The sequence below is a fragment of the Coloeus monedula genome, assembly GCF_965178545.1.
Source record: "Coloeus monedula genome assembly, chromosome: 2".
NCBI classification, from domain to species: Eukaryota; Metazoa; Chordata; class Aves; order Passeriformes; family Corvidae; genus Coloeus; species Coloeus monedula.
The window spans coordinates 12,153,911-12,214,457 of record NC_138782.1 but is presented as its reverse complement, the minus strand read 5'-3'; the positions used below and the strand labels follow the sequence as shown (position 1 = coordinate 12,214,457).

The window sequence follows — 60,547 nt, the reverse complement described above, 5'->3', positions numbered from 1 at the left end:
GCAGCATAGGTGGAGCTCAGAGGGTCCCCCGTGGGGTGAGACATCTGCCTCAAAGGGCTCACAAAAGAGATGCAAGGAGCCTGCACGTTTACCTGGAGAGGGTGGAACTGGCTCCCATTCCCTTTCCTCCTGCTTTTTCTCCGGGCTCTGCTTGCCCCACTTCTCATGGTGGGGGCACCAGGGAAACACTGGCAGAGGTGGGGCTGTGTCTGTCTCCCTGGCTCCTGCCTGGCTGCTGGATGGTGCCACTCCTGAGCCATGCCCTGCGGGCTCTGTCTGGAGCTCACCCCCACGCAGGGAGCAGCAAGCCCTGCCTGCCTGATGAGCTCTCTGGTGGCTTTTTCCAAGGAGGAGCCTGTTTTCAGGTGGTCACGAGGTACAGACACCCCCTCTCACCACGCACAAAGCAGGAGATGAGAGCTGGGTTGGAAGGATGCTGAGACTGTAGGGGGTGTCTGTGGGGGGTGCTTCAGGGACTTCACTGCCACTGCCACGTTGGCAAAACAAGTGGGAGATTCAAAAGGGACACTGGGGTGGGGGGGAGAGGCTGTGGGCACATTTTTCCATAAGGATGAGTTGCAGAAGGAAGACGCAGGTGAAGGAGAAGCACTAACACTGGTAGAGGTTGCACTGGGCCAAAGCAGGAGCTGGGCAAAGTCTTGATCCTGCCAGCCGTGTGCTGTCAAACTCTGGCTGTTCTCTGGACTCCCTAGTGTTATCTTCACTCCTGGGAGAGACTGGGGGCAGCTTCAAACTTGGAGACAGTCCACTTCTACCCAGAACAAAACAGTTGTTTTTATACCATGTCAACCATGCAGGTTATTTTGGGAATTTTCCACCTCCTTTTTGTTTTCTGTCCTCATTGCACGTAAGAAAAAGTGGCTTTAGATGGGGTTTCAGAATAGGAATGTTGCAACAGTTGTACAGCAGCTGCATAGCAGTGCCTGTTGGAACGCTGCTCCTTTGCCCTCCCTTCTTGGCTTCAGCTGGGCTTGTTCCTGCCATGCTTTCCTTCTGGACTTGCTCCTTTTGGGTTTTCCTTTTGTTTATGCTCCCCTCTTTCAGGCTGGGGCACATGTTTCCAAGGGTCAGCCTAGAGCCAGAGGTCACAGTCTTTGGTGTTTAAACTTAGCCATGGATTTTATAACACTTGCAGGGAGAAGAACCAGCTGTGGTTTGGCATTTTTGGCAGCCCTCTGTCTCCACACTCTGGGCCATTTGCTGTGCTGTGCTGGGGACAGGAGAGAAGACTGAAAATGCAGGGCAGCTGCTGGCATTCCCACTCCCACAGCTGTCAGGCAGTGAGCACTATGGTTCTTGTCCTGCTGGCTTGGGGGAGACCTGGGGGCCGGGATCTCGGCCTGTTCCATGCCAGGACACCCCTGCTCCTTGTGACATGGGGAACACCCCTGCACTGCAGCGTGGCCGGCTGTCCTTGGGCATGAAAGCGCTGCTGGATCTGTGTGCTCAGATGGCAAAAGGCACTGTGAGCCCCTGCCCTTTGAGCAGGGTAGAAACTCCAGCCCACAGACAGCTGGAGGAGCAGCCTGGTAAACACAGCCACGTGAGCATGCGATAAGGGAGCACTTGGCCCCGGACACACTCCTTGGGCACACCCTCTGCCCAGAGCTGCTCCCCACCCTGCCTTATGGTGAGTGAGCTGTGGTCCTTCACCCCCGGCCTCCTGTGCTGCCTCCCGGGCAGCTTTGCTGCCAGCTCTGCTTTCCTACTGAGGCAAAGTGCAAAGGCACCTCTTGCGTCACTCCAGGGGGGTGAGGGCCAGACAGGGCTGTCCCTGCCAGCAACAGCACTGCAGGCACCAGCCATTCACAAGAGACTTTAAAGATCCAAGGACCTGCTCCCATCCAGTTCCCCATTGCCTGTAAATGAAGTAGGATAGCTTTGAAAAATCAAAATGTTCCTAGCAAATGGAAGCTGCTTTGTCCAGCTGAGATTTGCCTCCTCCAAGGGAGAATTTGCCTTTGAGACAGCCAAAATGTTTTCTGCATGAAAGGCCTGGCTCACCTCTCAGTGGAAGCAATGGCATCTTGTGTCACCTGTTTGTAAGACAGCTTTGAAGTTAACTGGTTATGTAACCTATTAAAAATACATTAATGTGCCTTCTTAATATTTTCTTCCTGGCCAAGGGCTTGGTCAGACATGGTTTCAGGTGAGCTGTGGGAGTTGGTTGCTGCTGAAGGGTGCAGAGGGGTCAGACATGTCAGCAGTTTCCAGACTCAGTGTGGGCTCTGCAGGAACATCCCTGTGCCTAGCTGCACACCCTCTCCCAGTGTTGGCACACACAGACCTCAGGCACAGCATCCTGTTCTTCAGAGAGCATCACACCCCTCTAGCCCCCTGGTTAATGGTTAGACCCACATTGCAGCAGCTGCCTCTCCAGCCCAGCCGTGGAAAGAGTCACAGATTTTAAATATTGGATTTTCTGATCTTGCCCTTTGGACTTATTTTGCTGTGGCTGTTGGTAAACTGTGTGCTCCTAAGCTCAGGCTGCTGTGAAATCCTCTCTGGACTGCTGCACCCCTGAGCAGGTTCATCTTGATGAGTTGTACAGGAGCAGTGTCTGAGAGAAGTTGGCACATATGGCTCAAGGTAGGAGCCTGATTTTGCCTCCCAAAGAAAGTGCTGGTGAGAAGGGGCCTGTGGAGGTCTCAGATTCATCCAACCTTTGGAGCAGCATTGTTGCCAAAGCTGGGTCAGAGCAGCTAAGGCTGGAAAACTTGAAAGGATGGAAACCCCTCCACTCTGGGTCCATGTCCCAGGGCTGCACCACCCTTCTGGGGAAGGAGCTTTTCCTAACACCCTGTCTGAACCAGCCAGGCTAACTTACCTGCTGGAAAGACTTTGGCTTCATCTCCCTCTAAGTCACTGTAGACTTCTGCTACATCACCCCAACCTCTGCTCCTTCACATCTAACCAAGCCAGCTATCTCCACCTCTCCCTGAAGGCAATGTCCTCTGACCTCGACCAGCCTGGTGGCCCTGCTAGTCCTCTCCAGCTTCCAGCAATCTGCTGGGGCTGTTCACACCCACCAAGTCCTGCTGAAGTCAAGCTCAGAAACAAGCTCCTTGTTGTGTCTGCTCCAATAAGGCTTCAGGAAAAGCTGAGTTTGATGGATTTCTGAATGAGATGAGCCTGAGTCAGCGGGCACGTGCCCAGCACTGATAAGCAAGGCCTGCCCATGCCCATCTCTTTGTAACACTGCAGCATCCTCCTGACCACCGAGGGATACAGGTCACTGCCTTGAACTGTCTCCTCAGCCCCATGGAAGAGCAACACAGTTTGGGGATGTCAGCAGCACAAGGCTTGTATATCCTGAATTCTGGATTATTCAGAGCAGCAGACACCTCTCCACTGCCTCCTAGGCACTGTCCACCCCTTCTGGAGTAGGTCCAAGGAGTTCAACTGCTCCCAGATCCCAGAGGCAGTGTGGCTGGAACCCAGAGGAGCTGTTGGAGCTGTCTTGCCCTTCTCAAGGCCAGCTCATCCATCTTCACCCTGGCACAGCTCGCTCTGAATGGAGGGGCGAGTGTAGTGCTTCACTTAGATGGATTGCAGGGAGCAGAGGGACTTTGCAGGGTCATCTTGGGCATTTCAGCAGGATCTGGACTCCAAACCTGAGCCTTTGTGGAACATTAGACTCCCTCCTCTTTTCCCTTCTGTGGGACTGAGATGTGCTGGGCAGCCCATTCCTGCCTACAGCTACTTGGTCCCCACTGGTCACTCATCTCTGAAGGATGGTGTCAGATGCCTAAGGCTGCTCCTCTGAGGTCTGAAAGATTAGACTGGAAGTTTTATGGGTGGGAGATGTCCCAGGGCTGAGGTCAGAGACAGAAATGTAATGTCTGCCCTGCTCTGTTATACAATCTGCTGTTAAATAATCACTTGGGGTCACTGCGCCTGCCAGGCCACTGCAGCTGGCAGTGGGGCTGCTGGAAAAACAGGATCACTGTCCACCAGACAAGAAGGAGAAGAAGGAAAAGCAGTAACACACCTCTGGGCAGTTCCATGCTCAGACCCTTCCCAGCCTTGGGGTTCCTCATTGCAAGGAATTTTCAGTGACAGAGGCACTCTCAAGGACACAGCCTGTTTGTAGGATGGTCACAGGGGGGATGTGGCTTTGGCCACGGTGAGGAAAGGCTGGTGTTTGTCTGTGGGATGCTGTGGCTTGAAGTGTGTGAGCAGGGAACTGTGCCTGCCACAGAGACACTGGGTCTCTGCTGGCTCTGGGCAAGGAGGAGACCCAGGATCCATCCAGCACAGCTCTGTGTCCCCCAGCCCATGACTGCTCTCTGCATTTCCTAAACCTGCAGTGGAGCCAAGGCTGGGGCAGAGCCGTGGCCTGCCATGAGCTGCCGACCAGCACGTAGGGATTGGGCCAGTGCCACAGCCGGGTTGTGTGGCCCACTGTGGACTGACACCCTTTTAACAGCACTGTGTCAATGATTTCAAAGGTGCTGCAGAAGAAAGTAGCTGAACTGGGCACCTGGAGGACATCAGGGAACCTGTGGGAATGGCTACTGATAACCTGTGTTGGCTGCAAGTAAGCAGTCACTCAAGGGAGCTGGATGATTTTCCCTAGGAGATACAGGCCAAGTCCAGGAAAAGAAACCACGCTGGCAAGGAAAGCTCACAAAGCAAAGCTGGGAAGCAGCCACACTGCACTCAGAGCCTCAGCACCACTGCCCTGGGATTCCTGTCCTCAAGCACGCATTTACAGATAGCTAGCCTACTTCTGCTGGGTAATTTCTTCCTAATAAGGGTTTTTGGCAGGTGGCTGTGCTCCCCTGAGGGTGAGGGAGAGCAGCTCAGTACAAGCAACAAACTGGTGTGGGGCAGGGCAAGTTCCTTTTGATTTAACTCAGAGGGTGGCTGTGAAATAGAAAAGCTGGGGGATGACTGGATGGCACTGAGGAAGCTTGAGGCATCCCTTACTTGGATTTGCTGCCTGTGATCGGGGAGGCATTCTGGCTTAATGCAGCTGTTTTGTTAATTTAATCCTGCTGTATTTTCCTTTACACTTTCCCAAATGTTTTAAGCTATTTTTTGTCCTGCTCACCCACTTTTTAATCTGAGGTCAAATGATTGGATCTTAATCCCTGGATCTCAAATGAATTTGGCTTTTGGTTTCCAGCCCTCTGCTACAGCCAGGCTTGCAGTCTCCCTTTCCTTCTCTCATTATTTCTCTGTCTCTTGCAGGTTAACATTACTTGAGAAGAACAAAACAGGTGATACCCCCTGATTAATATTTCCAAACAATTTTACATTTTTACTTGTGATGAGTCCCTGGAGCCATTTTTGTCAAACTACCTAAATGTGATCATAGCCAGTGCAATACTGTGCTTTTTGTAGATGACTGGGTGCACAGAGACAGCTGCCATGGAGCGATCATACAGGACAGCACCTAAATCCATTGTACAATCTTCCTGGAGGAGAGGGGGCAGGACAGCCTCTGAATCTGATTCACAGATCCAAAGATGACAGGATGCTGATCTCAACCCCACCCTCTGGGTTTTGCTAAAACTTGGTTTCTCGTTTCATTGCAATTTTTCCGTGCTGCAAGTTCCCTGCTCAAACGTATGCAAAAATTCTTGGAGGAAGACTACAGTTTTTCAACAGTATATTCTAGATTTTATTGAGAAGAGATGAAATGTAATTAAATTTGCATGTTAATCCAGCCAGATTAAATGGCACATTCTACTTTGTGTCCTTAGCTTGGCCCAGGGGCCAGACTGAACCTACAAACACAGACCACAGAACTGGTCTTGCCCTTCGTGTCTAGACTCAGGCCCAGACTTTGCTTCAGTACCTGAGACTGGATCCAGACAGTTTCATCGGGGTGTTAAGGATCACAACCCAGATCCAGGCCTGATTGGGAGCACAGGAGTGATCCCAGCCCTGAAGGGTGCTGCTGCCCCAGGTACCCTCTCATAAGCCCATGGTGCTGGTGGGGGAAGCTCAGGTCCCCGCCTCACCCGGGTTTCCGGGGTGCTGCCATCACTGGGTCTCATGCCAGCTCCTGCTGGCAGCTACCCTGTCTTTGAGGTACCCAAGTCCTTGGCAAGGCAGCCTGTGCTAGTCCAAAGCTTCTCCTGAGCTGGGTACAGTGAGCTGCGACCATGTGGCTAAATGACATCCAAACCCATCCTACCCTGATAGAGCCATGGGCTAATGCAGCCTCATCCAAGGATGTGTGCGTGACCCTGCATTGGAGGGATTTGCCTTCCAGAAAAGGACAATGAGAGCTGCAGGTCAGATTCTGCTGTGGGAATTCCGCAGAATTCTCTTAAGCACAACTCATCTCTATGCAGCTAGTCTGGACTTGCATGGAAAACAAGCATGTTTAACAAGCATGAATAAACCACCTACTTCCTCGTGAGGACCTGTAAGCCTCACCCAGCAAGCCAGTCATGTAGCTGCAAAGGATGCAAATAAACTCTGCTGTGTAATTAGCACCCCTTGTATGCCAGGGAAATCATTCCTAACCCCACATGCAACCAGAAGCCAGGCCTGCCTGCACGGGGCTCAATTCCAAACACCCTCCCCAGGTTTAAAGCTGTGCTGCTTCCCTCAAATCAGGATCATGTGGTGATGCTTTGCTCCATATGGGAGGAGCTGGCTTGTGATGTGAGAGATCAGTTATGCTGCAAGGACAAATATCCTCTTCTAAAAGCCACAGCCAGTGCTGATAGGAGTGTTTGCTGGTAAATACCTGCAGCCCATTAAGCTAAACCAGTCTGATTTTGTTACATTAAAGAATGAAATGTCTATGCAGCGTTTTTCCTTGTGAGACTCTGAACTGTCACTGAGGCCTCTGTGGTGGTGGAGTACTTTCCATCCCAACTTGTCCCTGGTAGCCTGATTTTTGCATGCTGTACCATGCAGACAAAGCACTGGTAGTACAGGCTGAAGCGCAGTCACTGATCATATGGGGACTTCTCCTCCCTTGAGCCCTGCTGTTTGTACCAGAAAAGCAGATACAGCTCTTGGAGGGAGCTGTGGGGCTTCAGGGGCTGGTGTGATTATCTCTGCAAGACATTTGATGTGTGTCACCATGACAGCTGGAGCAATTCTTCTTTTTCTAGGACAAGTGGTTTGGAAGATAGAGTCTGGGGGTGTGGGTGGGAAAGCTCTTTCTCTGTGGTGGCCTTGATGACCTAAAGGGTCATTTGGAAATGACACCAAGGGGATCAAAACCCGAGAGGTGCTTCTCATTTTTAGAGATGCAGAGCGGGCAGTAGGTGGGTAAGCAGAGCTGGCCTCCAGGTGAGACTGGAAGCAACGTGGTGGCTGTGGACAGGGGCATCTCTGCCGTGGGGCAGTCCTGGGGTTTGCAGGCATACTGGCACTCCAAGCAGCACTGCAGCCTTCACAGGAGTCAGTATCTAACCCAGACTTTAAAAGCGCCTCATCTTGTGCTGTTGCATAAGAGTGAGATGGTAATCACATCGTGTTTATACAGACTGAAATGATAGGGCTCCGCTTGAGCAAATGCTTGCATTAAAAGCTTCAGCTGGCTACGGAGCTTCGTTTCTGGGAGCAGAAGAAAACCACTTAGCCATTTAATCCTTTGAAGACTTCAGTCACCCTGATAAGATGTAGACAGGGCAGGACAAGGGAGATGGGTTCCATGTGCCCCTGCAAGACTGTCGCCTCCCTAGGCAGGCTGCGTCCCACCACCCCAGAGAACCCCTGTAACACGTACCACACAGGCCAGCATGGCTCCTGAGCCTGCCCACTGCCCTTTCCCCGGCTGTGACACAGTCCCTCGATTTAAACCCTTAATCCTGGGAAGATTGTGCAATAACTCCTTCAGGCTGAAAACGGATTATGCCCGTTTCAAAGGTATTTGGCACTCTGGCTATACCGAGAGAGCCCAATCAACCGGCCCAACCTCTCCTGCAAGTGCACCTGCAGGCAGTTCTTGCAGCTAGTGCCTAGCAACTTGCTCTGAGCTGCTCTCATGGCTAAAATTCAATGTTATTTCAGTGTTCCTCCCCAGAGGAGCAGCTCCTGGGTGAGTGTCAGGGAAGAATGAGACATTTCCCACTCAGTTTGCTACAAATTAGTGGTATGGGAGGGGCTGCTTTCTCTTTCTTGAGCACTTGTCCTGCAGCCAGCTAAAAAGGCATCTCCTCTCAGCACGTGGGGCAGCTTCAGGTTCAGGAGATTTAGTAAAATGGTTTTTTCCTCCTCCTTCCCAACTTGTTTTCTGCTCCCAAATGCCTCTGCTTTCTTGGAGTTCACTGCAGAAGAACAACCAGGCTTGGATTCATACCGTGTCTCACCTTGGCTTTTCTTGTGTGAGCCCCAGGTTATGCAAACACACGCAGGTAGCTACAAGCTCGGGGCTGTGCTGAGCACTCTCGAATGACGCACAGCAACTTTTAGATCACCTGTATGACAAATGAAGGCAGCCCTGAATATGAGAGAGATGCCCTTGGGAAATGTGAAGCACCAGAAAAAAAATGCATATGAAACCAAGATTACCTGTTTACAGGGCTGAGATCTTTGCCGAGGTGGTGAGGCAAACATCAACCAACCTGGGCAGGACCGAGCAGCGTGTTCCTGTATGTGGGCAGGGCACAGGGATGGGTGCTGGGAAGAGGGAGCCAACGGGAGCATCCAGCTGCAGAGTGGGCAGGGGCTCGGGGAGCAGCACATCCTCCAGGGCCAGCTGGCACTGAGCAGAGGGAGGAGCGTTTTAGCTGGAAGAGGTGGGAAGCTGTGAGTAGATGAAGTCCATGAGTAGTAGGGCTGTGGTACTGCAGCCTGGGTGTCTTTTAGAAAAAAGCAAGACAAAGTGCCTTGCAGGGCTTTTTCAAACTCTGGGAGGGCACGTGTTTGCCTCTGGGAGCCAGGCCGAGATCCAGACGGATTTCCCAGTGGGAATCTGTTAAGACCTCTCAGACTTGCCTTAGTGACACAGCTCCCTTGGTGGTGTCTGGTGGGAGGGCAGCTGACCACTGCCTGCCCTGGCTGTTCCCAGTGCTAGTGCTGGTTCACCACTGCAGAGCTGGCCTCTCCTTGCCTCTCCAGTCTTATTCCTTGGGAAGCCCTGGGTGGTCCTAGCAACTGCAGCCAGAGGGTTGGAGGTGCCTTATTGCTGCAGACAGGGTGGGTTTCAGAAGAGCCAGCTTTATCTCACAGCTGTCTGTCCTCAGCTCCTGACTGCCTGCAGCACTGCACAATCTGGAAGGAGGAGCGGGAATCACCTGGTCACTAGTTTGGACTCCACAGCCTGAAGCAGATGAGGAAAGAGGTTGGTAAGCGCAGAAGCACCAACGGAGATGTCTCCAGCTTATCCCAGGACCCTCAGCCCTCCAAGGTGGGACATGGCTCTGTTCCCCAGCCCAGGAGTGGTGCTCAGCGTGCTTCAGGTAGGTGTTTGGCTTAAGGATTTGTCATCATACAGATCATCTTAAACAAATCCAACTGTATTGCACAGGTTAGCTGATGGGGATAGAGAAACACTTTATACAGAAAAACATAAAGAGTCCAAGTCTGATTCAGCCTTTCCTAGTGTCCAGTGGGTGCCTCTGCCTGCATGAGTCAGGAACTGGCCAGTCCCCTGCCATGCTGTGGTGCCTGAAGACCAGGAGACATTGTGGCGGCTGTTTCCCTTCCAGCCGCAGGAAGGGACAGCTCTCCAAGCTGCCTTTGGCTCATTGCATGGGTGATACTGGTGCTGTTGACTGGCCCAGAGTGGGTTTGGGACAAGCTTGGGACAGCAGACTTTTTAGAGCAGCATGGCCAAATCCAAGAGAAGATGCTGTCTGTAGTACAAAACTGTGACTTTGGTGGCTGAGGGGACTACTGGCCCAGCCTGCACTTGCGGGTCAGACGTGTCCTTCTGCTCCAGCAATCCCTTCCCACCACAGCCTGCCTGTGATTTGCACAGTTGTTCCCAAGCTACTTCCAGGCCAAATCCACAGCCAGTTTAAGCAGTTTCAATCCTAATTCCTTTCCTAGCCTGGCTCAGATGAATATAGCTTGGATTGTGGTGGAGATGGGGACCTTTGCAACCAGGAGAAGACATGTTGATAGCAAAACCCTCAGCTCAGAAAATGTCTTCTTCCTTCCTGCAAACATAAGGGGACAGAATTAAGGCTGAGCTTTCTGACCTCCAAGTTCTCGACTTCTGCTCTCACGTTACAGCAGCAGCAAATCCTGTTGCATGAAGCAGAAATCTATCTGTCTGAACACGCACTATTTACTGTTCTCTGCATAAACTGTTCCAGACTTGACCAGGAACAAAGCAGAATTAGGAAACTTCTTTAATATTGTGGCGTTTTCCCCCCTGTTTTTTTTAGATTTCATATTGAGCTACTGAATCTCAAATTTGCCAGCTAACAGTGTTTCTAGCTTTCAATGTGTTTTACTTCAAGCTATTTCCCTTCGCCTGATTGCCTGAAATATCTCTGAAATACCACTGCATACAGAGTGTGCTCTGCCTTCTTTCTGATGGAAAGAAAATTTTCCTTGGCTTGGTATGAGGTTAGAAGGACAAGCAATGGCCCACTCATTTTCACCAAATAAGTAGAGGATATTAAAACTGCAAAAGGCCAATGGCAACATTTTTAGGCTTTTTTCTAGCATTCATATGAATGCTTTTGTACAAAGGGGTTGAATCCTGCTTCCATTTATGCTGATGTAAACCTAGAATAATAAAGTTCTTTTACAGAACTGCATATTTTATTAATCCAAGTGTCATAACTAGAATTGAATATATGATAATAGTTTGATCGTTGTATCCTTCTGCAGTTCTCACTTGCTGTGATTACAGCATCTTTTAGGTATTTTAATCTCTTTTTCATGTGTTGTAGATGTTAAACTTTCTGACACAAGGGCTGTCAGTGTAAGCACAGCAGGAGGTATCATGAGCCCCTACGTTAGGAAACCCCTTAGGCGCTACTTCAATAGGAAAGGGTGGAAAGCAATGTTTGGAAAGCAGTTTTAGGTGCTTCCATGATAGTTAGTTGGTTTTTACTTTGAAAATCTGTTCTAAGCTTTCCCTCCACCTCTGTTTTGTGAGAACCAAACTCTGTTTGCTTTTAAGATTGCTGTCACTCATAAGCTGCCTCTCCAGGACCAAATAAGTTAGCACAGCTAAAGACTGAGAAAAATTGTTTCTACAGAGAGCATTGCCACAGTGAGGTGGGGTTTTGCAAACCTGTTGCTCACTTCACATGATGATTTATTGGACATTGTGTTCTTCTAACAAGTGACAAGGTCATACTGACCAATTCGCTTGTGGAGGTTTACACAACCTTTAGCCATAGGAATCCTCACAGACTTAAAAACTCCGTGCAGTAAGGGTAGCTTCGCTTTCACAGCTGGCCTTTTAAAAGCATGAAGCAAGGTCAGTTCGGGTTGAGAGGAACAAGACTCCTGCAAACCCCAGAACCTGCAGGAATGTTGGGTTCCTTGGAAACTTGTGTGGCTTGTTCTCATTGAGAGCTGTCCTCCTGCGTGTTTCCAGCCCGAGTGCAGCAGCACTGCTACAGTGAGGAGTGCGGAGCTGGAGTTACGCTTGGAAATGCAGAGCGGTCCGGTCGCTCTCCTGGCTGCCCCCAGGGCCCAGCAGAGGTGGAAATGGGACGTGGGGGCCCAGCAGGATGAGGGTGGAGGTGGACAGCAGCACACGGGTGACGGTCCGGCTGTGCGCTCCACATCAGCGAGCTGCGCCGGCTGCTGCGGCCGAGGGCGTGAGGGATCCCGGAGGGATGCGCAGCCTGAGGAGGTGTTTTGTGTAGCTTGGGGGCTCCTCACCCTGTGCCCCGCTGGAGCCGCTCTGCTCCATCTCAGCGTGACGCGGGGTGCGGGGCCGTGAGGGAGGCACCCACCCACAGCTCAGCCCGGGGGCCGGGCTGAGCCGGGCAGGTGTGTGTGTGTGTGTGTGTGTGTGTGTGTGTGTGTGTGTGTGTGTGTGTGTGTGTGTGTGTGTGTGTGTGTGTGTGTGTGTGTGTGTGTGTGTGTGTGTGTGTGTGTGTGTGTGTGTGTGTGTGTACGCGTCTCTGTGTGTGTCTCTCTCTCCCAGCCCCGCGTTGCCCTCACGCCTCCCGGCCCCTCAGCGCTCCCCACTCCCGCTGGTGCCCTCGGGGGCTCCGGCCCCGCCCCTCGCGAGGCCCCGCCCCGCGCGCCGCCGGCGGGCGATAAAGGTCTCGCGGCGGAGCTCTGACGTCACGGGGAGTTAATTTTAAACCCGGACAAGATGGCGGCGAGGGACGCGGCGCGGCGCGCGGGCCCGGCCCGCCACCGGCCCGCCCCGGCAGGTAACGCGGCCCAGGGGCGGCGGCGGCGGTACCGGGGGTGGCGGCGGGGCTGAGCCCGCGGGGTCGGCCCGGAGCGCAGGGCTGGGTGGCCCAGCGACGCCGGGCGGCGCCGGGGGAAAGGCCCCCGTGTCTCCCCCCTCCTCAAAATGGCGTGGGCGACCGCCCGCCCCCGAGCGGCGTCGGGGAAACCGCGGCGACGGCCCCTGCGCCTGGCCCGCGGCCGCTCCCCGGCGGGGTGACCCCGCTTTCCCCGCGCTGCGGCCGGGGCCTCCCCTGCTGCAGTCGGCGGCCCGTGCCGGAGCAGGGGCGGCCCGGGGGCCACTGTCGGTGACCTTATTCCCCGCTGCGGTGCGGCCGGGCCTCACCGTGTGTGCCTCACCCCCGTGAGGAGCGGGGGGCACTGGCGTTGCACAGTGCCGGGACCGGAGCCAGATAGCCCGGAGGGCGCCGACTTTCCCGGGGCCGAGTTGGCTGGCGGAGGGAGCAGCCCCGGGCAGCTCGGGGAAGGAGGGGACTGAGCTGTGTCGGCCCGTCCCCCACATGGAGCTGGTGCGCTCCGCTGTCAGCGCTGCTCTTGCCTGTAATCTGTCCCCTGGTGGGGATGGGACATGGCTTTGGCTGGGTGTTCAGCCTCGGGTGTGCTGGAGTCTGCGCAGTGTGTTTTTTAAAGTGTGGGTATTCCTCAAGAACGGCTTAAAAGCTGGGTGCTCATAGCAGTCTCTCTGCTGTACGCTTGGCGAGGGAGCACCTGGGACTTGTGAGGGTTGTACCGACTCGAGCCCTGAGTTGGATCATGTGAGGTTTTTAGCACTGCGCTGGAACACTGAACTGTTTGGACATCTTTGTTGTGTAACTCTCACTTAATTTGGAAGCAGAACGATTGGACTGGGCACAATTAAATAAAACCTATTAGATGCTGTGTGCCACGCTTGGTTTCAATTGCTTGATTTGCAAGCCAGCTAGAGATAGGGAAATCTAGCTGCACTATAAACTGGGAGATACGGAGTGACAACTCACCTGGCTTGATTTACAGGGAGGAGAAGGCAGTGCTTCTGAGCATCAGGAAAAGTTTGAATGTGTTTGGCAGCACTGCAATTTGAATAATTTAAAAGAGCCCAGAGATTGAAACTGAGGCTATGATACTGCTTTACTGCTCAAGGACTGATTTCTCTCCCTCCCAGTGCTGCTCAGTTTTCTTTGATTTCAGTTTTCTGTGGTTTTTGCCACTGTGTCGTTTAGTAATCTCAAAGCATTAGATTAGTGCATCGTTTTCTCAAGGTCATAAAAGTGCCAGCACACCTGTAATAAGTGGCCTGTAATTAGCTGTGTCATCATTAGCAGTGGAAACATGCACATGTCACTCTTAGTTGCTTATGAATTTTAGTCACGGAACAACTTAGGTGATCGGGTCTGCATGTACAGCTATGGATGATCTGTGCCTGCCTGCAGAAGGGCTTTCTGTACAGTGAAATAAAGCAGAGTGATAGGTTGGAGTAGTTACAAGAGCAGCAGTGTAACAGGAGAGACCTGTAACTCCTCCTGTACCATTACTGAGTGTTGCTTAACAGCTGTTACGTTCTAGCTTACCCTAAAATCAATAATCGTGTTACAGCACCTGCTCAAATAGCAGCAATAGCTCTTTGTTTTTTTGGTTGGAATTATTTTGGAAGCAGTGAGTGGAGTTGAGGAAGGCTGTATTCTTTCCTTTTCACATTCACTTGCCTGCAACTTAAAAACATTTCTGAAATAGTTCTAGCACAGAACAGTTTAACTTGAATTGTTGTAAAAGCATTGTTTTAAACATGACAGTCTGTCCTGGTTTAGGAGGCCAGGCAGCTCTTGTTCATGTTGGATGGACAGGAATGCTTGAGCCACGTCTTGCAAGAGTCCTGATACTTCTTAGGCACCTTGTGTCAACTGCAGTCCCTGTGGTTTGCTTAAATATCAGTGATTAATATTTGCTTACTGACTGGAGTGAGGTGCTGTGATAGATGAGGGATTGTTTTCTCTTCCTGCCCTAATAATAACAGGGACACTACCTCATGCTGACCAGCCTGGGTAGGAGCAGGTCTGTGAGGGGGAGAAGGGCTGGGGATTTTCCTCCAGTGTAATAGAAGAGCACTTATCTCCTGGTGGCAGTGTCACACCCTCCCCAGCTTTGAGTTTACCTGGCTTCCAAACCAGATGTCATAAGCAGATGGAAATGCAGGTATTAATTCCATGTCCTTGTTGGGTTGGTAGTGAACCACCAGCACCAGCATGATCGCAGGCTTCACTTCAGCACTGTAATAAACACAGTTTTAACTTTGTGCTGTTGTTAGTAGATCGTTGTGTGTCTTATCACAGCCCATGGAAGTTTCAAGGGCATTCGTAAGGAAAACTACCAGTATTCACTCAAATATCACCTTGCATAAGTCAGGTTTGAAGTTGCTTCTGTTCTTGTATTGTGGTTATGAACAGACCCCATCCCTGGGATGATTTTTGATATTCATGGCAGTCTTTGAATGGGATGTTTTAAACTTTAAAATCAGGTGGAGTTGTTGCCTTGTTTTTTAATTTACTTAATTTCTTTTTCTACTGTTGCTGCATGCTGCGCCTGCAATGTGATCTGCGAGCTTCCTGAGTGCATTTTTTCAACTTTTTGCTAAGGGCTGCATTTACTTCTTAAACTTACTATACCAGTTGTTAGTATTTTAGGTTTTGTCTTTAACCTCAACTGTCTAAGGTGAACAAGGCATAAAAAATATTTTCCAAGTTTCTGCATAGGCAGATATGCTGTATTTGCCATTGGTCAACAACTGAAAAAGTTCAGAAATACTTACATATGGTGGTTCTTTAGACTTTACTCTTGCTGAAGCATGACTGGGTTTCTTTTTTAAAAACATTTTCAGCAACCTGAACTTCCTGAGATGTCCTGGAGGAAAGATAGAAGTAGCTTTCCTTGTTTTTGGAAGGTTGTTCTTGATATGATACAAAGAATTATTATCTCATCCTGTAGCTGATTTTAAGGTCACGGTGCTGTGTAAGGAATTGATTTACGTGAATACACTTCTGGGGTTGGGATTCGTGTCTGAAAAACCAGAACAAGCAAATGAGCAAGTTTGAGATACATGTGAAAAGACTGCTCAGATTGATGTCTGCTGTTTCAGTTAGCTGCAAGGAAATGACTGATAAGAAATAAGTGATGTCTTTTAGGATAAGGATTATAATCAAGGCATTTTTAGGAGCAAATTAATGCATAATAGGAACTTGTGTTCTGCGAGCATTGGTAACTAACTTGCCTGACCTTTAGCTTCTGTTTATTTCTGAAATAATGTATTCTGTGTAGTGTTCATTTCCAGAGAAGCAAGATTTCATGTGTTTGTCAAGCTTTTTTGAAATGCTTTGAATATAAAAGTTGTAAGAACTTTTAAAGTTCCTTCCTTCAACTCCCCAAGCTGGAGGAAGGCATTTAAACTTGAAATTTGAACCACTGCCCGCTTAATCCTGGAGGTAAATCTGAGGAGTTTAGGTATTTGTCTTTTCCCCCACACTGCTATTTCTAATTTGGCTGACTGTATCTCCTGAGACTTGAAGGTAATGCTCATTGTTTTCTGTAGGTGTAGAGATGAGTTACTGGGAGATGTTCTAGGGTGTAAGTTAATGCTACCTGTTGGTGTTTAACTGGAGCTCTTGCTCTGCAGCAAAGCAGGGAGCTCACTGTCCCCCTTTGTGCTTGGGAGGGAGCCCACATCCCTGTTTTAGTGCCAGAATTGTCTCCACAGGATGTGTAAGCATGTGAACAACCTCGTAAAGTTATCTATTCAGTTTGGAATCTGTCACTGAGAATTCCGGCTGCTCCACGGGGTTGTCACTCCCTGAAGTAACAAGACTGGTTTATATCTCGTTTTAGTGTGAGAATAGTAGATTTTTGTGCTAAGTGTGATCTTTGAAGCTAAGTAAGTATCTCCTTTCATTAACTAAACAGGAAAAAAAAGAAAAGCTACGCTAATTTTATTACGCTTAGTAGCTGGCTTCTCTTTAAGGTTGGAAGAACTTAAAGTAGAATGTTTGCCACCAAAGATGGCGCTACTGAGCATCTAAGGCAATCCAGAAGAAGTTACCTGAGTAAATGCAGGTAAGCTGGATATTGGAATTCCTGTTTGATGCTCGTTTGATGAACTTACGAGCAGGACTAATAGGATATCAAGTATAAGGTGAAAGAGAAGTCCACTTGGGGCTTTGCAGAAATGATTTATGAAAGACCAGCTTCTTTTAAAAGAATGGCCCTGCTCTTATTTATCATGGAGGAATAGGTAGAAGATCTGGCAAAACTCTTAAGACTGCATAAAGTGTCTTTTGGGGAAGGATTTTCTGTTCACAGCTTGGTTACTTGGCCTCCATTTACACCCTGTATGAGAGATATTCTGGTATGCTTTACTGGGAGGGGAGATGTCTCATGTAGTTATTTTTTTCTTGTCCTAAATGTATTTTCAGCTTTGTTTTCAGTGCAGATGATGAGCAAATAGTGGTTGCATTTTCAGCTGTGTATTGTTGATTTTTTGTGTGGCAAGGTGGGATTTGCTACTGCAGGTCATGGTCAGTTTCTCTTAAAGGAGTGGAATAGAAGCCGAAATGTTGAAGACTTGAACTGATAAGCTGTTGTACAGATTGTAGATGTGGAATGTAGAATGCAATTTCCAGTGAATTGATATTTGAGAGTAGAACTTAATTTACTCTTATGCAGTTGTTGCTCCGGTGCCATCAGAATCAGGTTCCAGTCTGTAGTTAGTGTCAAATTATAATGCATTTATTTTCCCACCATCACCTCAGAGATAAGCATGTTGAATTTACAAGTTCTTATTGGTCTCAGTAAAATATTTGGAATGTCTTTTTGAGCAGTATATTGGATAATGGTTCCAGGATAGCAAGGTGGAGTTTTTTTACTTGGATTGAAAATTACAGAAACTTGTTGGAGAACATGTGTCAACTGCTTTTACTGACGTGTTAGGACTGCTTTCCCTATGTTGTGTATACTTGGAAAAGTTGTTCTCACCTCTTATCTCCTCTAGCAGGGTGGTACTGCTGAGTGGAAGAATAAGTGCAGTTATTTTAGCTGTCTCTTTAAACACAACCCTGTGATACTACTGCCTGCAAACTTGCTGTCTTGTTCCCCTCCCCTCCCCTCCTCGACCTCTTCTGCATGAAAGAAAGGATCTTCTGGCTTTTACCCGTAGGTGTTCGTTTACCTTGGTCTGTGTGGTGTGATGTACTTGGGGAACTGTAAACTTTTGTGAAATAAAAAATTCAGTCTGTCTGTCAACCCATTGCCTAATAGGGAAATCATCACAGCCGTGATTTCAGGGGAGGAACAGTCACTTGAAGTATGTGAACTCCTAGGCATGGAGACGGAAGCTTGGCCTCCTTTAATGTATTGCTTAGACATAAAATAATAGTGAAAATGAGGTTAAGGTTCTTGATATAATCATTTTTCTTGAAGCAAGAAGCCATCTTGCTTTTAAGAGAATTAAGTTTCTTAAATACTTTGTAATCCTGAGCTAAGGAACTGTTTTTGCCAAGATTTTAAACATTGCCTTGAAGCTGCCCTCAAATCAGTTAACACTTGTCTTTCAGGGAGCAAAGTCTTAAGCTTGTCATTAGGATAGGAAGGAAATGCAGTTCAGATTTCTTGAAAGGAAATCATACTGCTAGTATGTTAGACTTGGTAGCAAATAAATTGCTTGGAAAAGCGCAGTAAGTAATGATTTTGAGGGTTAGGACACAGAACTGGATTATTTTCTAAAGCTAATAGTACTATAGAAATGAACAGCTACTGAAGACCTACGTGTTATGTGCTGAGATTTTTATTTTGAAACCTTTCAAAATAAAATACTGCTGGTACAAACATTAAGAAATGCAGCCTTTGCTTTTAAACTTCTAAAATTAATAAAATTAATTTTTTTAAATAGAAAAATGAACATGCTGTCTACTGTGAACGTTTGGATAGCAAATGTGATTAAATGCTTGTAGAACCTTCAGATGCTATGAGAAATCCTGCTTGTTTGAGAAGACCCTTGAAATGCAATTTGGTGCTTTTGAAGAGGTTGGAAGTTGGCTTGTGAAAGACTGGATATTATTCTTAGAGTCTTGTTCTAAGTACTTCGAGTTGCAGATATATCACTGTGTCATTAATCAAATATCAAACTGAGCTGTTCTTCAGTCTAATCTCTTGTTGACTTATTTCTGTGGCACATTAGGACTAGATTAAGCTTTTGTGAGCTTTGAAGAGGATCACACTGCTATCTTTCTCTGTTTCAGTTAATCTTCTAATCCTAGACTTCTCTCCCCAGTGTTTACTCTCTATACTGTAAGGAAAGATTTCATGGATCCACCAAATGAGGACATTAAATATGATCTACAGAGACTACACTGTTGGTTGGAGGGGAGTGCTAAAACAAACAGAGTTTGTAGAGTTGTCTTTCCCTCTTCCTTCTCCACCCAAGTGAAAGATGTGTATTAAAACATTGTGGTCTCAACATACGGTAGTCCTGCAGAAAAGCATTTAGATTATCCAGATGTATATAGATGAGTTTGAGAACTTGATGTAAAGAGAAGTAGTAAGCAGCCCCCCCTGTGTTTGTTCTTGTCAGGATGATAAGTGTGGCTTGCCTTAAATCTGGGGTTGCTGACTTCTTTCTTTTCAATTCTATACCTCTAGGCTTGACTGGCCAGCAGCCATCAAGGTACACATGACAATGGCATTTCCTGTCCCAGGAAAATGTGTTTAAAAATCAAAAATGCTTTGAGTTGAGACTTGTTTTGTAGCAGTGGCTGATGTTTCTGTGGTAAGAAGACTCTTGAATGATGTTAAAAGTCCTTAGGTAAGTGGGTAAGTCTTGAGCCCTTTGAGCATAGGAAGGTGCTTGTGTGGAACTGAGCCACTGAAGTGTGTTATAATGTCCTTGGGACAACTTAAGTAGTGTTTTTGAAATCAATGTGTTTCTAGCCTCCTCTGTAGTAGGCACAGCTCTTAGCAGGTGCAGTGTATTCAGTAGGTGTGTTCAAGGGAATACTCCTCTAGTGCAGGAAGGACTGTGCCAAGCTCGAGGTCTTCCCACCAGTTGCACATCCTGGCCTGCAAAATACTGACAGACTGAAAGCTGTGGTAACCTCCATTTGTAAGGGAAGGAAACCTTGTTCTTAAGTGAAGGTTAACAAATGTGTTGGCTATCCCAGCTAAAATCTGGACTTTCAGATAGAGGCAAATCTTTGGCAACACACAGTCAGATCCAGTTACAGCCCAGTTGTCTACCCATCTTTGCAGTGTTATCACATATCACTAAGTCAGTTCCTACATGAATGTGCTTCTTAACTGTACTTGTGAGTTTTGGGATTCTGAAGAAATTTTCCAGCTGAACTAGGTTGTAGTCACAGAGCTGAACTTTTCTTTTGGCACCAGTGCCCAGCGAAGTAGTTTGTGCCTCCCCCTCAGTGGTGCTGGTGCAGCTGTTTCAGAGGCTGTAGAGTGCACAGAACATCACTTGGTGTTCAAGATAAGTTGGTGCTGGACCTGGGACAGCAGTGGCAGCACAGAGAGCAGCAGCCCTGGACTGTTGAACAGTGCAGCTGAACTGTGCCCTGCAGAGGAGACTGCGTAGCTCTGCTGTTTGTTTGTCTTCAGTTCTAGTGCTTGTTGGATTCCTATTGGAGGTGATACAGTTTGTGGGAAACTGCTTGTATTGGATTGCTTTTTCTGCTGGTTTGGCTTCTTTAGCTGACTCTAAGCAGCATTGGATACGTGGCAAAATTAGCAGGAAAGGCAGTGTGGTGCTGCATGGTGCTGGAAATGGGAAAGAGTGGGAGAGCCCCTGTGAGGGGGTGTTTAAGACTCAGCTGTGCTATTGAAACAGGCTTGAAGAGGCAACGGGGAGAGAGGAGGAGGCAGTTACTGGCACTGTCCTGTTGGCAGAGTTAATGTACTTTGAGCTGTTGCCTTAACAAGGGATTTGTGTGTAGCAGCAGCAATGATGCCTGGCAGAGACTCAGGAGTTGTGGCAGTAGGTGTGGGGCTTTGAAGTGTATGGACTTGGGTACTGTATCAATTATTATGGGTTAATTGCAGGAAAGGGAAATGGCAGCCCAGGCCTGTTTCTCTGTGTGCTTAGCAGCAGGGACCCTGATAAAAACTATTTTTGTTGTAGCTGTTTGAGAAAAATCTCTTCCTCCAGTGGAGATAAAGTGAACACATGCAAAATGTGATTTGTTTGGGTTTTTTTTGTTTCAATTCTCTTTGATTGTGCCTTGTGTGCAACTTTTTTCCTGTTTTGATTCACATTTTTGATCTGGGTCTTAATTGTGTTGACACATGGTGTGTTTCCCATGTTACACTTCCCTTTCATCTCGTGGGTGTCAGTGACCCCACCAGGTTAAGAACAATTAAAAAGGGAGAAGGAGAAGAAACGGACATACTCCCTGGAGTTGTCTGCAGGTAGTTACTCTATCAGTTTTGCAAACTGTGTGATCTAGAGAAGACAGTTCTTTTAAAGAGACCTACACTCTCTCTCTATTACCCTTTATTCTTTGAAATGAAATGTAGAATTCTCGAGTTCACTGCTGGAAAAACTGGCTGGAAGGCTTTCTTAGCTGCAGGAACTGAAAGAGATGGGAAGCTGAGTGTGAACTGAGCTTGGGCTAAAAGATCACTTTTGGTTGGAAGCTTCATGTAATTGTTAAGGTTGGAAAAGACCTCTAAGATCAGAGTCCAACTGTTAGCCTGGTGCTGCCATGTTCACCACTAACAGCATGTCCCCAGGTGCCACATCCACTTGTTTTTTGAACGCTTCCAGGTTTGCTGATTCCACCCCTTCCTGGGCCAGCCTGTTCCAATGCCTGACCACCCTTTCCATGAAGAAATGTTTCCTAATATCCAACCTAAACCTTCCCTGGCACCATTTGAGGCCATTTCTCATCTTGTCACTTGTTACCTGGGAGAAGAGACCACCCCCACCTCACTACAGCCTCCTTTCAGGGAGTTACAGAGGATGTTAAGGTCACCCTGAGGCTCCTTTTCTCCAGGCTAAACTCCCGCAGCACCCTCAGCTGCTCCTCAGAAGAGTTGTGCTGCAGACCCTTCACCAGCACCTCAGTGTCTTTCTCTCAGTGAGGGGCTCAAAGCTGAACCCAGTACTTGAGGTGTGGCCTCACCAGTGCTAAGTACAGGAGGTTGGTCACCACCCTCATCCTACGGCCCACACTATTGCTGGCATTCAGCTTGCTAGAAGCAAAAAAGAAAAGTTAAAGCATCTTTGGTTTACTGTGTTTCCTTAAACATCTTGGTGTTCCTGACTGGCAGCTTGTTTATCCTGGAAATGAGTATGAAACCTGACCCTTTGGCACACCTTCCTGTGTGGCCAAAGGGAGCGCTCACTTTGCTTTCTGCTGAACTCCTCCGTGGCCACGGTGCAGATGCATCTCTGTAACTAAACCACTTCTGACTGGCAATCTAAAGAGCAAACATGGGGTAATTGCAGTTGGCATCTCTCACTTTATTCTTTTTTCCCTATTCTCGCTCAAAATACCAATTTAGGTTAGCTGCTCACTGTTTAAATTACTGGCTGCTGACATGAGGGTACATACAAAGTACATAAAACGTAGTTCTGGCCTAAACCAATTAGAAAATACTGATTTCTTGAGTGAGCAACAACCTTAAATAAAATCGCTCTGAAATACAAACAGAAGTCTGCCTGGTTCAAATGCGTGTAGCCTGCAAGGATCCAGTTAGCTTTCAGTGTTCATGAGGAGCTGTCACTTGTCATTTCCAGAGTTCATGGTGAACTGGGGCATTGTCAGATCTGGAGTGCTCTCGTTCCCATCCTCAAGAACCTGTGTGATGGGTAAGAAAGGAGAGAAAAGGTGAGCAAGAGGCCTTTTAGTGCTTTCATCTGCTCTTAGTGTTTTAATACAGCTTTCTTTGGGGGGGCTGGAAAGGTGCTGGTGAATCTTACTGTGGATAGAGATCCTGTTAGGTCCTTCAGTGAGTGTGCTATTAATAGCTGTGATTTTTGGGCAGAGGGGAAGAAGGAGGAGAAGCATGCTTTGCCACTATCCCTACTCTGCACGATTTTTCTTGTAGCTAAGAAACATCTTCCTTACCAAGTTCATAATGTGCTTTCTAAAAAGCAGTCCTTTTATATAATATTTTTTTTACTTACCGAGTTTGTACTGCTTCTGTCTTAGTCTCTGCTTGTTTGCATTCTCTTACTTGTATTTGTTGAGAAGAGCTGAATTTGAGGGTTGACTTTTTTTGCTACATGTTTTCATTGTATGAAGTTTCCCTCTCGTTTTTTGGTCCCCATAAATGGGGAACACCAAATGCCAGCTTGTCAGTATTTTGTGTAGGGGAGAGCTGTCTGCTCCTGCATGCATGCAGACCTTCAGCAGAGAAGCAATTTAAGGCACTTAGGAGTAGTGCTTCTGAGTTATCTAGGTCATCAGAATATCTTCTTTTTCCCCTTGCCTGGCAGAATTGTAGTTTCAGGTGCTTCTTGCTTCAGCTCACAGTTTATGTAACAGTTCTAGATGTGTGCCTGTAACATCCCATTACCCTGAAGGAACAGAGAGAGTTAAATGTGTCTTCCCCCTGTACCCTGCCCCTACTCCTCTGTCCAAACAAATCTTTGGAACTTAGCTCATCAGTCCTATTTATAGCTGAAATATTCGAAATATTTAATTATTTCTGGCCTTAAAATGAGCTACTTGGCACTATTTACTAGTCAGCAATAAGAAAGCAGCGATGCATTAAGGTCTGTGGCAGCCCCATGGCTTTCATGTGAGTTTATTGCATGGAGCAGGACTACTGGAAAAAGGGGAGGACAATTTTGTGGCTTAAATCTAGTGGGGTTTGGTTTTTTTTTTTTTTTCAGTAGATGTGTCCAAATAAGGTTTGAAGGTTAACATATTTTCTTTCTGTGCTCTGGAACTCACTTCACACATGCCTACACTTTCCTTCGTTCACTACACCAAAACAAGAAGCGTTTAGTTTGTCTCCTTTCTCTCGAAGGAAAATTTCCTACGTGAAGCACTAAGAGAATGCCTTACATTTAAATGCAGTGCAGCAAGTTTCCTCATGATAAATTATTTTAAGCTTTTGATTCAAGCCGTGAACTCCCTCAGGGTGTGGAGGTTGAACAAAATTTCAAGCAAGATGGCTTGATCTTAGTGTAGCTCACTTCAGTTTGCTTTTCACCGTTCAGGTGATGGTGGGGGGAGCCTGTCAGGCATCTGCATTGTAATGTGAGCAGGGGATTTGAGCTGCTATTGTATGGAGGCAAGTGTGTGGTGCTGTAGAGCACCAGAAAAAAGAGTTCAGGGATGGTGAAAGCTGAAGTATCTAGGGGTACTGGAAGTCTCAATTTGAAGCTGACTTCTAGCAAGGTTCAAACAAGATGTTAAGACTACCAGCTAGAAGATGTGCAGCTTTATACTCTTTAAACTCCTTGTGATAGAGCAAATGGAAGTACTGATGAGGGACAGCTACACTAATGAAAGTGACTTCAAACTAAAAAGCAACTGGGATTTAAGTTTATTTTAATGTTGTTCTGCATTTGTGGGCAGTTGTTTGTGTTCAACTCACTGTCCATAGAAGCAGTTACTAATTGTGATTCAGTGCTTGTTGATCAAAAGTCTGTACTGTTTCTAAAACCAGCTGAATTTGATAATTAGTATGTGCCTTTTCTTTTTCTTGAAAGAATGTGGATAATATATTTAAAGATCTCAAGCTGTATTTAGGTTGAAACTTAAAGGCAAGTGTTAGTACTTTCAATTAATGTGCTTAAAGGGAAGAACTTGCATTTAAAGCAGGCTGTCTCTTATTTTCATGGCATGCAGGTGTCTGAGTGTTTTTGCTCCTGTGTTCTTACACTGCAGGACAAGTAGGTCATCAGCTGCTGGCTGTGTACTTAGGGGAACCAGGCTTTTCATTCTACCTCATGTTATAAGAAATAGCTTATTTAGTTGGGTTTGTTCAGTTGAAATACTGTGCATACACAGGAAGCTACTGTTCTCAAAATCTGGCTTAGTATTTCAACAAATGGTGCTTGTTCTGGATACTTAACTGGTGAGAATAAATAGCAGACCTGCTGTAGTTGTTACTGAGTGGAGTGAGGAGTTTATAGGGAAAGTGAGTGGTAGTATCTTCTCTTGGCTATATTTGCTCCCATTCAAATCTGTCTGCTTCTGTGTCTTGCTGTACAACGTTGCTTCTCTTGTGTCTCCCAGCCTGTTTGACCTGGGTTAGGAAGGGATTGTGTCAATCAGAACCATGCATTACCCCACAGGTTTGAATGGAATAATTCAGGTTGGAAGAAGCCAAAATGACATAGGGAGTGATTGGTGAACTGCCACAGTAATAGATTTGAATGGATGGCAGACTTCAGGGACAAGTCCAGTTGATGATCTTTTTGCATCATCTCCCGACAGAGCAGCAGACCTGACCTTAGTCTGGAGTCTGTTATTTCAGTACTACAGAAACTTCAAAGGTCAGATGAACATCTCGAAAAAAGAAAAATACAGCTGTGACCTTCTGGGCCTGCAGCACTGTGCTACAAGTTCTAGTGCCATATGGTTTGACAGATGAGAACTCTTCTGTATGTACTAAAAGCCTGAGGTTCAGATCTTCTGTGCACATGGGAATTTCCAACTGCATAGTGATCAACCCCATGAGTGAGTTGGATGAATCTACCAGCCTGTCTGTAATACTGTGGCAGGAGGCAGCATTGCCTCTCTGCTCTGTATGCAGAACATGGAACATTGTGCTAAAACAACCACCCCCTGTGTGAATGTATTGGGATGGATGTGCTGGGTTGGTAACTCCATTACAGGGGTGGAACTGGGCTTAGCAAGTGTTAAAATGCACTCTAAAAACCAAACAAAACCCTCAAACCAACAAAAGTCTGTTGTTTTGGTTGCCTCTGTAGCAGTACCAAAATGTACTGTCATGGAGACCTGTATAGCGGTGCTGCCCTGAGCTTTGCAAGTCCGAGGTGCTGTCTAGTTGGCTAGGAAGACTTAAGTGTAGAAGTGGTCATTCTGTGAATGCCACCTCTTCTAAAGTTAGTACTCATCTCTTTTATTTGACTTGCTGGGACTGGACTATTGCAAGAACCTAGAGCAGTCTGTGGGCTTTAGAACAAATCAGCTTAAATTCTGAGTTTTAAGTAGTACACTGTGACTGTGCTGGGGCAGGCAAGGAGTGGGGGGCAACCAAGGGACAGGGCTTTGAGTTCTGAATTGCATAAACTTCTGGCCTGAGTTGACCTGACAGTGCTGTCAGCATGTTTGCTTTATGAACTATTTTGAGAATTTTTGCAGTGCTTTTGCAGAAAACTGGACTGTGAAAGGGGGTGCTTCTTGTTCTGACCTTTGTTTCCAGAGGCTGCACTGAAAGTAATTCTTGGAAGTGGAATGTGATCTTTCTGCCCATGATACTGAAGCCTTCTAGAAAGACTTCTTAAGTACTCCAGTGCTGCCTGAGAAAGTGACTAGCCAGAGTGACAGGGTGGGCAGCCAGAAGGCAGGGTAAAGGATCAAAAAAGGGTGTGACATCTGCCTAGGACACCTGACAGGGTGGCATATGCTGATTATGCTGCTGGGATGAGCTGTAGCACTTGTTCTATAGTTCACATGCTTGGCTTGTGCAATGTCTGTCCTGGTAACTGCTAACTAGTTCAAAATCTTGAAAGGAGGGGTGTTCTCTGCCAGTCGAGCATGAAGTTATCAAACCAGCTCTTCTGGATGGATCAAGTTGCTTTCACAGCTGTCAGCACTGTAGTTCTCCACCCTCTAAAGTGCTTGATTGAAGGCCATGATGGTCTTTTCTGTAGGTAGGTTGGGAACTTTCAGATACATTAGGCTGCCTGGTCAAAAAAAAAAAAAAAGCCAACAAACCAACTTGACCCAAACCAAGCAAACAAACCCAACTTGATGCTCTGTACTTGACTTTCCAATTTCTGCTGATAAATGAAATCTAATAGGAGTTGAGTAGGGTCTAGGATGAATCTTCTCTCCTCTTCCCTCTGAGCTAATGAGCTTCAGTGGTGCAGAATGCTGTTAACAAGATGTGAGCTTTTAATGGGCATGTTGTGTGTAAGCTCTTGATAGTACTATCTCCTTGTGATAGGGAGAATCTACTTGTTTATGAATAACTAATGATAAAGGACCATTCCACTTGTTTGTTTGGAAATGTCCTTGGCCTGAAGAGGCTTTGGGTGGCTGTGCTCTGCACTGGCAAAAGGTTGCTGCTACAGCTTGAGGTCTTTGAGCTCTGACAAGATTTAATGACTTCCAGGTAGGACAGGATGGTTAATGTCAGGCTCCAAGTGAATAAAGAGAGTTGCAGGTGTGGCTTTCAAACAATTTTTCAGTCTGCCCTTGTTTAGAAACCAGACCGCTTACTGCAGCTGAAGTGAAGTGTGCATTTAAATAAAAGAATATGAGGCTGTTCGAAGTAACCACGTTACACTTGTTACTAGGGACATACCTTGAAACAGTGGCTTTGAAACATTGTGTGAATGTGTTTGCTAAAACACAGGTGCCTCTTCTTGGGACTATCTGACTTTAATGCTTTTATCAATAGAATCATTCCCTTTATGTTTCTAGGCTGTGATGCTGCAGGCTTTTTTCTGACTGTCAGAATCTTCATCCCTTCGTACCTGGGTTATCCTCCCAAATTTTCTGACCTACGAAGGATCCTTCCTATATGGGGCAAAGCCTGTTTAGAAACTGTTTCAAAAAAGAGGGCTTGTATAGTATCTGGGAATACAAAAGCTTTAGGCCGAAGGTGAGAGACTTTCCTCTGAATTGGTGAGCAGTATTGTGTCAATGTAGTTTGTATAGTTTGGTGTCCTGTTGACAGATTTTCTTCTAAAAGTTACTCTTTCCAGTTGTCAGGCCTGCTAGTATAATCAATTTTTTAGCCTGCTTGGTTAATCACTTTGAGTTAGGGTGATGCTGGGGAGTGTTTTGCACACCCACTTGGATAATGCTGGAGTTTAGTTCTAGCCGCTTAGGATTTAAGCGCTCAAGTGTACTTCCTGTTCAAACCAAGTACCATGCCAGCTTAATATATTCAAACTAATTTTTTTTAAGATTTAGTGCCATTGGCCTTTGGGACAGCACAAGATTTGATGCTTGGAAATGGAAACATCCTCTGTCATTTTGCAGTTAAATGAAGTGTTGTCAGAGCTGGATAAGGGGACGGTTGCTGGAGAAACTTCAGGGTCACCATGTTACCAGTTTTTCAAATTCATTGTAATTTCAGGGTCTCATTACATCCACAAAACCGAGTGCTTTGGAGCCCTGTTCATAAGTCTTTTGCTGACAATGGTATCTTGCATGCAAAGTCTATCAGGAATGACTTGGCAGGTCCTGTGAGCATTGGCAGGTTCTCTGCTATGAATGAATGAAACTGTGTTCCGTGGTGCCTCATGGGCGCATCCTGCAGGAGAACACTTCCTGTGGGCTGCTGCTACAGGAAACGTCTCTTCAAGCAATACATCAAAGGACTGGGGGTGGCTGCTGCCTTGTCTTGGAAATGCAGGCATGACTAGAAGGACAGCGTACTGAAAATCATATGTGATAATCCCAGATAAGTCACTGGTAGGAAGGTGCCTTGATCACTTTTGTGCACATAGGGTTGCAATAGAACACAGCAAAATGCAAATATGGAGTAGGAGGCAATTCTGTAAGCACAAAGCAGCTTACCAGATGCTTGTCAGGAAAAGTGGAATCGGGAATGATAGAGTTGATTTCTGCTGTGGGACAAACTTCAGTGTTGTGGTGCCTGAACAAGAGAGGAGACTTCATCTTGGATAGGTTAGTTTGGTTTTCTTTTAGGCCTCTAATCCAATTAACTCCTGAATTCCAGAAGTCAGGAAAATAGGGTATTGATACTATTATAGTGTGTATCTGAAGGGCTGTGTTACCTTATCATTCATTAGTAACTTTAATCTGAATTACAGTTTTTTTCAGTTACTATTTTATTCTGAAAGGGTATTGAATCTTAAATTGTGTATAAAATAGTCTCTTAACTGTTTTTAAAGAGTGGATACTTACTGTTAGTAAATCTTGCTTAGTAGTGCATTGTAGGAAGAATATGAAGCCAGAAACTACTTCAGTGGTTTTTTGTTTTCTTATCCCAGAAATGTTAGGGCATGCACATGCTAAGGATTTTTATCTTCTTGCAGACAGGGAATAGGTTCTCTAAAGTCTGTGCTGTATTGAGACTTGAAACAGTGTTGGAATTGGAGAGGAGCTTATTCATCGGATGTCTTTTATCCTGGGCTTCCATACTAGATCTGTGGTCTTGCTTGTACCTGTTGGCAAGCAAAACTGACAGAAAACATTCATTTCCCCTGGGCCCCTTACAACAGTACAAGAAGGTGGCGATATAAAAATGCCCTTTTTTGGTCCTCTTTGGAGCTTGTTTTAAACTACTCATTTTTTTCCAGATAAAAGGCCCTTGATTTTTTTTTTTTTTAAGTAGCAGTTACACTTAAGATGCCTTTAAAAGGGGATTTGAAGCTGAAAATCAGGGCTGGGGCTTTTTTTTTGTGATACCTTAATACATAGAGAAGACCTGAAATATAGGCTAGACACAAAGCTGATGAAAATGGACAGGAAACTACTGTCAGTATCTTTGCATTCCCAAGAACATCACCCTTGCTGCTGGAAATATAAGCCCAGCTCAAGGCTTTACTTTAAAAAAAAAGTGTTTCTCGCCCTAAGCTCTGACTTACCAATGTGTTCTCATCTGTCAATTTGCAGGTAAGCTTTATGAAGAAGAAGAGGATGATGCCCTGCCAGACTCAGATGCCCTGCCAGACTCAGATGACGAGGTGGAGCTGGATAAGCCGCGCCCCATACAGATTGTCCTTGCTCATGAAGATGACCATAACTTTGAATTAGATGAAGCAGCATTGGAAAAAATCTTGCTTCAGGAACATATTAAAGATCTTAACATAGTAGTTGTGTCTGTAGCAGGAGCTTTCCGCAAAGGAAAATCTTTTCTGCTGGACTTCATGCTTAGATACATGTATAACAGGGTGAGTAATTTGGAGTTTTCCTGCAGGAGAAAAGTACTTTGGTATTTTAGTCATTTCCCTTTGTGTTTGTTAATTTGAGCATAAATATAGCAGGTCAGAATTTTCTTATATATCAGGGGAGGGGAAGTCAGCTGCTCTACGCTGTGAAGAAGGGTATTTAAGTGACAGTTTTTCAATGTACCTTTTCTTGCAGTTATCAAGGGAATTTATTGGTGTCCCAGTGTAAGTGGACACAAGAAGAACTTGAATGAGGGAGTATGATGGCCTTCTAGTTGAGCTTTGGGCAAGGGCTTTTCCAGGTGGTGACTTAGAGGAACATTGCTTTGACTTTATCTCCTGAAATCATATTATGGTGCTCACTTGCCCATTGTTGCAAAAATAAAAGTCTTACCAGATAGCTGTTGGAGGGCTAAATCTGCTTAAATATGATGTATGGCAAAAAGGAGAAAGTTTCCTGTTTGCTGTTTGGAATGCATTTCTGAATGCAGTCCAGGAACTCTTAAAATCCTTTAAAGTTATAGATTGATTAATGCCTGATCCAAAATGCAATTTCTTCTTTTAGTTTGTAGCTTTTGGCTAGCATTGTCTTGTGACGATTATACTTTGAACCCTTGGCTTATATGGAGAAGGTGGAGTAGGGTCTTCTGTGAACATACCCATCTGCCCGTCACAGGTTGTGGGGTGTTTCTTTTAGTCTGCATTGTGAATAGTGACAGGTCAGTGTTTTGTTACTCTTTGAAGCTCTTAGAAACCCAGAACGGATTCCTTTTTTGGTCACTGTTCTTTGGAGCTAATTTGTGCTAGCTGGCTTGAGGGAAAATCAAAATTAACCCTGCAGTTACAGGAAATATGGGAGTACTGCAGACAAGTTGCTGATAGTTGGCAAATGAAGACTTCCTTTTCTCAATCCCAGTAGGGCCTGCTCTTGATGACTTCTCCCTCATTTACCAAGAGCTCTGGAAGAAAGACCCTGAGGATAGAGTAGGAGGAATACAGAATAGCAAGCTGGTACTCCTAACTTCTTGAGACTCTTAACCTAGGGAGGAAAAACATTTCATTTGATACAGATGTTCTGTGGGTGGCCTGTGTGTGTGTAAGCCCTCTCTAGTGTCCTGTCTGTTCAGAATTAACCAAACAACAAAACCCCCACTGATCCCTGCAAACAAAGGAAAATACAAACTCCTAAGTACAGTGATCTGAGCAAGATGCTGGGCTGGGTAGAGGTAGTACAAGTTCTTTTTGAAAACAGAAGGGCTGGGCTTTAAGCAAATACTCTTAATTTTCAGATTGTGAAATAAAACAAATGTTCATAAAGCAAAACAGATTGAAATGTTTCAGCCTTGTGTATCAGGCCTGTTTCCTTTATTGTGCAGTCACTTTTCTCAGTTTTCTATAAATATCCTTCAAAATAGTGTTTGTTTCTCTTGAACTGAAGATAAAAGCAAGCTTGGCTATCTGCTCTAACAACTGTTTCTTACCAAGAGCAGAGAGGTCTTTCTGTCCACGTGCTGCTTCTGGCCAGGCATTTCCATTCTGAAGCTGTAGTGCTTGCAGACCCTTAGATGAGCTGATCCAAGTCGCTGATGCATCAGAAGACACTGTACTTTGCTGAATTGTTTTTCTGCCAGCTCAGTGACGTAAATTGGCTTAGGGAAGGAGTTTGACAAGCATCAGAACTGCTGCAAACTGATTGATGGGAACTGGGGGTGATGGAGGATAAATGCAACGCCTCCTCTTTGGAGCGCTCTTAAGCTGTGTGAAGTCAAATGATATCCTCTGCTTATCCAAATTTAGTACAGGAGAAGAGATCTTGGTATAGTTTCATAGTACTTAGTCTGAGGCCTCCATCTTTAGTCAGGCTCAATTGCAAGCCTGTATTTTCTGTGAACTAAATTTTTCACACAATCCTAAAGCAACTGCATTTACTTCATGTGCCAATCAAACAATTTTAGGATGTCCTTTTATGGGGACATTAACATGCAAAAAATAATAAAAAACTTGCCAAAAAACTTCAGAATCTCATTTTCTTGTTTTAAACTGAGGGAAGGAGGTCATGTGAAAAGTTGCCATTGTAAAATAAAAATCTCACTGGTGTCAGCTAAAGTCACAGGATTTTGGCATGGCAGAGGTTGATCACTGACTTCAGGGAGGTGGGCATCTTGTTTCAAGCATTGATTGTTAGTGTTATGATTGCTCTTTTGAAATGGAACAGCAGCAGTTGTGTACTCAGCAAGCTGCTGCAAGAATCCTGTGTTCTTAAGCCTTAGAGTTGGATGGAGCAATACCTGTAAGTGTAGATTTAAAGTTTATATTTTTATGGGGGTGTCACCTTCTTATCCTGAATTAATCTTCAAGGCATACTGGGTATTAATGCACTAGGCAAATAAAGCTGCATGGGGCTTTTCCTTAGTGTGAAGTAAATCTACAGAAATTACCCTTTAGTTGACTGAGATAAAACTGTAGAGCAATTTCTAGCTTGATTTCATGTAGGAGCCTTTTTTTCTTCCTCCCATCTCCTGAATATCTTTCAAGCCAACTTGATGGATGGAGACTTAAAATACAGAACTTTAGCTAAGGAAAGATGTAGGTAACAAGCTAGGAGTGCTTTAAACTGATGCGGAGGTCAGTCAGAGGCAGGCTTAAGTACATCCATAAGATGAAGCAACTTCAGGTGAAGTTGTGCCTGTTAAAATACTAAATTATTACTGTGATATGAATCACGTGTGAAATCAAATGAGGTCATATCTAGTGCTCATTGAGGGACTTGTCAAACTGTTTGTGTAGTTGTGGTCTGATTTGCTACAAATAGGAATAATGTCTGGACCAAAATGGGATAAAGTATTCTTGTATAAAAGAAAAATGGAACATACTGAATAACAGTACAGATTCCTTTTGAAAAGTAAAAAGCTGCAGTCCATTGACATGAACGTATGAAATATGATTCAGCATTGCCAAACTGTGTCCTGGAGTGTAGCACAGCACAAAGCAAGCTCGGAGCTTGCATTTGTAGAGTGGTCTGTGGAAGCATAAGCATCTTCTGGGATAAAAAAACTACAGGGAAAAGCTGTTCAGGGTTTGCTTAGGGTCTCTGGTACATGTGCCTATCAAAATAAACAAAAGGAAAAAAGAAACCAATCAACCAAACCCACACAACTTACCTGTAAAACTCTTCACTTGTGTACCTGTGTTCATTTTCTGAATTTTTATCTGCTCATCTCAGCTTTGTCTGATCCAAGCAGCAGAATTGAGTGGTGCACAGTTAGCATTTGGGAGAATGCTGGTGCAGAATTTCTGGATTGCCTACATGCTCCTAGGCATGAGGAAAGTGTGCAAGTTTTTTTCCCCATCCCCATTTAGAAATAAACAGTTTCACTTAGTGATTCAAGTATTTTTATTCTGTTCAGTCCCTGGGTACTCCTGCTGTGGTCTGAAACATGAAGAAGTGTCTTGAGCTGTTATCTGAAAACTGCCAGTGTGGAGACAGCAAGGTAGAGTCTAGAGCTAGTGAACTGAGAAATCCTTTGACCTTCTCAATGGACTCTTCCTGGCTGGTAATCTACTCTGGACACTTCAAGGCAAATTCATTAAATATCTCTTTTGCCTGCTTGCTGTGTTCTAGCCTGTGAAAGAAAAGTTTATATACACTGAAATCCTACATGAAAGAAGTGGCAGGCAGACTACAGTTTAGCTGATGAGGGAGCTACAGAAAAACCTACCACAGTGAAGCTTCCTTGGGGTGCCTGCTCATCATCCTTACTTGCCCAGTACATGAATTACATTTCTGGGTTAGATGTGCTCATATAATGGCTGGATTCTTGTGTGTGAGCTGCTGCTCTGTGTTGCCTGTCTTTGAAGACCTCATTACAATTCCATCAGCCAGGAATGTTAGCTGCCAACTGTACTCGATAGCTTCTCACAAATTGGGCAATGTCCCAGCAAAACTTTATTATGGGTGGGTTGATTGACATATATCAGACTCTTAACCTGACCTGTTCTCTGTAACTGGCAAGTATAGATTGTAAATCTTCTGGTACTTGCCTATTCTCTGTGGCTTCTGCAAGGTGGCATTGGGAGTCTTGTGCTGGCTTCTGTTAGTGCAGGGACTTAAATGCTTAGCTAGATGTTAGTGAGGGGGGAAGGGAAAGGATTAAGTTAAGATCAGGAGTTTTGTGCCTTGCAAAGGTTTAGGTGTTCCTGAGTTAAAATATCTGCTGTTGTGTTTGAGTTGAGTTTTCTCAACTGTGAGAAAAGAGCCTGAGTGCTGAGTGGAACTGGACAAAACTGTGCTGTTCTCAATAGCACTGTGTGCTTGAGACTCAAAAACTGTGCACGTTTACTCTTCAGTGACTGAAAAGTTGTACAGCCACTGAAATGCAGTGGTGTTGCTTTGTGGATGATCTTGAAACACAGCAGAGTAGCATTGTGTTTTAATATTTTGTGTAGTGTTGTCAGCTGGCTCTGAGGAAAATGTAATAACAGTGTGGAAGTCTGCTAAGACATAACATGTTAAAAAAAAAAAGGGCATTCCTCCTTGGTTTTACATAAGTTTTTCCGTTTGTTTTGTAGACTTCTCCTTGCTGGATAGGTGGAAACACTGAGCCATTGACCGGGTTTACATGGAGAGGTGGATGTGAACGGGAAACAACTGGCATTCAGATTTGGAGTGAAGTGTTTGTAATTGATAAACCTAATGGAACAAAGGTGAGTGCTTGGCTTCCCTTCATTTACTCAAGATCTCTCTTGGAGGTGGTGTGGGTTTTTTGATTTGGTTTGGTTTTGTGGTGGTGGGGTTTTTAGTTGATTTTTTTTTTTTTTTAAACAAAACAGAGAGGCTGTGGATGCCCCATCCTGGGAGGTGTTCCTGTTCAAGTTCAGTGGGGATCTGAGCAACCTGGTCTAGTGGAAAGTGTCCCTGACTATGGGAACAAGATGATCTTCAGAGGTCCCTTTCAGCCTAATCAGTTTTTATGACTCTGAAACTTAAATAGGTGTATGTAAGGACTTTTGCCTCTGTGTACACCTTTAATGTCATGGGTTTCATGGTGGCACTTCGAACATCGGTTGCTTTCCTTTGCACTGAGTAGCTGTGTAACGTATGTGGAAGCTGTGTGTCAGTGTAGGGATGGAGATTGATTCTTACAAACCAGCAGAAAAATTCAACAATAGTCTCATTTTGAGAGTACTTTGTTTTGGCAAAGTCTTCCCTGTCCAGGCTGATGGGTGGGTTATCCTGGGAATGTTGTGAAACTGTAATGGCTATAAATACCACCTACAGACAAATGCTGGGGTGAAAAGCTCTGTAACAAACACTGTTCTTTGAAGGGTGAGAATACGTTCTAGCTTGTAGCTGTGTTCTAGTGAAATGTGGTGCATGGCTGTAAGTACTTTAGTGTGTGGAAGCTGGTCCTTCCATACAATTTTGACAGGTAGTGTTATAAAAAAGGACTAAGTCTAACAGTGGGGAAAAAAGCACTAACTTGATTCTTTTTTAACTCTTAAGTCAGTTTAACTACAAAGTGTTAATGTCATTAATAAATATTTGCTCCACAACACTGGTGGTGATGTTGAACTGTTCATGTTCTGAACCATCAGTTCTAGTAAATTTCATATCCTTTGCATTTGCAAAGGAAACATCTGAAGCCTAGTCCATGGGACATGGATCTTAAAAATAGTGGCTTAGTGGTGTGCAGGAAGTTTTAACAAATTTCACGGCTAACCAAACATTTCTCTGGTTAAAAACCAGTTATGTTGTGTGGATCTGTTTGTGCTTTGGGAACAAATTACTCACTTGTTGTTGCTTACCATTGGGAAAGAGAAGGGAATTGTAGTAGATCCCAAAGATGGGAGTTGGACTGATAAACTTTTTTTCATTTATATCACTTCCTTCCTTGTCATTCCAGCAGACAGTCAGTATCAGTTATCTGGTTTTCTGCTGAAAATAATTATTTTAAGATGCATTTATATATAAGTAACCATCTTCCTCTTAGCTCTAATGAACTATGCTAGATCTGCAGCTGAGAATTCCAGTGAAGGAGAGCTGTCAGTTGCTCTGCACTGCACTCCCACTGTGCCAAGGAGGGCTATTTCTGTGGGAGAAGGTAGCTAGGCAAGGCCAGGGACTTCAGGCTGATGCCAAGGCCCTCTGGCTGCTGCTTACTCAGCTGTGGGTGTGTGTAGTCACGTGTGCAGGGAGCTGGCTGAGGTTTAATCAGTAGGCATAGGGACAGAGACTTGGTCTGCTTGAAATAGAACTTAGCCCAGTGGCCTGGAGTAGGAAAGTGTCCATGATCTGGTTAACTGCTGCTGTTCTTTCAAACTCCCCAGGTTGCTGTACTACTCATGGATACCCAAGGTGCCTTTGATAGCCAATCCACTATCAAAGACTGTGCGACAGTTTTTGCCCTGAGCACCATGACGAGCTCTGTCCAGGTGAGAATATCCATACTGGCAAATAAGGGCAGAACTCTATCCTGAACATGCAAAGAATATCTCTTGAGCCACACTTGGAAAGTTCACATGCATATTTTCCTCCAACTCTGATTTAAAATTCCATACTTTGTCTTCTTTTCGGTGTATGACATAAACTACCCAAGTTGCTTGGTGGAATCGAGGTTATGCAAGGCCAGGCTGAGTTAAATTGCTGACAGAACTGGGAAATCCCCTTCCCCCTCTCCCTCCCCAAGATGTCAAAGTAGCAACTGCTTCATTACAGATGTGTTGCAGAATCTTTTTTTAAGGCTTTAGATACAGTTTGGGGTGACATTACCCTGTGATCAGCCAAACTTAAAATTGCTGCTTCTGTTTAAGTGTCAGTTGAACTCCTGACAATTGTGCTATACTTAAAACTACTTCTAAGCTTGTGCCTTAAAAGTGCCAAAAGCGAGCAGGTTTTTGAGGGGTGACAAGTGACTTTCTTCAGATATGCTACAACATAAAAGGAACAGGAGTATGTGGAACACTACTTCTGTCCTGTGGAGTTTGCTCTGGTGGATTGTTTTTGAATAAGGAGGTGACTTTTGTTTGAGATGTGTTCTGTGACACCTTTGTACTTGCTCACGTTTGGGTTGTTGTACTTTTTCTGGAGGGAGCAAAAATACTCAATGTTTGAAAGAGGCTATATGAATGTAAGACAGTGGCTTCATGTTCCACTGTAATTCTCTGACTGTCTCTTGCAGGTATACAACTTGTCTCAGAATATTCAGGAAGATGACCTTCAACATTTGCAGGTAGGAATATGGTGAATTTATGTTAAGCTGCTTCTGAACTGAAAGTCTTGACAATGTTCTAGAAGTTACTACTCATGTAACTGACTTGAGAACTGTTTGCTAATTCATGTAAAACACTGAATTTGACCTGATACTAAGACTGGTACTGTCTGTAAGAACTGTTTGCATCAACTCTGTGATGCCTCTGCTGTGCCGATGTAGAGGTAAAATAGTACAGGCTTCTAATCTGGCTGATTCTTTTAAAGTCTATTCTCTGTATTGCAAGTTCTGAAATTCCCAAAAAAATGAGAAAAGAAAATTATGGAAATACTTAATAGTGAAAATCCAATGTTTCCCATTTTTCCTAAAATAGGAAAATTGATGTTATTTCATAACCAATTTGTAAGGAAGTGTTGGAGCTTGGGTCAGGCCAGGAGTCTGATGCCCAGAAACCGTCTCTGTTTTTTCAGCTGAGAATTTTCTGCGGAGTTTTATTTCTGCTTAGAAATAAAAGCAGGAAAATGTTGTCTTCTCTTCACCATGGGGTTTTTATCCTCTAATGGAACATTGTGGTCAAAGACCACTGAATTCTGGCTTCATGTGAATGGTGCAAGAACCTTATCTCCTTAACTTAAAACCTGTAGCTTTAGAGAATAGCTTGTGTATTGCCAAATGCCAAGGCCATGACCGTGTCACAGCTTAAAACTGTTCTGTGTGTCTTTGGTGCTGCAACAGACTGTCTGCCAGTGCTGGAAGTAGAAGAGCACTAACTAAACAGTCTTGTGAAGCTGTTCTCAATTAACAGGGCTGTATCACTGGGCCAACACCCCCCACACCCCAAAAAACACAGCCAAGCACCAAAACCAAAAAAATCCATAAGTAGTTATTTGGAAGCCAGGCTTCCCTTGAGACTTTGGTCCTTTAACAGCCTCAGTGTCATCTGAATAAAATAATCTGTTCCTGTTATCCTGGAGGGTGAGATTTGAGGGAAGGAAGGGAAGAGAAGGATGATAAATACAAGCACTTGGGTAGGAGACACCAATGCATTTAAAGAAGGAGTCATGGTCTGAGGGAAGGAAATTCTGAATTTCTGTTTTAACAGGAATTTATGTAATTGTGAAATACTGTTAGTCTCTGTCTGCCTTTTGCATTTAGTGAATGAGGTAAAGAGTTTGGGTCAAAGAAGCCAGACTCATGTGGGTGCTTGGCCACTTCACAGCTGCTTTTGCTCAGGATGACAAGGGCTTGGGATTTAAATTGTGTTAAATTAGTCTTGTAAGTTCTCAGGTGCTCTTGTGATCAGCACAGGAACTGTCCTTTGAGCCATAATTTATCTGAGATGCTCCAGGAGTTAGTTTAATGCAGAGTAATGATTGCCTGGTACTGGAGAATTCTGGTGTGCTTCCATCATCTCTATCTCCAAGATCTGTAAGGAGGCTGGCATGGATTGATCCCTGCCAGTGTTGGCCTCTGCTGAAACAGCCAGCACAGTCCATAATTCTTGTTCTTGTGGGTGGTTTGGTCTGCTCAGGCCAGCGAGGAATGCTGCTGCTGGTGTTAAAGATGGTGAAAGCAATAAGAGGAAGACAGCTGATACCTGCCTTTATACTGGAGGGAGGGAACAATTATTAGTTAAGGTCACGGGCTGAAGCAGAGATCTGAGAAGCTGCTGAACTTGGCTTGTATTTAAATGTCTGATATATTGGCTAGAGCCAAGTTCCCTGGGATTTCCAGGAATAAACCTTTTGTGGGAAGTAAGGGGCAAATGTTAGACAGGCTTACCTCCTTAGCCTAGGAAGCAAGTGTTGGAAGCTGGCTTGGTGAGAGATGCAGCCAGCTTTTCTCTGAGAATAGCCCACAAGCCACCCACTTAGAGCTGCAGTGTGTTGACAGTTCAGGAATGGCACTGTGAAGCCAGTGGGAATCATGTCTCCTACCTGAATCTTACTGAGGGTTGGTATACTCATTACCGAGGTTTGTTTGTCATTCTCAACCTATAGTAAGATAAAAGATAGAATGCTTTTATTTTTTAGTGACATACTAGAATGTTTTACAGTAGAAAAATGTATTTTCTATGTGGCACACCCTTACACTGTTCTTTCTCTCAGTTGTTTACAGAATATGGAAGACTAGCTATGGAAGAAATTTACCAAAAGCCGTTTCAGGTAAGTATGTGTTAAATGGATTTAAGCAGTTGAATGTGTAGAAAATGAGCTCAGGATAATTTCTGAAGATAAACTAGTTGGGCTGAAGGTAACCAGTTCTTGGCAAGACTAATTTTCTTTCACTATTGCCACATGGCTTTGCAAAAATCCAATGGAAAAATGCTGAAGAGGACCACATTTTGGGCAAGTATAGCTTTCTGCTTGAGTTAAAAGGGATAACAGGAATCAAAATGTGAAATGATGATGTGCAGGTGCTAAGGAGAAAAATTTTGTGCTGCCTTCTTATTTATTACTCTGAGATATAGCTGGTCTTTGCTGGTGGTAGATGGTTCTGAGAAAAAGTCCTGTTTAGTGGTGGGTTTTTTGTTTGTTTGGTTTTTTAAACAACCAAACACTTGCACCACAGAACTACAAGGCTACTTCATTTAGAGCAACCAAATATACCAAAAAATTTACATAGTATCCTTACTTGTAATCTATAATATATTAGTTTTAGAGCAGCCAAATACTTAAAATAATCACACATGTGATAGAGTTTTTGACCTTAGGAATGATGCAAACTTTTCACTGCTGCTGTTCTTCCTGTTGCAGACATTAATGTTCTTAATTAGAGATTGGAGTTACCCTTATGAACATGCATATGGCTTGGAAGGAGGAAGAAAGTTCCTGGAGAAAAGATTGCAGGTAAGTTATCTCCAGTAGTCCTATTCTGGTCTTGCTGTCAAGGCAATGATGCAGCATGAGCTGGCTCCTTGTGCTAATAAAATACATTTGTGGTGTTTCCACTCATATGCAAAGTTGACATTATTAGGCTCAGGAATAAAAGCTTAAACACTCTTCTGTGCTCTTATTGCTTTTAAGATGATGGTTAATCTTGATTGCAGTGCTGCAAAACTGGTAGCAGTTCATACTGCCTTTTTTTTCCTTCAGGTAAAGCAAAACCAACATGAAGAGCTACAGAATGTAAGGAAGCATATTCACTCCTGTTTCAGTAATCTTGGGTGTTTCCTGTTGCCCCACCCTGGTCTTAAAGTTGCAACAAATCCAAATTTTGATGGGCGATTGAATGGTAGGAAGCTTTTCATTTTGTGTTTCTTAATTCAGATCACTGAGATTGTTTTCTTTTATGATGGAAGTTAAGCACTGTAATGGTTAGCTACTGAAATGCCTGACTGGAAAATACAAGGCTAAAAGGTGAAACTGCAGAATTTAGAAATGTGCATTGTGTGCTCTTCTTAGTGGTTTAAAGGCAGAGGAATTAAGTAGGCAGAGGGAATGGGTGTCTTTGTGTCTAGCTGTTCATTGCAATCTGATAACTTGAGACATGCTTAAAGGTCATTAAATAGAGATTCCAAAGATAACTAAGGTCTCCAGAGGGCAGAATTTGCAAGATTAAAAGACTTTACTTTCTTGAAAGGCTTTTCTCTAAAAACTTGCTGAACCACAGGTCAGCTCTAAAATGGCTGAAATAAAGCCCGTAGGGTTCTGCTGCAGCTGAATGAGAGGCAGTCAGGATTCCTCCAATGGATGCCTGTCCCCCAGCAGAGGGAATGCATCAGAATGGCAAAGGCTATAAAAGTGAGTTGCAGTGGTGGGATGCCAACTCCTGCTGTGCTGAGGGTACAGACCTGTGGGGTCATTGTGCACTGGTGTAATTGGGGAAATGCACTTTAAATACTCAAAGGACAATGGAACCTTGTTCTCCCTCTGAAGTTGATTGGTAGATTAAGAGTAGGTAGAACTTACTAAAGCTATATTATGTATGTAAGCTTTTAAATACCTTAAAAATGCAGTTCAGTTGTGATGCTGTGGATTTAGAAGGATCATGGGCTGTCAGTGGTCCTTTAGGAGATACAAGATTGAAAACTAACCACTTTTTTCTCCTGGAATTGATTGAATTTTACTAGATATAGATGAGGATTTTAAGAATGAACTGCGGAATTTGGTGCCGTTACTGCTTGCCCCTGAAAACTTGGTAGAAAAAGAGATTAGTGGATCCAAGGTGACCTGTAGAGATCTTGTAGAATACTTCAAGGTAAGCAAACTCATACTAATTATTTCTGTTAATAGCTTAAAAGACAGTATTCTAATTTTAGGCCATGTTGTTCCCAGAGAAGATGAGATATCTAGGCTGACACTCGCTGATCAGCTCACTTTTATTTTCATTTCATTACTCTGACTTTCCAGAACTGGCACACTACTTCCTAGCAGTACAGCTCTTAGCAAGCTACTGTTAGCAAAATTTGTGGGTTGGTTTTTATTTTCCTCTCTGTGAATTGGCTGAAATAGCTCAAGCTTTATTAGATTTTTTTTCCTACTTTGAAATCCCAGTTGGTTTTTTTTTGTTTTGGTTTGGTTACTTTTAATTAAAGTAGGTCTCATGTAGTTTTTACAGGTAGAAAACCAGCTCTTAAACTGCTAGGTATGCAATGAAAATTTCAGATACTCCCCTCTAGATTTTTAACATGCAAGGAAGGTGCTTGCTAAATGCTTGCATGTGTAGCACCACTATGCTCTGAAGTATTTGTGTGTGATACTCACAGCTGTTAGTCTTGAGCTTTTTTGGTATCGTGGTGAGACCAGCAGAAATGTGATAACATAATCTCTCCATCAGCAGGGATTGGTCTGGTGTGTATAGCCCTTTTTTTTTTTTTTTTTCTTTTCTTTTTTTTTTGTATTGGAATGACTTAGACAGTTGGCTTGGTAAGAATGATGCCACTGTCTCCTAAAGAGAGGAATTTTATTTTGCTACTTTTGGGGTAGAAAAGTTAGGCTGATGTTGAGAAACAAACTGTGCAATGAAGGAATCTGAGACCAGAACTCATTTAACTTCACTTGTAAAATGAAGTAACTTTTTTAAAGGGAAGACATGATGTGGGATGCAGAAGTGATGGCTGTTCTGACAAGCATAAAATCAGCACTGGAGCTCAGAGGTTCAGTCTCTGTTTACATGGTTGCATGCTGCTTTTTGCTCCAGTTTTTCTCTAGTAGGACCCACTCAGGTCCAGTGCAGGGAGTGCATGTTCAGCAGCAGTTTAGAAAGGAAAAGGACTGCATCCTAAAAACCAAGTGTAAAACCTCTGTTGGAAAGCTGATTCCCATCCTGTATCCAGTCGGGGTGCAGTCCTTTGGGGTGCTGCAGAAATGCTATGCTTATGTAACTAAAGAGGACTGCTCCCTTGGGACTGTGCATCTGAAGCAGAGATTGTGAGGCCTGAGCTGGAAACTGTAGGGCTCTTACTTGGAGGAAATAGCTACAGAAGCAAGGAGGGTGTCAAGGGAACTGAGTCCTGTATAACTCTGTATGTTTTTGTAGGTTGCTCTGCAACCTAGAGCATTGAGTACATTGGGACCCTGATAACCTTGTTCTCTCCTCCCTTAGAGCAAAAAATCCTCAGGCCCAAGGCTTGTAGACAAAGCAGGGAGGAAGGCAGTGGCAGTGTGGAGAGAGTGGATAGACCCCCTCAAGGGGCTGAGAGTGGCCTTGCTGGTGTAACTTGCACAGCTTGTCCAAAGCACTGGAATGGCTGCTGCTGCCTGCTGTGCCCCACTTACCTGTCCCCAGGAGCTGTGCCATGGGCCAGCTTGTGGGCTGGAGAAGAAATGAAGTGTGTGTTCTCTTCCAGCCCTCTGGAACCCTGGGAAAAGAAAGGACACCTGAGGATAAGTGGGGTGGGGCACAGAGGGATAGGATGCCTGCTTAGCTTCTGCAAGTGTTTTGCCTGCTCAGCTCTGTCTGCATTAAGTGCCTTGATCTGGTTTTTTTCCTCCTACACTTCAGTAGATCAAGTCATGTGAGGAAATATAAGTATTGGTTCTCCCAGTGCTGGGGTAAGTTTGGGCAAACCTCTTGCCAGAAAGGCTGGGATAGTCATCTCCACTCTTTTGTTATGGATGAAGATTCCCTCTTTAGCAAAGACCTCATGTATTTGAGGGAGCAGAAACCTGCTGTCAGACCTGTCACTTCTTGAGACAGAGGTGATGTGTCCTCAGGGTGCTCTGCTGCCCTGCTGGGCCCCAGTCCTGGGCACAGGAAAGTGAAGGGGAAAAAATGCCAAACTTGTAAGAAGAAATTTTCATGATTTAATATTTAGCACTATTATAAGAAATATTCTGAGCTCTATCTTTGTATTATCCCTTATTTCTTATTCTCCTTAAACATAAATGTTTAGAAAAATAAACCTTTTTTTTTTCCCACCCCCCCTCACATTTAGGCTTACATTAAAATCTATCAAGGAGAGGAGCTACCTCATCCGAAATCTATGCTGCAGGTATTTTATTTTTCTTTCAAATAGTCTGATTAGATGATGTGTACTTTGTAAGTTCTTTGCAATTGAAGAATCATGACTGCTGTGGGCCTGAAGCCCCCCCCCCCCAGCTGTAGTTCTTGAAGGATCTGTGTACTTTGGAAGCCATCTGAACTGTGATGGTTGGGTACTTTTTCCTCAGTTTCATCAACCAAATGAAATCAACCAAATGGAGCAGGGGTCTATCTGGTTGGTTGGGTTTTTTAGCTGCTTTACCCTCTAAGCATGGGTTTCCTTCAACTTGCTGTTTGGGAGATCCAGAAAGTGACATCTCGCAGCTTTAACTACAATAGTTGTCCCTGACATGACACAGGTAGAAAATAAGTGTTAAGTTCTTAACAAAATTGACAACTACAATTGACGCCAAAACTGTACAACTATAATGCAGAGATAATACCAGCTTCCTTCTTTCCTCTTAGGAAGTGGGAGTAGTCCAGTACCAGGTTTAATAAGTAATAGTTTAGTGACCCTTATGTGCTTATTAACAGTAGAGCATTCAGAAGAGATTGCTCATGATGAAAAGCCTGTACAAGCAAGCTGAGGTTGGTTTGCAGCTGTGCTAGAAAGCTGAAGAAGGGCAGCAATATGTTTTAATGTGTACTGCTAAACTTCACTTACTTTTGTGTGGCCTTTTCCTGGCTATCTGGAGGTTTTGGGGGAATGCTGGGAGTGTAATGCTGTGTGTAAGCTGGAAGTGCTGTGATGACAGAGGATGCTCTGTGTTTTCTAGGCAACTGCTGAGGCGAACAATCTTGCTGCTGTGGCAGGAGCAAAGGACTTGTACAGCAAAGGCATGGAGCAGGTATGATGGCACAACCTTTCCTAAACACCTGCGTGCAAATACAGGCCTTGAGCTTCCATGTTGTACTCTGTGTGTGAGCACTTCAGTGGGGAGAAGTAGCTCAGGGCCAGGACTTGTGTGTGTTCTGCACTCTGCTCTGAGCTGAGGTGTCTGATGTTGGGGAGATATGAAAAAGGTTGTGTTTGCAGTATACACTACCTGTTAGTTCCCTCCATAGCTCTTGACAGGCCTCTCAGAATCCTGTGACGTGAAATGCACAAGCAGATGAGCAGACATTTGTTGCGCCAGGGTTGCATAGTGGTGAAATTCTAGGTTTGTAGTTTCATGCTTCTGAATTGTGGCCATTCACTGGCTGTAAAATGCAAGGATTCTGATATTTAAAGAAACCCCTTGAAATACAAGAATTACTTTGAAAAACCTGTGTATGTAATTTCCTTCTTGCTTCTTCTTTTGAAGATGGTGATTTTATATCATTCTAAGCTGAGTGCTGGATGGATTTCATACTTCATTGTAGTGGTATGCAAGGTTTTATCATAGGAAATTCTGAAAACCATTACCTGTCTCATAAAGCTTAACAGGACTGTGCTTATTGTGAAACTGTACAACCAGAAAGACCAGTAGGTGTGAGAACACGCTACAAATGTAGCTCCCCATTAATTAGGCTAATTGTGGTCTTAATTGCTGAAGTAGCTTTCTGTTTTGAAATTAGAGTAAGATCTAATGCTAGTGGCAGACAAGCCAGTTCCATTTGTTAGCAGGCTGTTTGTAGAATGTTCTGCTGGTTTAAAGGAACTCCTCTGTTTCCATTTTGGAAAATATCTTGAAATAGTAAATATGTTGTTTATAATACATGTCAAGTCTGCCTTCCAAACTTGAATCTTCAGTGGTTGTTGAGATACTGTAGTTGTAAGGTTTCTAACTTGGAGCAGGGAATAAACAGAAACAGATGTTCTTTTAAACAGACTTTGTTTCCATAGTAATGTTCCCCAGTACTGTATATTTTTATATCACTGTAGAGATATGCAAAAATTATGGAATAGATTTTTTTATCCAGATGTCTCATATGATGTTCTTGATCTGACACAGCTCTGAAACTTCTATTTTTAAAAACAGAAGTGGGAACTCTTTGGATTTAAAACTCGATTATGTAAAGGTAGTTCTTACTGCAGCTTCTGAGTTGTCCTCGTGAACCAAAGCCCTCCTTTGCTGAGCATGCATAACCAAAATACTGTCCCCCTAATGACCTGAAATGTAAGGAACAACAGGTGCAGTGTCACAGAGTGCAAGAAAACAGTGGCAGTTATTTGTGTGGTGACCTCCTGATTTCTCAGTAGCTCCTAGTGTTTAACACGCTCTGGGCAACGTGGAAAAAGCGGTTTTGAAGGATGAGATTAGTGGCCATTTCCCAGGGAGTTTTGGTGGATTGTGGAGGACTTCATTATGGGAAAAAGCAGGGATGTGCATGTGGCTGTTGTCGTGTCCTTCTGGGTCTGTCTGAAGAGAACAGTAGAAGTGTGAGTTAGTCCTGTGCTGTGGGTCTGTGTGTGGTCGGACAGGTGAGGCTCCTGCCATGCCATGATCCAAGGCTGCTTCACTGGCTGGGCCTGGAGCTCACAGAGCCAAGGGAGCTGCAGAAGGGAGGAGGGCAGCGAGGGGCAGGCGCTTTCTGTGCAGCAGCGGAGGCTCAGGGTGTGATTCCGTGGTCTCTGGTCGCTCCCACAGGTGTGTGGGGGAGATAAGCCTTACATCGCCCCATCGGACCTCGAGCGGAAGCACCAGGATTTCCGAGAGAGCGCCATCCGGCAGTTCCGCTCCGTGAAGAAGATGGGAGGGGAGGAGTTCTGCCGGCGCTACCAGGAGCAACTGGAAGTGGAAATCGACGAGATCTATGCAAACTTTGTGAAGCACAACGATGGCAAAAACATCTTTTATGCTGCTCGTACCCCTGCCACTCTATTTGCAGTCATGTTTGCCATGTACATAATCTCAGGACTGACTGGGTTCCTTGGCATGAACTCCATAGCTGCCCTGTGTAATCTTGTGCTGGGGATGGCTCTTATATCGTTTTGTACATGGGCATACGTTAAGTACTCTGGGGAATTCAGAGAAGTTGGAACAGCCATTGATCAGATCGCTGAAGCTATATGGGAACAGGTTGGTATCTGTTTTTATTGCAAAATCTTGCTGTCTTGAGCAGACATATCAAACAGTTTCTGTTCTGTTCTGCTGAGAGGGAAAAGCTGGTCTAGACCTAATAGAGAATGTGAGTGCTGCCAAAGAGAAAATCTGCTCAGTAGTGTGACTGCTCTCTTCAGGAACAGATGCTGCACACAAGGAATGTTAAATAAGCGTAGGGTATTGCCAACAAAGTGTTACGTAAGGTGCAGAAGGTTACTTAGTAGGTGCTTTGATGGCAAAGAGTGGAGGGACTCCTCAATTCTCTTTTTCCTTATTCATAGTAAGGAATTGTTTTTGAAGTTATGCTTATAGATAAGCTTGTCCTTATGTGGTGGATAAAATACCTCAGATCATGCAATGAGAAAGGCAAAACACTTGCCCTCCTCTCCTGATGGGATGCTGAAGGGCTGATGAGTCCTTGGAGAGAACTGGCTGGGTGATGGCTTTCAGCCGCTGCTACCAGAGGGTGCACAGCAGGTTTCTTCCATCAGGGAGACTTGTGCTGTATGTGACAGCTTCAGTGGGTGCAACTGCTGTTTGCAGGGAATCCTCAACAAATTCCTGGAAGGAAAAGATGTGAGTGTAGGGACAACAGAGCTGGAGGAGACAACTTTGTGCATAGAGATTTTGCTGCCTGAACTCAGTTGACACAGCTGTGGCCAGTAAGGCCAGTGTAGAGAATTCTTGAAATTCTCTATTCCTATTCTCCAGTAGTTTTTGGAGCATTCTGACTAGCTATGTCCAGTGCCAGCAGAAGAGAAACACTTTTCTGCTGTTTTTACTGGAAATAAAGGGTGCACTGAGCTTATCTGGGGTGACATTAAAGTGTGTCCTGTGAGGCATGAGCAGATAACTAACTGGAGCCTTCTGCACAGATGCTTGCTTCTGCAGCTGAAAAATTCCTGTGTTCAAGGCTCATCCTAGGCACTGGTACACTAGGCCTATCTGAGCAACCTGCTGAGGGTCCTAGTCAGGTTGAGTTACACTGGAGCAGAAAAAGTGGATTTTTAAAAATAGGGAAATGAGCATCAGTAAATAAATTGGTAACTAAATCTTGAGTTAGCACCACTAACTAGTGATTGAAATTGAGGCTCTCCAGTTCTACTGGAGCTGCTGCTGCACGATTCCCCAAGCACACAAGGCTTGGTTTGGCTGCTGCCTTCCCTGGGAGGGGGAGAACTTGGCTTATGCTGGCAGGAGCTTGCCATTTGTGGGCTGGAGGAAGGTGGTCTCAAAAAAACGTCAGCAGTGTTGCTGTTAGAGCTGCACATCAGTAATAGGCAAAGCACTGCAGGTCCTGTCTGAGTCACTCTGATTGAATACACAATCTTAACTGTTGATTTTTCTGAATCTCTGCCTTTCTTTTCCCTCCTTGCTTCAGAGGAATCCCAGGAAGGTGAGAAGTTACTGGCAATCAGGTTTTTTTTTTTTTTTCTGAACTTGATTGACTTTCTGCTGTGTTGTGAGAGCCGGTTTTCCTAACAGCTGAATTCATGTTTTAGGTGTTTTCCAAACTCTTTGAAGTCCTTAGACGCCGAACGGTTCGTCGTGCTCTTACATCAGTGCCGCGACAGCGACTCTCATCCAACAATAACAAGAAGAAAAACTAGCCAGTATTTTTAACTTTCTTTCTGTATCTGAAGTGTTCACACTTACACATATAGGACAATAAGCTGGACCGTCTGGGCCGGTCTGCATAAATGCTGTAACCATACCAGACTGATGCTGCATATGGGGTATGGAATTGCACATCCATCTTCTAGGAACTGTAAAGTGGTTTGAATTCAGTGAAATACTGCTGTGTAGGAGGGGTGTCACTTGTGTCCATAGCATGTGACTGCTTTAACCTCATTACTCTAGCAGCAAAATTCATTTCTCTTTCAGTTCATGCCACTTTGTGTCAGACTTCATCATTCTAAGTTTTTTCATGATTTCAAGTCTCATCTCTTTATATGGTTTTATATCTTATTTTCCTTGGTTACCTCATTTTCTTGTTTCTTTTGCACATTTCTCATTCCACAGGTGTTGAAGCCCATGAGTGATAATTTGATGGAGGATCACATGAGGCAGTCTGTAAAAAACTCTATCAAAGCAGGCCTGACCGAGCAGGTGTCTCACCATGCCAGACTAAAGACAGACTGACAGTTCGTCTCCTCTTCAACTCTGCCCTCTCATCCTAGACATGCTTGCTGTACCATGAGAACTCAATAATAATAATAAAAAATGAATAAAAATAAACCAAAGTTTACAATCAACTGTAGAAGTAGTTTAGTGTGATTGGCTTCACAGATTGCTGCCATCACCGGGGAAGAGTTAAGTTTGTCAGTGTTCAGCTTCTCAGACAAACTGGTGCCATGGAGCCCGCTGGGGTGGGAGGGAGTGGCTCAGTTTTACGTAGTCCTGGTGACCCGTGTTTGGGGGAGGGAGGGGGAGTTTCCCCAGCGCTGTGAGTCTGTGCAGGCTCTGGCTTACAGGGGCAACCTGTCCCCTGCAGGAGCTGACTTCAGGGAAGTGTAATGATCAGACCCACACTAGGTGTGCTCTCACCAAATGTCCCCAGCTCGGCACTGCCCCTCGCCAGCTCCAGCGAGTGTCCTGTGTGTGCAGCTGGTGGAGCCATCGGAGCGGCCACTCCATTACACCGCGTCTCTTGCTTTCTTGCCTTTTACCAGTGTTACACAGATGCATGTGCTGGTTCCTCACGCAGAACTGGGCTGTCAGGGAGGCAGTGGCTCAGCACAGAGGGTGTCTTGCCTTGAACTCGCAGACCTGGTCCCGAGGGAGGTGCATATCGGAACTGAGCTGTCTTTTTCTGCAGTTTAGCCTTCATGTATATAATATTGCCATTAATTCTACTGGGGAAGAAATTCCATCCAAAAATGTTGCCTACAGCTACCAAGCAATGAGTTAGGATTGTCTGTACAGTGTGTTTAGTTTTTATTTTTTAAGAAATCACAGATAGGGCATGTATATGAAATATAAATATATAAATACGATTTTGTATCAAAGTTTTGTAGTTTATGGCAAAACCTGGTTCTGTGGTAGCTAAGTGCAGTTCCTGTAAAGGAATGTTTGTGGCTCATGTAAATGTGTGAATGCATCAACAATTTGAAGTTTTTTGATATATTTGTGATATTTACCTGCCTTGAGCACTGCAATCTCTCACCCCCTTGGGAAAATCAATGGGAATGTTTGTTGTGAAACTCTTGTCTTCTGTTGCATTTTAAAGTTATTTCCTGTAATTTATTTTCAGTACATGATTAAAATCAGTTATGTATATATGAAATGAAATCCGTGCTTATTTTTAAAAGATGTTCAAGTATTGTATTCTACTACATAAACTATGTCAAATACTTATCCTGACAATTATATGAACAGATTTGTTCTATTGTACTTCATAGCTTTCTATTGAAGCCGATGTTCCTCTCATGCTTGTCTCTGGAAGATGACCTCTGTCCAGCTCATACCCCCTCCCTGTATAGGAAAACCTCCTGCTGTTCTTAAGCACGCTTTTGACTTGTGGAGTTGCTTGTCAGATTCTGCCCTCCGACAATTGTATCACTCTGAAATCCTGTTACTGGCTTTACTTTCATTCTTGGCTAAATCAGTATCAACTGTGTGGAGTGTAAAGGCAGCTAAATAATTACCTGCTGTAGTTTCAGCTGGAACTGGCTGTGTGCAATAGCTGGGTTTTTGCATTCCTAAATGGCAACAATTCTCATCAACATTTGAGCTTTAACATCTCCCCTCTCTCGAGTGAGGGAAATCATCTGTCTAGGACTAAAGCAATTGCACTGTGACTTTTGCACTGCGAAGAACTGCTGGGGAGTGGTGGTTACCTGCCCTCTGCAGGTGAGGGCTCAGCTCCAGGGGAATGATGCTAAAGATGAGGTAGGAATGTCACATTTTATGATATCTCAACCTGTACAGATTAAATACTGTTATTCAAACAAGCCAATGCTTTGGTGATTAATCTCTTACTAATCAAATGAGTCACACGGGGGCTCGCAGGGCCACACCTGCCCTTGCTGTTCGTGTTCTTGTCCAGGAAGGTGCGAGATTTGCGGCTGTGCCCTGCAGAGATGGCAAAAGCAGAACTCTTCCCAGCATGTGGACAAGGAGTTGCAAGGCTTTATCTGTACTCTTCTTCAGGGTCTGTGGGGAGAGAGTTCCTGAACTGTGCCACGAAGTTGCAGAATGAATGTAAAAGCCCCTCGAGCTTGTGGGAGGGAGCAGAGAGGGAAAGGGAAGGGTCAAGATGACTTTTAATGAAATGTGGGAAATTGGTGTTTTAGGGGATAAAAGGGGCTGGTCACGTGGCAGCAGGTTGCTGGTGCATGTCCTTGTCTGGCCATGCTGTTAACCCCATCTCTCCCATGGAAGAGGGGGTTCCATTCTGTCTGCACGTGTGCATCGAGGTCAAAGTGCCAGGGACTGGAATGGGACCTGGGGTCACAGAAGCTGCATGTTTGGAGTGGCAGCAGCCTGCAGCGAGGTTGTGTCACTTGGACAGTGAGCTGGATTTAGCCAGCAAGTAAGGGGCCTGGGAGCCTGGTGTTGGAGCAGCTCTACGTCTGGGCTAGACACATCTATTTTTGCATGAGGCAGCTGGAGGGACAAGGTCTGGGCTGACCTGGAGGGTGTGGGGTTCAACTGGGATCCTTTTTTTACGTGTGACTCCGTCTGTGGACACAAAAGAGGCTCTGCAAGGGCCCGTTAAGGACAGACGCGTGTCACAAGGCCAGCGGCTGAGGGCAGGCACAGTGGGGATGTGCAAGGGTGGGCTGAACCCGCGACTGCACTGCAGCTGTGGGCCATGCTCATGTGCTGGTTACTGGAGCAGACTGGTGCTCCAGAAGCTGGATACTAGGCTGGATACTAGACTGGATGAGCTGAGCCTCCTTGCCCAGGTACTGGAGGGATCCAGAACCTGTGTATTTCCCCTAAAAGCCCGTCACGGTGACCAGGAGGAGGGGCAGAGTGAGGGTGTTGGTGCTGTTGTGCCAGTGCTGAACGTGGATGGATGGTGTGAGCACATTCCATGTGTGTACCCAGTGGGAATGCTGGCTCAGCCTTGCTGCTGGTGGCACACAGGGGCACGAAGCTGTAGTGGCCTCACCTCCACGGGCACCCCCTTACAATCAGTACTCCTAGTAGAACAAGCTTAGTATTTCCCATCTCCTGCCTGTGTGCTGTCAAGAACATCAGGTTGGTGCATGGAGTGGGTACAGGGAACTGAGGAGCTTCACCAGGAGAATACACAGGGGCATGAAGGAGGTGACAGCTGCTTTCTCTGCCCTGGGCTACTCCACTACTGCTCAGGAAAGGAGTTCTGAGGGATGAAGCAGATGAAATGCTCAATAAAGGTAATAATTCTGTGCAAACTGTGCTGTATTCAGGCCTCTCTGAGCATGCAAAAAGCCTGATTTAGCAGGAAAAGCACAGAGCAGAACACAGTAACTGACCTCTGTCCAACTCCTGCCTCACAAAGGGACATAGCAGAGCGAGGTAGGAAAGCCACACGGAAGATCCTACAGCATCCTGCCAGATAGAGACACAGGGGAAGGTGTAACGAGGTACAGCAGCAGAAAGAGGTGGAGAAGGTGACGAGACAGGATACTTGCTGCTCCTGTTACTTCAAGAAGTGCCTGCCCAGGTTCCTTGGGAGGGGAAATCCTCATCTGGAGCAACAAGTCTGGTGATTTCTGGCTCCAGAAAGCCATAATCAGCAGGAAATTTCTGGCTATCCTGTAACTCAATTTTCCTACGGCAGGTTAGGGCCAGGCCACAGATTTTTCCTGTAGATGTCTGATCCTTAAAGGTTAAGGAAACGAAAAGTACATCAGGTGGCATTGCACAACAATAATGAAAGGGTAGAAAACAGGAAGCCCTGCATTTTATGAACCCAGATCGGGGGAGTGTCCAATGTTTTTTTCATTATGCTAGCCAAGTATGGCAGTACCTCAAAACTCCCTGCCTGTTACTATGCTGGGTTAAAATAATTAAGCCCAGGTTATGGTAAAAGTTCCTTTTTTTATTGAAAAACATGGGTGGGAGTACAGACAATATATTTACACAAGTTCCCAAGTGCAGCTCAACTCAAGAACATACGACTGAAAATATGAGAAAAGGATGTGGGTCCAAACCAGAATTATGGAGGGTACCAAAGGGTACAACTTCCTGCTACCCACGGACCTTCAGATAAGATCAGCAACTGCAACGAGAGAAAATCAAACAATTCAAAGTATGAACTGAGTGTGCTGAGAGCCACAGCCCAGCAGGACAGCACAACACTGCTGCTCCTGGGTTCTTGCTGGAACCAAGCATGTGGCATTTCTCTCCCGGGTGCAGCACAGCAGCTCCCCGCGGGAGGAGGGAGGAGCACTCACCGTTCATGGGCATCTCGTCGATCTGGGTGGAGTAGTACTGCTCGATGTCCCGCAGGATGCGGATGTCGTCGTTCTTCACAAAGTTGATGGCGACGCCTTTCCGGCCATACCTGCCCGAGCGGCCGATTCTGCGGAGGCACGAGGGGAGAGGGAATGGAGGCACCGCGGGAAGAGTCCCCCAGGCACAGGGCCCTGTGGGAAGGCCCAGCCTACCTGTGGATGTAGAGCTCTCTGTTGTTGGGCAGGTCGTAGTTAATGATCAGCGACACCTGAGGCACATCCAGGCCTCGAGCCCAAACGTCTGTGGAAATAAGAACTCGGCTGCAAAGAGAAAGGCACAGTTAGGACTTTTCTGGGAACTCCCAATCTCCAGCACACAGCAGCCCTTGCTCTTCTGTGTTCCTCCCTGCCCACAGCACATCAGCAGCACCCACATTTTACTGCATGGAAAGCTGTCTCTTGAACTATCACCAAACTTCAGTCAAGACAGGACCAACACAGCTTGGATCTTTCAGAAGGAATAATGCTCCCAGGTGTTTAAAATACAGTTTAAATACAAATTAAAAATTTTCCCTTGATGTATTTCAAATGCAGCAACTCCCAATGTTTTCAGCAAAACAAGACAGACTAATTCTACACCCAGAAGGATGGGCATCCCTCCTTGGAAAGCAGCAATTTCCCAACCCTTCAACACCACAGGGGAGAGATGCAAATCAGAGTTCCCCCTAACCTGAGCTGAACAAAGCCTTGAGAGGAGAGGTATTATGGGCTTCCCTGCCCTGAGTTTGGGGCATTTACCTTGCGCCAGATCTGAACTCTTTCATGATGGACTCTCTCTCCTTTTGGGGCATGTCCCCATGCATGGATGAAACTGTGAAGTTGGCTTCCCTCATCTTCTCTGTGAGCCAGTCGACCTGTGAACACAGCCTGGGTTAGCTCTTTGTGCAGACAGCCAAACGCAGCAGCTGAGCTCCAGAGTGATTGCAGAGATGAGCTGGTATGGACTGAGAGACACTTCCACAAGCATTCTGAGACTTACAAACACCATATGCTTTCAGGGCTCCACAAGCCCTGAAAGGACAGGAATAAAGAGCATTTATTCATAAAGTGTGGTTCTGCTCCAGGAATTATAAGCAATTAGATTGAGCACATCATTGAGCACTACTTCTCTAAAAAGGCAATTCCTGTCAGCTGTATCACGTCTGCCTCTGTTGTTTTAAGTTAGGCACATCCCAAAGGTTTAACCCATGGTCCTACTGAACTATTTCCAAACGGAGCAGCCAGACTCCTTAACTAACCCAGCATTATTTGAGTCACCCTCAGGAAGAACCATGCCCCTCTGTACCTTTCTCTTGGTGTTACAAAAGATGACAGCCTGGGTGATGGTCAGTGTGTCGTAGAGATCACACAAGGTGTCAAACTTCCACTCTTCCCTCTCCACAGCCACGAAAAACTGCTTGATTCCTTCGAGGGTCAACTCATCACTGTAGGGAAGAACACCACAAGCAGGTGAATAGCAGTTAGAAGGGCTGGCTGTGCTTCACCAGAGACCACCCCTCTGCCCTGTGTGCTGTGGGTTGCTGGGTCCAGACAGAGTCCCAGCTTCTAGAAACTCCTGGGAAAATTCAGAAGGGCCTTGACATGACCCGTTCAGCAGAGACAGGAACTGCTCTGCTCCAGCCAGCCAGCTCCAAAGTGGAACATTTCTGTTCCCAGCATTTTTACATTCCAGCTTCTTGATGAGAGAGACTGAAGAGAGTCTCGAATATACTAAATTGGGCAGAGTAAGGGCTCAGGCAAGAGGGAGACTCCTCCTGAGTTACAGTGCACAAGGACCTGTGACACCACCAGATGTAAGCTATGCCTCCAAGAACATCCAGGATCAGTCAGCTGAAAGGCTTTTTAGCCTGCTATGTAATAGGAAATTGTAACAGGAAGCCTAAAAAAATCCTCTGGGGAAGCCCAGGAACTGGGCAAGTGTGAAAGATGGATTTCCACAAGGAGAGACTGCTATCCCCAGGGGAGGGTGAGGGGACAGCCAGGCTGAGCAGCAGCACGCAGAACTGGACAAGTCAGGGAGACAAATCAGCCCCTGCTGGCAAACAGGACATAAGCACATCTGCAAACACTCAGGAATGGTGAGAAGGAACATGAGAGACTCTCTGTGCATTTAAACCAGTTAACTGTGAACCAGTAAACAGGACCAACTCAGAGTTCCTGCTCTCTCCAAGGAAACTCACTCACCGTTTCACCAAGATGCGGATGGGGTCTGTCATGAATTTGTTGGTCATTTCCAAGATTTCATGTGGCAAAGTGGCACTGATCAGAACCACCTGTGTGGCTGGGGGCAGGTATCTGTACACATCATAAATCTGCTCCTTGAAGCCTGCAAATCAAGCCACACAGAACACAGTTAGCACATCTTTCTCCCAAATATCGTCTCCTTTCACAATCTGACCTGGAATTCAGTCGTGGCTCTGTACTATGGGATGAACGTAAATGTGTCAATCAGTAACATCAGACAAGGCATATTATGTAGTTTAACTCATTACAACCTGTAACTAACTGTAATTGCCTAACTTTTTAAACTTTAAACTTTTTAGAAGTGGGCCTGCCAGCTGGGACACTTTGGAATCTCAAAGAGGCAAGGAGAAAGCAAGTAAAAGGGAGACAAATGTCTTACCTTTATTGAGCATTTCATCTGCTTCATCCAAAACCAGCATTTTGATGGCGCGAGTTCTTAAACTTCTGCGACGAATCATATCTGTAAGATTTCACTTTGTGAGATGAGAATGCCCTGAAAGCAAGTGAGCCCATACTGCTCCCATCACTGTCAGGGCATTTTGGTGGAGGAGGGACAGATGTGAGAAATACAAAATGCCAGATGACCTTTATGTCAACAGAATCCACAAATCCTGTTTGAGAGCCAGCCCAGTTCAGCAGCTGCTGATTTTTGTTTGTTCCCCCCCCCCCCACTTGTGGGAACTAGGTCATGTTCTCCCAGTGACAGGAGCTTGTGCAAGGGCTGTCTGTTTCTCAGAAGATGTGAGCTTGAAGACCAATGCTACCTCTGTGATAACTGCCACGAGCAGTAAATGTTCAACTCTTCATGCAGTGAAACCAGAAGGTACCAGCTGCAAGTGCACCTGATCTAACAAACACAGAGCAACCACCAGGACACAGAAAATGTGGACCTAATTTTGGCATTCATGTAGGCCTGGCTCCTATCCCCTCGAAGATTCAGGAACTGTAATACTTCTTCCTTTTTCCAAAGCCACCACATAAAGAGTCACCTCAACAATGAAAAGCAAAACACAAGCAGAGAAAACGAAAATACCATCACCACGGATTTCCCTCTAGACTTTCCCAGGTGCAAGGGCACCTGTTACCTTGTTACACTTCACACTGATGTTACATTAACACTGTTGCAGTAAATATCACGATTTGCTTACCAAACACCCGGCCTGGGGTGCCAGCCACCACGTGCTGCCCATAATCCAGTTTGCGGATATCCTCCCCCACGTTGGTGCCCCCGATGCAGGCGTGACACTGCACGTTCATGTAGTCTCCCAGGGCGAGAAGTCCCTGTGTGGGTACAAAGAAACGGCTTCATCACCCCGGCTCTCCTAAGGCTGCATTTGTGAAGAGATGCAGGTCTGTGCAGCCACGCTGTGGGGTTTTTAAAGATGTCAGCACAAGGAGTTAGATGGATGTTTTTAATCTTGGTTACCCACACCTCCACAACAGCAGGCCTTAAAACACTGGGAACTCAGTTCCTCAGGGATCACAACTGCTTTAGAAGCGCTGGCCTTAAAAACTCAGGACTGTGCAAAACAGCAAACGGCCCCGTATCAGATGATACTTTGTTATTTCTCTCAGGAACAGAAAGAAAGAGTGGAAGCTGCATTTTGAGCTCTGCTAGGGAAACACCAGAGCCCTGGCCCCAGGCCTTGCCAGTGCCTTCCAGACAGGGATTGAAATGCTCCTACCTTCTGAATCTGCACAGCCAGCTCCCGAGTTGGTGCCAGGATCAAGGCCTGTGTCTCACGAACCTGGTTAAAACATGGGATCACATGGAAGTTAATCACCGACCAGAGAGCCAAGCACGCAAGAGATGATGGATCTCACACAACTGAAGCTGTGAAATGTCACAGCTGAAGGATTTGTCACAGAATTTTGTGCTAAAAAAAAAAAAGGTGCATACATTTCTTGCAAAACAGAAACAAATTTCAAGCCCTTCAGTTCTGTGTGTTTGGTTCAGATAAACACCTTGCATAACACAAGGATTCCAAGGCAATGTTTTAGCATCATCTCTGAAAAATATTATGAGCACTTTACAGAAAAGAAGCAAAAGCTGTCCTTTCCACTTGCAACCTTTACTTTTATGTCCCCATACACTGACAGATAAGCAACAATCCAAGCCCATGGAAAACCATCCTTATATTCAACTGCATCTACACATCCAAGTTATAAACTACTACGGGATGGACAAGATACCCCTGAGCAGAACAAAAGCAACAGCTGTCAGTCAAAAATCTAGGTTTGATTCTGTGCAACATGTGGTAACTGTTCAGAGAGTTTGAGGATGCTGTTAGGACTGCCTGAAGACTATTCTGCTTGCTGAGAGATTAACTCAGCCCTAACAGGTGAAAGAGGTCACCTCTTAAAGCAAACTTTATGATTACAAGACTTCATCTGAACTTACTGTGCCAGACCAGCTTTAACAGTTAAATTGTTACAGAGTCTGGTGGAGTTCTCAGTCAGAATTTTGTCACTGTCCATAATCAAAATATTTCAATGTAAAGCTTCATCTATTCATTCCTAAAGAATACATTTTTATGATGAACGTCAGTGATTTAGTAAAAATTATTTCTAGCATGTGCTGCTATGAAATTACCTGTATATCCAGGCATTGTAGAACAGAGATGGAGAATGTTGCTGTCTTCCCTGTTCCCGACTGTGACCTGAGAAACAGATGTGTGGTGAATACTCTGCATGTCTGGACAAACAGTACAGGCAATTTCAACACATTCCACCCCTCTTCTCTCTCCCACCCCTCCATTGCAAAGAACTCAATAGTGCCAACAAAGGCTTGTTATGATAAGAGCATGATCTGCTGTCAAGCAGCTTTGAGAACTGCAATATCAGGGATAGAACAGTCCAGGGCCCCCAGCTCCAGCATGTTCACTCCTTATCAGACCAGCACTTTAACTTTCTGCCATCTGTCATACATACAGCTTTGTTCAAGTAAATGACAGATAAACCCATGCAATCTGCCAGGCTAGTAATTCCCACTAGTGACCAAGAAAGGATTTCTTCAGTGGGATGCATATCCTTCTTTGTCTCTAAGACACAATATATTTTTTACAATAACTAAATCTAATAAACTTTGGCACTAACAACTGTTACGATCACAGCAAGTTAGGCAGTTTTGCTTGTCACATCATAAAACCATAGAATAGTTTGGATTGGCAGGGAACTTAAACAACATCCATCTCCATCCCCCCTGCCATGGGAAGGGACACCTTCCACTAGACCAGGTTGTCCAGAGCCCCATCCAGTCTGGCTTTGAGCACTTCCAGGGATGGGGCATTCACAGCTGCTCTGTCCAACGTGTCCCGGGTCATTCCCCACACCCTGCCAGGCACCAGCTCAGGCCCACGGGTGGCCAATCCCGCTTCCAGCCTCAAGGCAGGGAACGTGACCGACATCCCCCGCCCTGGCCCCGGCCGCACTCACTGGGCGATCACGTCCCTGCCCTTGATGATCTGCTTGATGGCTCGCTGCTGGATGGCCGACGGCTTCTCGAACCCTGCGGGGGCGAAGGGACACGGTCAGGGCAGGCCCCGCCACCGGCCGGCGGCGGCCGCACGGCGCAGGCGCGACGCCGACATCCGGGCGCTGCCACGGGCCCCGAACCCCTCCTTCCCCTCAGCCGGTCCCCCTCGGCCCCGTGTCCCGTGCCCCGCGTCGCTTCCCCCTCCGTCCCCGCCGCCCACCGTAGGCGTAGATGCCGCGCAGCAGGTCCTCCCGCAGGCCCATGGTGTCGAAGGTGGGCGTCACGTCCACCTCCTCGCTGGTCTCGAACTCCACCTTGGTCATGTCCTCCTCCTTCATGAGGCGCTTCCGCGCCGAGCTGCCCGCGGACCCCGCGGACCCCGCCATGGCCGCGCCGCCGCCGCCGCCGCACAACGCCCGCCGCGCGCGCCCTGCGCCGCCACTGCGCCTGCGCGGGGGGCGGGCGGGAGCGGCGCGCGCCTGCGCGGGGGCGGGGCGGGAGGGCCGCGGGGCGCGCCGGGCGCGTGCGCGGGGTGTCGCGCGCGCACGGACCCACGGGATTGCCGGGGCTCGGAAAGGGCCCCGGGAGATCGCCCAGCCCCGGCGACACAGGAACGCGTCCAGGCGGGGCTGGAGTGGCTCCAGAGGGGAGACTCCATGACCTCCCCGAGCAGCCTGTTCCAGTGCTCTGCCGCCCTCAGTGCAAAGAAGTTGTTCCTCACGCTGAGGTGGAACTTTTTTTAGTGTGTGGCCATTGCTCTTCGTCCTGTCGCTGGGCGCCACTGGAAAGAGTCTGGCACCATCCTCTTGGCACCTGCCTTTGAGATATTTGCATGCATTGATGAGATCCCTTCAGTCTTCTCTCCAGACTAAACAGGCCCAGCCCCCTCAACCTTTCCTCATGAGGACGGGCCAGTCCCATAATCATCTTTGTCGCCCTCCGCTGGACCCTCTCCAGTAGCTCCTTTCTTTCTTGCCCTGAGGAGCCCAGAACTGGACACAACACTCCAAATGTGCTTCGCTAGGGCTGAGGAGAGGAACAGGATCGCCTCCCTCTGCCTCCCGGCGCTGCTCTTCCCAGTTCCCCCCAGGAAAGGCAGCCAGGGGGCCGGACGGGGAGGTGGGCGCGACCTGCGCATGCGCGGGGCGGCAGGGCCGGGGGAGGCGGGGCCGAGCCGAGCCGGGCCGAGCGGGGCCGAGCCGAGCCGAGCGCGGCCGAACCGAGCCGAGCGGGGCCGAGCGGGGCCGAGCCGAGCGGGGCCGATCCTGCAGTGTCTGCATCCCTGCGGATGCATAACCCCGTTTTCCACGGTATGTCAGTGTTTCTCAAGGAGCCAAGACTCAACAATCCATGGGATGAGGTTTGTAAAAAGGATCCTGGTTGATGGCCTTGATCTGCAGCTCCGTGAGGTGATTTCCAGTAACCTTGGGTAAGGAACAATAAGTCATTGCCAGTCCCCTGCAGAGGACAGTTTCAGACACAAGTCCAGACATCACACGTTTAGAAAGGTTTCTCCATCCATTTCCTTTCCCTTTCCCCTCAAAAAAAAAAAAAGAGAACAGATTTTACTCAGAACAATTCAGGCCAAGGTACTTCTTTTCACAAGTGGGTGATTTAATAGAAATCAGTCAGGCGTCTGAGGGTGGTGACCTGGGGGGAGTTCTTCACTTGTCAGTCAGTTTTTAGATATGGTCTGTACTGCAGCCGCTGCGTGGTGACTGAAAGGCTCCCTTAGGAACTGCCTGAGTAGGAGCAGCCCCTGCTCAGGTGGTGTGGGATGGTGATACAGAACAACAGAGGGCTGTTGAGCCTCGTCTGGTTATGGCAGGGAGAGGGATGCACATCCTTGCAGAGGAAAAAGATCGCTCCAATTTTAATATTGATCTCAGAAGTGCTGATGTCTCTGCACCTCACAGGTGACACAGATTGTCCTCTTTTAAGTGCATGAACAAGCTTCATCCACATTTTATTTGTTTGATGTAAAATACTTCTTTTTCCTTAGTGCTTTCAATTCCAAGGACTGGCAAGGCATTTGCAAATGCTTTTGAAGTAACACCACGTTAATGTGCTAAGGTGGAAGTGAATCTCTGATTACCCTGACAGCCAGGACAGCTTAATGTAGGACCTTGAGCAAAAAAAAAAAGAAAAAAGAATTGTTTCAGGTTCTTTTGGCTTAAGATTTTGAGGTAACAGCTCTCAGAAGACAGGCTTCTTCCAAACCTGGTACAAAATTGGTGCTTTTGGAGATGCTATGGGTTCTGTATCAGCTTTCTGGGTTCTGCTTTTGGTCAAACCAAATGTTGGCTAGCAGTTCCCATCTGGCAGTTCTCACAAGACCCTGTATATAACTT

The 60,547-nt window shown here is 45.8% G+C and overlaps 2 protein-coding genes across 3 annotated transcripts; one reads left to right on the top strand and one right to left on the bottom strand.

Moving 5' to 3' along the window:
- The first annotated feature begins 12,216 nt into the window (after positions 1-12,216).
- Positions 12,217-49,968, top strand: ATL2 (atlastin GTPase 2). Of its 2 annotated transcripts, XM_082303074.1 has the most exons (14): positions 12,217-12,293; positions 29,094-29,371; positions 33,938-34,072; positions 35,696-35,800; positions 36,547-36,597; positions 38,685-38,741; positions 39,333-39,425; positions 39,672-39,810; positions 40,649-40,776; positions 42,956-43,012; positions 43,779-43,850; positions 45,573-46,004; positions 47,410-47,424; positions 47,531-48,039. In XM_082303074.1, exons 1-14 carry the CDS (start codon positions 12,233-12,235, stop codon positions 47,636-47,638), a joined length of 1,731 nt encoding a protein of 576 aa, XP_082159200.1. In that variant the 5' UTR covers positions 12,217-12,232; the 3' UTR covers positions 47,639-48,039. The 2 variants fall into 2 exon arrangements, with proteins under 2 accessions (XP_082159200.1, XP_082159199.1); XM_082303073.1 differs by lacking the exons at positions 47,410-47,424; positions 47,531-48,039 and adding an exon at positions 48,051-49,968.
- A 2,073-nt stretch (positions 49,969-52,041) lies between these two features.
- On the bottom strand, positions 52,042-58,632 carry EIF4A3 (eukaryotic translation initiation factor 4A3). Its single transcript, XM_082302375.1, has 12 exons — positions 58,417-58,632; positions 58,157-58,229; positions 57,315-57,381; positions 56,407-56,469; positions 55,870-56,002; positions 55,101-55,181; positions 54,662-54,803; positions 53,763-53,901; positions 53,216-53,331; positions 52,631-52,738; positions 52,418-52,545; positions 52,042-52,242 (listed from the first exon to the last, which is right to left on the bottom strand). The coding sequence occupies exons 1-12, from the start codon at positions 58,580-58,582 to the stop codon at positions 52,226-52,228; spliced, it is 1,233 nt and encodes a 410-aa protein (XP_082158501.1). The 5' UTR covers positions 58,583-58,632; the 3' UTR covers positions 52,042-52,225.
- Between the last annotated feature and the right edge of the window lie 1,915 nt (positions 58,633-60,547).

What these genes read in the sequence shown, in the direction of transcription:
- EIF4A3 (XM_082302375.1), bottom strand. Translation starts at nt 58,582, where the DNA reads ATGGCGGGGTCCGCGGGGTCCGCGGGCAGCTCGGCGCGGAAGCGCCTC. An exon ending in TACAATGCCTGGATATACAG is followed by an intron (nt 56,470 to 57,314) that starts GTAATTTCATAG and finishes TGTTTTAACCAG; the next exon opens with GTTCGTGAGACACAGGCCTT. An exon ending in TGGCTGTGCAGATTCAGAAG is followed by an intron (nt 56,003 to 56,406) that starts GTAGGAGCATTT and finishes GTACCCACACAG; the next exon opens with GGACTTCTCGCCCTGGGAGA.
- ATL2 (XM_082303074.1), top strand. Translation starts at nt 12,233, where the DNA reads ATGGCGGCGAGGGACGCGGCGCGGCGCGCGGGCCCGGCCCGCCACCGG. An exon ending in TTAGATACATGTATAACAGG is followed by an intron (nt 29,372 to 33,937) that starts GTGAGTAATTTG and finishes TTTGTTTTGTAG; the next exon opens with ACTTCTCCTTGCTGGATAGG. An exon ending in ATCCGAAATCTATGCTGCAG is followed by an intron (nt 43,013 to 43,778) that starts GTATTTTATTTT and finishes TGTGTTTTCTAG; the next exon opens with GCAACTGCTGAGGCGAACAA.